Below are 60948 nucleotides of genomic sequence, written 5' to 3'. Positions count from 1 at the left end.
AGTGTTCTTGGAAGAGATGTGTTCTCAAGAGCTTCTTGAAGTGCTCTGATGGTATGTGGTAGCTTGTTCCACCATTGTGGTGTTGCAGATGAGAACAGCCGGGACTGAGATTGCTTTGTGTGTAGGGTTGTGTGTAGAGCCAGACGGTGCTTGCTGGAGGAGCACAGTGCAGAGAATAAGCATAAGCTTGTATTATGGAGTTTATAGATGGGTGCAGATCAAGTTGTCAGTCAGTATGCCAGCAATACAGAGTGTATATGATCATTTGATGAATCTAACAGCTGAATATTCTCAGTAATAGAGCATATTGCTTTTAAATACGAGAAGTTCAATGAATGAAACCCATTCCTTGCTAATTAATTTCTTGACTGTTTTTTGTTTGTTTGTCACAGTTAACATTCACCTAAAAAGAGACTAATCAAAGATACGTAAATAGAGTACCATGCTCTTTGTGGTAAAGGTAGGAATACCACCTTATTTATCCTAAGTATCATGGAAACTAAACAGGACTGTAGAGTAGGAGCATGAACATTTCTACTTGTTTGGTACAACTTTATTATTATTAAAGAAAGCATGATAACCAATTTCATTCAAGGTGTATTTTTGCAAGATTGATATAACTATTGATATATATGGAAGTAGCATAAATTTTTTTCTTGCAGTTGAAAAACGTCTGACTTTGAAGGTCTGACTCTGAAGCCAAACCCACTGGCCACAAGCTAAAAGTGATTTTATTTTGAAATGCGTCACCGGAAGTCCTGTTTATTTTTTTCGTGACTGGTTTGACTTTTGTTTCCTGAGGCAGGATGACAGCTGAACTGGTGGTGAAGGTAGAGCAGTGCAGTCTATAACATTAACAGCCATCATAAACCCCCGTTTTATTAAAACGAAGGACCGACAGATTTCGCCGTGTGACTCCTGTTTGTACCAACCCGCGGGAGTGTTTGAGTTTACCAGAGGACGGTAACCGTTAACCTTGCGGATATTGTTTGTTCCTATTCACCAAGAGAGAAAAAGATCCGTGTCCGGATGTGCCAGCAGTATTTGGTTCTTTGCATGGCGTAGGCACCTTTTCTAAAGCAGGATATTCTTGATGTTTGGAGGGTCGGAGGAGGCCCTCGGGTCGACAGCTTGTCCCGTTAACATTAACTATAACGTTACTTCCAAATAGACCGATTTGTGTGGGAAAAGATCAACGACATGGTTGTGCAATAGAGAGGAAGAAGCGTTGTAACACGTCTTGACTAACCTCGGTGTTGTGGAGAGAGCAAGTCACCAGGAATCCAGTGTGTTTCCTGCTCTAAACCCAACAACAAGCTTGTGAGAGCTATTTACAAGGGAGACAAAAAGAGGAAATATTTGTGTCCTTGCCTCTTGTGTGTGTGTGTGAACCCCTCCGCGGACCGGGAAAACCTTCACGATGACGGGCAGCACCCCAGCGGACATGGTGAGAGTAATTACTGTCAGTAGCCTATATCACAACTAACCATTTAACTTACATCCATTTATTCCCCGTCAGGGTTTTGAACCAAAAAATGCTGCTACTGGTTTCAGGCCCAGTATGACAGGGGTTGTTAACTATAGATCCCAGTGGTTCCCAGAGTTGGGTTTGTGGATCTCCAGTGCACCTTGTAAAGGAAACTGTGGCACTGATATTGTGCTTATTAGTGCTTGCAGCTTTTTCTTCCTTAACTGTAACTCATGTATAGTTTTGCGTGTTTGCTGACACTGCATTTTTAAAATACATGTATTTTTCCTATAGTTCGAGGCAGCCAATGACTCCCATCGATTTCTCTATAGTATGAAACTCTGTGTGCACTTCTTTATGTCCTGTAATCTATCACAAGAGATAATTGATTTTTGTGTGTCACATTATTTTGTGTGCCTCATGATAATAATGCAGATATTAAGTAGTTGATCAAGGAAATGAATTGCCACTTTTGGTAATTGACTAGTCATTTATCAAGCAAAATGCCAAATAGCTGGTTTCAGCTTTTGAAATGCAAGGATTTGCTTTTCTCTGTTGTATGTGTCTGAAAATTGAAGACATTTGGGTTTCAGACTGCTGGTGAGTCAAAGCAAACAATTTGAAGCCCCCAACTGGAGCTTCTTTCAGTATTGACTAAGATGTTATTAGGACTGGGCAATAAAACAATATTGATAATTATCGAAATATAACTTTCCTCAATAACATTATGACAATTGTTCAATATATCATCAATAAATATTTTATTAAATTAATTAGAATTAAAGTAACACTTAATTTTTAAGTGCTAATTTCCAGTGGCTTCATTTTGTTGAGGAAAAGGGATAATCATATTTTTTGAAAAAATATTTTTTCATAATTGTTTTTAATGTTCTACCTCAGATATACTATTTGGCATGATTTCTTCAATTTTCACTTTTATTGTGATAACATTTTTGGCCATATCGCACAGCCCTAGATGTTGCAGACTAAATGAAAAATTGTCTAAATAATAGACAATGACAAAAATGATAGTGAGCCTGCACCACCATGAATACTCACCTGCAACTCCAATACGTTTCAAGAGTCTAGTAATTGATTTTCATAATATATGGAAATGAGGAAGAAAGACAATGGCATCCTTGGAAAGTGGACAAAATACATGAACATTTCTAAAACAAAATGATCTTCGGTATAAGTGATTGGCAGTAAATGAGCTAAAAGATACAAAACCTACGGGAACAGATACATTTGTTATTATTTTGATCAGATCATTTTTAGCATTCCTCTTAGATTTGATTTGATCATACCTGCTTATGTAGTGGCAAAAGGAGGCTAAACTATGACCTTAAGTTTGTGGTCATCATCAGGTGACTTTATCAGCTTACCCCCACCCACTCAAGACATTATCCTCTTATGACTTATTTACTTGTTTTATACTAGCTTACTGCCTTTGGTGCGTATTATGAACTCTCATCATAAAGATTTATTTCAGCCTCTTGTGGGTAAGCTATTCCAGAAATCAAAAGGCATATAAAATGCATTCATTTGGGTTTACCTACTTTTAGACATAATATTTCCTCTCTGTCTGGCAGTTTTGTGTCTGTCATTTTTGCTGCCAGTCCATGGTGGGTCTAAGAATACTTCCATGTCTATGTATAGAAAGGATAAACCACGCAATGTGTCCCTCCACGCAAAGACCAGTTATACCAGCTGTAAGCTGTAAGTATAGCACATCGCAAGGAATATCCATGGATTATGGACATAATCATGATCCGAATCTTTCCTTTTCTGACCTGATATGGCTGATAGTTAAATCCTCAGGAATCCTAAAGAACGTTCATAGAAGGTCTTATGTCACCATCTCAATCATGTGTGGGGCTTCATGTGAACCTCAGTTGCAGTGTTATGGGTTAGTTAACTGTGTTTTTATCAAGCGGGAACGTCCAGGTCTGAAAAGTGAAGCCAATACAGAAGTGCTGTAAACTTGCATTCTTTCGATTTGACCAGAAGGGGGCTGATTGCATTGAAGTCTATGACAAAATGAGCCTACTTCTCACTTGATTTATTACCTCAGGAAACACTTTCCTAATGAGTTTATGGCCTCAATTGATAGTTTCATAGTCTTCTTCGATACAGCATGATGTTCATTTAATAACGGCGACTTGTCAGGTGTAGCAGTGTGTATCCCTCCCTAGCTCCATCCTCTTGTGTAAATATGGTCACTTCTGGTTCCAAAAAAACCAAGATGGTGGCCAAGATGCAAAACTTGAGGCTTCAAAATGGTAGTCCACAAACCAACTGGTGATATCACGGTTCCTAGGTCCACTTATTTTATACAGTCCGTGTTTTTTCTTGCCTATTAGAGCGGTAGCATAAGATTATCATTCTGAGATCCCTGGGTCAAGCCTCCAGCTGCTCTGCTGAAGTTTCTTTAAGCAACACATTGAATCCTTGCCAGCTGGTTTAAAGCTCAGCCTGTTGTGAAAATTTCCCCTGTGGGGGAAGTATCACATTATTTTGCATCATTTACTGCCAGTGTCAGGCACAAGGTTCATTTCTTCACTAGTAAAGTAATAATATTTCCTCAACGGCCAACTTTCAAGTGTTGTTTTAAATGGGGTTACCTCATGCCAGAGCTGCTGTCTTTAGGCTCATGTAATTAACATGCCTGCAGCAGAAACACAAAGGTCAAACTCTGCACATAAGTAAGACGTTTCAGGATTTCTGCCAGTGTAAATAGTCGGATAAATTGCTTCCCTTAGTGGCTTAGTTCCATCTATACATCAAACTAGCTCCTTGAGTTCCCTCCGGGAATTTGTGGAAATATCAGCTGTCTGCATTTAACTCATCCTGTGTGGTTGAAATCAGCAGCAGATGCACATTCTCTCTTTGTTTCCCTCCGTTTTTCTCTATCAGTCTGTGGAAGGAGAAAGTGAGTTTGTATGTGCACACACACTTATAAAGGCTGTATAGAGTGAGAGTGAGAGTAGGAGGAGAGGAGATTGCTGGTGCCAAACATTGTGGGTGAATGAATCTGAGAGAAAGAATAGGAGAAGGAATAGTCGTGCCTTTTGAGAATGGAGGATGGGATTTCCCCCCCTCTGTCTTCGAAAGGAAAAAAGAAGAGGGGTTGAGGGGTAGGAAGAGTGAAGGGTTGGGAGGGGGCAAATTGCCTCGCTCCAGGCAAGCCTCAGAAGTGCTGACAGGGTCGAAATGGTCTACTATGGTAACAGTGGGACGCTTGGATCTGAGGTCTAGATGCCCTTGTGAGTGTGTTCAAGGATTGGGCTGGGGCTCTCCGCAGGTGTGTGTGTGTGTGTGTGTGTGTGTGTGTTTGGTAACAATGAGTAAATGAGAGATAGAGAGAGAGGGCGTAGTACAGAAGCAGGAGAAGAATAAAGCACCTCAGTTCTGATAAGCTTCGCTGAATAAATACAACCCAGAAAAGACAGAGTCCCGTGGAGAGGAGAGTGAATTTCAAACATCACCGCTTTAGATACGCCCTCGCACAGCAGAGAAGACAGAGATATCCAGGTACACACACACAAAAGAACAGTACATGACGGTTCAACTTTATCATAAGAGTTCAAGAGATCAACTGTAACTACTGCCTTTATTAATATTTAATACATTATTTACTACTTCTTCCATTAAGAAGAACTTTTGGTTTAGCCTGGTTCCAGCCATCCAGAAAGGTCCGCTAATTGACTGCTGTTTCCCTTGACTAATGATTTTAGCTTATAAGCTAAAATCATTAGTCAAGGGAAACAGCAGTCAATTAGCGGACCATTCTGGATAAATAGATTAGGCAATATACAGAAACAGAATTGCAAAGCAAAACTTATTTTAATTCCAAACATTCAATGGTTCCAGTTTCTCAGATGTGAATATTTACAGTAGTTAACGGAATAGTTTTGGAGGTTTGATTCTGTAGAATTACAGAAATAGCAACTCAGCATATTTTTGTGTTCCTTCCGGGCATCCGCTGCTGCGTCCTCGTTGACTGAAAATGATGCAGTCAGGGTGGATACAACAGTCACAGCTTATTGGTTGCGATTTTACATAAAATATGATGTATTGTTCATTGTTATAGTCCTTAATTGAGGTTTTATTTTTGTGCCTACTTGTAAATGTAAATCGACTTTCAAGTGTTTTTGAAAATCAAGTTTTAATTTTTTTTTGTTCATATGCAGCAATTTTCTTTATTCTTTCAAGCTTCAGATACTTATTTACACTATATAATAGACAGTATGTATATATATCTCAAAGAAGCCATTATCTGCTTAATGAGTATTTCTACCATTGATACATTTAGCTGATTATACATGTGTACTTTTACTTTACTAAAATTAAGAATGCAGTGACTCTTTTTATAGTGTGGTATTACTACTTTTAAGTAAATACTTTGAATACTTCTTCCAGTACTCTCCACCGGAGGAGGATAAATAACAGTCAGGCATTTTCCACAACCTGGCCCAAAAGTTGTTGTTATAAATTATGTATAAAGCACTGGGAAATAATTGATTAACCATTAACAAAGCTAGTAGTTTCAACTTGCCTCAGTAGAAAGTGGCAACAACATGACTGTGACTTCTCATTCTGGTCGTAAATAGTTAGTAAAGGCATACAAGGCACACATCTGATCCTGATATGATAGGAAGAAATGTACCGCATGTACACACTCATACACACTGAGTGTGTAGTATTCAAACACTGTATAATTTGTGCAGTGGTGAGTATGTGTTAATCTGTGTTGGAGGTGGCAATGACAGCCATAACACATGACCAGATCAGGAGGTACGATAGAACAAACTTCATGTTTCATCTGTAATAATTGCTAGGTTTGTTTTGATCGGAATTTAGAGATGTGAGTAGAAGTTTTCACTTTGCACAACATTTAACAATTTTGACCAACTTCTTATGTAAGGTCTCATTGAGAAGTGTGTAGGAACATAAACTCTCCACTGAGACTCATTTAGTCAAACAGCACCTGCACCATATGAGCTCTTAAGGTCAGTGAAATGCTGTTTTGTTATTATCAATGAATCTGCTGATTATTTTCTCTCAATCGATTAAATAATTAGTGTATAAAAATGATATGTCCGGGTGATGTCTTTAAATGTCCAAAACCCACAGATATTAAATTTACTGTTGAAAAAGACAAAAGGAAAACTGCTAAAATTCACCTTTCAGAAATTATAACCAATACATATTTGGCATTTTTGCTTAAAAAAATCACAGTCATCAAAATTGTTTATTTGCTGATTATCCGTTACAGTAAGGAACATAGGCTACTATATACACTAAACATCTATTCAGAATAGTGGATCTTTGTGTGACTGTATCTGTGTGTGACTAAAGGAGAGTCACCTCTGCTACTCTGTGTGTGGCTAATTATAATGTTGATGCTTTGAAAAGCAGTTTATGGTTCATTGCCACAGGATCCCCTCGGGGCACACACACACACACACACACACACACACACACACACACACACACACACACACACACACACACATACACACAAAGGATTAGGGGCCAGAGGCATAGACTGCAGGCCAGAGGTCAGCAGTGTGTTGGTCGGGAATGAAAAAACAGTGGGGAATCCTTGCTGCTGAAAACAGCACTCCCTGTCCCTCTTCCCACTCGAGCTTAGCTCAGCATTCATGACACCGAGTAGCTAGAGACAGAGAGAGGTCTGCAGGCGTTCTTCAGCCTCGGGCAGGAGCCTCAAACGGGGCTTTGATCGACACATACAGAGAGAGAGAGAGCACCATTGAATCTTAACACTGCCAGTTGGATGAAGCATGTCAGTTAATATGTGTGCTTTGCTGATGCCATGCGTTTTGCATTTGAGTCTGAGTCACAGATCAGGATTACATCATACCGCCCGGGCGCAGGAGTTGATATATTGACTCTGACATTGTCACATGTAGGCCTCGCAGTGCCATGGAAAGTTCTGACGGCAGTTCTGAAGGAGCAGGAGCTGTTCTCCATTCATATTAATTTCAAGCATTTCAGGAATTTGATGACTCAAAGTTGAAGATTGTGCAGTGCAGAAGCTGAAATATGTGTTCTGCTTAAGATGAATGATGTGAATACTTATTCTTATGACTGCAAACTGAGTTTTTAAATATTGTTATAGAAGTGAATGGTTCTTTTGGGTCATATTGTGATTGTTGTGAATGGAAAATGAATTGAAGACAGCTGTGAAAGTTTGCAATCTTTCCAGACTATTGACAGTTGCTGGTTATGTCAAAGCTTTTGTCAATGTGTGTTTCCAGCAGTCCTCTGTGATTGTGTAGGCTTAATTCAATTGTATTGATGCATGTCTACAACACCAACAGGAAGTCCTATTGAGAACCTCTCGTCCATTGATTGCTTATGTAACCGCTGGTTTGCTTATGTTTGTCTTGTGTTCTCCAGTGTGGCATGTGTCTGTGCATGTGCATCCTATGTGATGTCCTCTATGAATAATGGCACCATGCTGCATAGATCTAGGTCTATATACCTGCCAACACTCATGCTTTTCCCTTTTCATGTCTGTCCTCTATGGGAGCCATATTGCTCTTGTTGCTAAAAAAAGTGCCAATAAATATATTCTTTCTTGTAGCTTGACAGCGATTAAATTTAGATGTTCTGAACCTAAAAATGTACTAGTGCATGTTGTAGCCTACACAACAATAAACATTAACAAAGTCACTCAGTTTTTCAGCAAAATTCATGTTTCCTTATAGTCTAGAGTAGAGCTGCAATGATTAATTGATTACTTGTCAACTATTAAATTATTTTAATTAATCAGATTGAGTCATTTTTTAGGAAAAAAACTCCAAATTATAGGATTCCATCTTTTTAAACTTTTCTGGTTTCTTTGCACCTCTATGACAGTAAACTGAATATCTTTGGGTTGTGGACAGATGTTTGAGGATGTCATCTTGGGCTTTGGGAAACACTGATCCACATTTTAAAGACCATACATCTGATCGATTAATCACGAAAATAATCGACATTGTAAATAATCGTTGCAGCACTAGTCTGGAGGCTACTACACATACTCGCAGACAGTCACTCCACTTTCAAACATCTCATTTAATCTCGGGTAATTGAACGTATGTAGATGTCTCAGTCAAGCTGTTGCCTTAATTTAGATTGTACTAGGTATTGAGGTTAAAATGGAGTTAATAGGTTTAGGCTAGTGGCACATTTCATAAAGCAAACATTAATAACCGCCTAGATTAAATCTTCGGGATGAAGCTAGTTATTAGATTTCATCACTCACCTGGCTTGATAGTGAGACCCTGTCTCTTTTGTAGTCTGTTTGCCTTTCTGATCAGCTCAGCTAGAAGACTGAGTAGTTCTGTGAGTAACCCAGAGGGTTTCTGAGAAGAAAAAAGTCTGTGTATGTGTGTTGGGCTAAGGGCTTATTCTGCTGGAAAATCCCCCTCTTTTCAGCAGTCATTGTTGGCAGGTATGGCTTTGCTCCGGCTGAGGAATGTGTTGAGCTACTTCACCGTTTTGGGGCTCCCGAGAACCCAGTTCAAGAGTAAGTGTCTTGTCTGCACTATTGATTCTAGTGCTGATCTCTCTTGACACTTAATAGGCACTTGTTGTTATCTGCATGTCTTCATGTCCTTAAATATTAATATTGTAGGAGCAGCAGTAGTGACACATGCTGTGACTCAGTTTGGATACTTCAATTGTACACTTTCAAGTAATACAGTGTGTACACTGTGTACTTACTTGCGTAGTTCCTGAAATTCGAAAGGGTAGTGTCGTCTCAAATCGAACACAGCTGTTGTTAGCTTACTGGAAATGACAATCGCAACATTTGACAGCTTCTTCTTCTTCTTCTCCTTTTCTCCTTCTCCTTCTTCTTCTTCTTAATGGTAAATTGCTACTGGACAGAGCATTACCACCAAATTAACCCAATAAACACATTTATAACTCACATTTCTATAGTGCAATGTTAACTGGAGCAACCTCAACCGCTGCAGTTCCCCTCCCCTTCCGCTATGTAGCCAAGATGGCGACCCTTGAGCGTGAGAAATGAACTTTTTAACCGTTATAGAGTACACCATCCAGGTACTCGTCACATAATTGTGCGTGTAAGTGCACCTACGCACTCAAAATAGCAAGTGTAAGTATGGAAGAACACAAATTGACAAAAAACAGCAATAATGTGCAGCAAAATTCACAGTGCTGATTAGAGTGAGGACACTCTTCAGCTTTTATGCCAAGTGTTCAGTCAGAGCATGACATAAATGAGTGGGAGTGAGTGTGAGTAATATGCAAGCGCTCAGATGGCGCTAACATGACAAAGTCCGAACTGGACTCTGTAAGCCTGCAGCCACTTTTGTGTGTGTGTGTGTGTGTGTGTGTGTTTTGTTCACATGTTTATGCATACACAAATTTGCATAGAGAAACCAGTGAGAGCACAACCTGTTCTTCCTGTTAAGTTTGACGTGTCTGCCCTTGGCTTTGCCAGCGGAGAAACACCCACTCGGGTTCTCGTTTGCTTCGGAGAACAGAACAAACTAGGGCTGCGCCTAAAGGCCATTGTTTGCATGGTATGGTGTTGTGCTACTACCAAATGGCACAGTGCCATGATGCTGTTGAAAAGGCTTATCCACGGTGGCAAGAATATGACTGGTGGACAAATATAGTTTTCTTTTTGTTTGAAAAAACCCACAAGGTGTAAAGAAGGTGTAAAAAAATGTATGTAGAATATCCTCACATCATTAGAAACCAACAGAAACAATAACAAAGCTGTCCTCCACGGCATAACTCTAAGTTAAACAAAACGGCAGTTTTTTGGTTTACAAAAAAGGAGAAGATGAGGTACTCCCTACTAAAGAAAAAAAAAAAATATGATTCTGTGGGCTGGCTGAATTGAGAATCTGGAAGGAGGAAGAGAAACTTGAGTCGAGAAAGGGTCACAGAGTGACACGTAAGCAGGAAGATGAGCAGCCAAACAAAAGCTCATTTTACTGCACTTTACTTTAGAAAGATCTTACTTACTAAAAGCAACAGTGTAAAAAAAATGTTAGCTAATAAGTTCAATTAACTGAAGCAGTTATGTAAAGTGGCACGCTAGCCTCGTCAAATATTCTACTCACAGACATTGTTTGCCAATCAGTAATGTGAACTAATGTCAATCATTAATGCAAACTGGAAGTCGCTCAGTTAGTAGCTTGCGTGTTCCTTTTCACATAATAAGTTTCTAATGGAAATTCTGCACAAATAATGTGCTCAATCAATGTGCTCAGTGCATATACTGTGTTGATTTCGGTTTTACACCAAGCATTAATTGCACTGACAGACCCAGGGATGTTGAAACAGTCTCTTGTTTTCATGCTATTGGCTTTCCAGTGATGTCACAGGAAGGGGAGATATACAGCTTTAATTTTCTAACATACCATTTAAATAGATGTAAAACAAAAGCACTCAGGTGAGGAAAAACCCCCCACTCTGCATTTCCTTATAAGTCAAAATGTTGAATAGGAAGAGTGTATGTGTGTGTAGGAGAAATAGAGGGTGGAGGTGTTTAACTAGCTTAATAAAAGGAGCCTTTCAGCTGCATTGGAAACAATTTCCAGCTGAGGGGACTTTCATGTTAAAGCTTTGGTTTGCCGGCACAAACTGTTCGTGTGTGCGTCCGAGCTGCTAGCTGGCATGAATCAACTGTCCTTATTCTTGATGCATTTTGGGACAGACTGCCATTTCTAAATCGGTGCTTAACTCGGCCCCCGATGTTCGAACGTCAGTCAGACAGACAATGCGTACTGAGGGAATTAGAGGGTCAGTGTGTTGAGACTCTTCGGGTCCCAGACAGGGCAGACATGAGCCACAGAGCAGTCATCCAAAGGTCAAGCCTCACCAACTGGATGTTCCAACAGGATCAGCTGGCCTCCAGATTTCACACACATGCCTTTTAACCCTGACGTTTACCATGTCGTGGTTGTCATTAAGAGAATTACTTTTTTATGATTTCAAAATGTGGTCCGACAAGCTTTTGTACTTGAACCCAACTGCGACGTATTTGACTGTCTTCATGTTATCATAGCTAATAGGGGCTGCAACTAATGATTATTTTAATAATCAATGAATCTGTTAATTTCTGTGGTGAATTAATTCTTTGTTTAGTCTTTCAGATGTTAGAGAAAGGAAAAGAGCACAAACCAGAGCACAGGGTGATGCCCTCAGGTTGCTTGTTTGCGTCAACAGTCCAAAACCCTGTTTTTGTGATACTAAAACAACCAAAAAGCAGCAAATCCTCACATTTGAGGAGCTGGAGTCGGAAAATGTCTGGCATTTTTACTTGATAAATGACTCAAATGATGAATCAATGGTCAAATTTGTCGGGAGATTAAGTCGATTGACCAATCAATAGAGTTGCAAAGCGAGTGTTTTCAGGCACCTGTGGTTCCAGAAATAAAAGCCCCTTTCATTTTCTCCACAGACAATGTTGACTGACAGTCGGAGCACTTCGACTACCTGGACGGCCATGAAACTTTCTTAGTTGAATCATCAGTAAAAAATATTAACACCTGCTTTAGAAAAGATCTGATTCTTTAAAATCACATCAAAGGTACAAGCGTGTGTACTTAACGATGCCCAAGGTGCATTTTGCCCAGAAACGACCATCTTAAAATATGGAAAAAGCTCTGCACTCAGCGTCTTTTTTTAAGAGCGCTCTGACTTTTTTGTGAAGCTGCTCTGAGCGCTTCTTCTTCTCTGAACTTTTCAGAAAGGCGCTGGTTTTGTCACTGTCGCTTCTTTTCATCCTCCAGAAGCTTTAGATCATACATACCAAGCACTAACCAAACTAAACCCTTCTCCTCAGCTGATAACGCGAGCCAGCTTCAGTATTGAGGCTCTCAGGGGTTTGCCACTACGTGAACAGCCAGTGTAGACACTAATAACCCTTCTCATTGTTTATCTCAACCACTTTAAACCTTCCTACAACTTAAGTGTACTAGTGTCTTTGCACTAAACTCACAAAGACAAACTCCTTTGTATTCATTGGATAGTGATTGTGATCCTAGTGCTGAAGGAGTGTCAGGTTTATGTTGAACAGGATGTAACTGCACATTGATCGTGTACTTAGTGGTTGAATTTGTGTGCTGCAGTGGCAAGAGTAAAAAGACAATTGGTAGGAAATGTTTTTTGGCTCGTCGCTGGAAGGTTGTCGTGATGTCAGGAGAAATAGCAGTTATCTGGAGATGAAAGCAGGAAACACAACTAACTTTTCTTTCCTGGTATCTTTATTAATAATAATAATAATTCATATTGTACAATATTCCCACAGACACACATAGACAGATGTGTTGGTGGGACATAGTCAAAGAGGAAAAAAGATAGAGCTCAAAGAGGAGACAGCCAGAGACAGGAGGGTGTGTGTGTGTGAATGATAGAGAGAACGAGGGAGCATGGAGAGAGGGTATATTTGGCCTTCATGCTATCTTGCACAAATTTGTCATTGCATGTTAGATGCTATGGAGCACTTTCCCTATGAATATCTCTAATGATCCCACCAGGGGTTGTGTGTGTGTGTGTGTGTGTGTGTTTCATGTGTGTGTTCTTATCTGAACGAGCTGGCAGTAATGAAGCATAGGACCTTGAACCAGAATGATTCAGGGCTTTTCATCCATCTTTTTTTCTCAGTTTCTTGTAATGAGGACTCATTGGTTTATCTTGAGGGAAGCAGCAGAGCTTTGACTCACACGGAGGACCTCTGATATCGACCTATAGCATAGTTTAATTACACATTGCGGTGAAGAGGCTTCTCCTCTGTGCTAGAGATCATTTGGCTTAATATACGGTCATGAATGAAACAGCAGTGACTCTTAAAGCAGTATTCTGGGCGAGTGGGTTTGAAAGATGTTTGTGGGTTAGTAAGGCTGGCACATTTTTGCTAACTTTAGCCGACTTCCATTTAGCTCAGTCAGCTGATCATGAAACCGTTAAAGTTCATAGTCCTTTATGCTTTAAGGCTCAGAGATGGCCCGTATAGTAATCCTGTTTAAGTTTTAATCTAAGGCTCTCAGTGTTCAATAAACGGGGCTATATCGGCGAAGCCATTCTCAAAATGGTCCTAACCTTTAAGCTACCTCTGCATTCACCTTGCTGTGAACCTGTCATCTGTGGTGGATACACGCGTAGGAAATTCCTTATCATGCTATTTAGCATGGTTGTAAACATCTTAATTATGGTCGCATAACAGCCAGCTCATCGTCAGCGTACCTTGGCTGATATGTCATGTGTATCCATTTTTTTCTGCTTTAGGGTGGAACAATGTTTGTCTAAGACCTTGATTAGGTCCCCAGCCGCCACCCCACCCCAACCATCCCCTCCCCTCTCCACCTCCTCCTTGCCGCTGCACTGTTTCTTCCTGTTGTTGCCTGTGTAACCGGCTGCCGTCTCCCCACTGAGATTGCCTTTTTAACCTTTAATTTTCACTTAAATGTGGATGAAGAACTGCGGGTCCAAGGGGGGTTCACTGTAGAATTAACTCTGGTAATTGGTAATTATTGAAACCATAGACTTTGTTGCAATTAGATGCATTAACATGTTAACAGTAGGTGTTGAGTAAATTGTAGATCTTATACACCACAAACAGCCATACAATCACCTAGTGTTTGAATATACACCTTTCAAGCAAAATCAATAAATTGATCATTGCAGGCTTCGCAAGAATTTTTATTTATTGTAGAGCGATTGCATTTGATTATACTATATTATGCAGTCTTGTATAGTATTGTGACCATTCCCCTGTAATCTCTAAAAGAGGGTATTTAAATATGCAATGTTTATGTCTTGCTTTATACATTATTATTATTATTATTATTATTATTATTATTATTATTACTATTACTATTACTATTATTATTATTATTATTGTGTGTGCTTTATATTTCTGTACAAAGAAGACACTAGTACAACCAGGTCAAGTACAAGACATCTAATATGTTGTGTCTGTGTATATATTATTATTACATTAGTAGCCTCTTACACATGCTCACTTAGAGATTTTGTAATTTACTTTCATTGCATGTAAGCCTGCGTCTATTCCTGTCACTGCATGCTGCTTCATTCCTGAATAGGCCTAGAATATGCTGTGTGTGTGGTAGTAATACCCCTGGTTTTTTCTGTGCAGTGCCATCTGGTAAATTCCAGCAGAGAGGGCATTTTAGCTTGCTAGCAGTCTCTATCTGTGTGCCCCTCTCTCTCACAAACGGGCAAACACTCTCATGCACACACAGAAGTTTTCCCTCCTGAACACACATAGCATCACGTGAGTTGTGACTGCAGGGCAGTACTCTTTTTCTGAGGGAGAAAAGAAAAAGCAGCGTTGTGGATGTAACTGCTGCTCCTCTCTACTCTGATGTTGATTCTCTCTCTCTCTCTCCCTCTCTCATATGTTACATCAGTTTCTCCTTTAAATGTCTGCTGAGTCTTTATAGTATGGGATAAAAGACACAAAGATAGTAATATAAAGGGAATGAGTTTTGCAACCTCAGTGTGTGCAGCAATGCGCTGTGCTTCCTCAATAGGGTGAAAAGAATCTACAAAAACAACTTGTCAGGATTTGAGAAACAGAATTGGATTTACCTGGCAACCATTCACTTTGATATAATGGATTTTGAAAGGCCAAACTGAAGCTACATTTTCACCTGGCAGCAGCAGTCTTATACACATGATCATAACAGATGATAGATATGATAGATACTGGTATATTAGACTGAGCTACATTTATCTGTCTCCGATGAAAACCCTTAACCTTAATTTTAAATACACACATAGAAAAACAGGGAAAAGCTTGTGCTCAGAAAGACCAACCTGAAAGGTTACAAATCAAGCTAATCCTGACTGCAGGGCATCGACTACAAACCGCTGGGGAGACCACCTAGGAAAGAACACAGGGGCGGGTGTGTGGTGACTGAGGAGGGAGGACGGGGGAGACAAGGGAAGGCAGAGGTCACCACAGAGTGTGTAGTTCTCTTGGGAGGGGGAGAACAGAATGGGGATGCTTTACTAGACTCCAGGGCTTTCAAATAGCAGGGGGTACAGGAAAACACGGGGGGGGGGGGGGGGGGGGGGGGGGGTCACATTGGTGAAACACCCTGTGATGGAAGTGAAGGAGAGTGGGAGGAGGAGTGAGCAGACAGGGCTGCTGCAGTGCAAATGGTAGGAAGAAGGAGGTAAAGGACAGGAGGTCCTTTCATCAAAGCCATCATCAGGGATCATCAACCCTCTGTGTGGTCCCTTCACACCAGCAGCATGCCGACATGTGGCATGTTGACCTTTGGGTTTGTGTGTCTGCTGGTAGCTGGTTTTTCCCCAGAGCCTAAACAAATAGTGTATATTTTGGGAAACAGAACTGCACGGAAAGAAAGACAAAACAAATCCGGCCATAATTCAAACTAATCTCTAAACTCCCAATACTACAGCTTACATGTTTTCTTACAGTCACAGCTTCTTGTTGTATTTTTAGTATTTTAATTGAAACACTAAAGAAGAAAGGCTGCAAGGTATTCAATAGATAGCTTACCGTATAAAGCAAAAAAAATGAAAGTCAAATTGACTTTGAGAGTTGTTTTGTTAAATTAGGTACATTGATATCTTTATGACAATGTTCAAAACTGTGTCTGAAGCAGTTTTATATGAACAGTACCTTGAAATTATACTGTATTATGAACCTTTTTTTGCTGAACAGAGGAACAGGTTTCAGGCGATCTACTTGTTTTCTGAAGTAGTTCACCCTGCTTCCCAACCAACAGTCAGTTGAACCTCCTTTTTCCACATAGACATAAGAAGATACAGGAGACCTGATGTAGCTATTCATTGTACATTAGATTAGTTGTTTTTAGGGCCGGGCACGTTAACTAGCACGTTAATTAATGCCGACAATTATTTTATCGCACGTTAACACAGTTTTTATTATTATTTTGAAGGTCCGTTGCTCACTGGCTCTGAATACACATACAGTCAAACCGTGCGTCACAGGAGGGACGGGATGTTGATCGGCCTGCAAATCATCCACCCAAACAAGCAGTGGAGCTCCGGCAGACTATGTTGGATGCAGCGTGTGGGAGAAGTAGATTTAACAAAGGCAAAAAGGCGATCAAATGCCATTGTGAAGTGGATAGCTACACACTGAATGCTGATTAGTGTTGGGGAAGATGTCGGTCTTAGAAATGTTGTTAAAATCACAACGTAATTGCAGTGATCCTCTGCCATGCGAATTCCCTGCTGTTGATGTTCTGATAACTATTTAGTAAACAGCAATAGATTCTGGAAACTCACAAACAGCAAGGATCAGTCTCTCTTCCAATGATTTGTGCAGTGCGTCGTGTACAAAAAGTTCAAGACAATTCAACTTCGGTGGCGGGTGGGCGTGTGCATGAGGCGACACTTGCTACTGAACATAGACTGTTTATGCTGCTCCCTGATAAAATAAAAATGTTTCTGCTGATACCTGTTCAGAAAAAAAAACACATTTATATATGTCCACTTGTTGCTCAGAAGATGCCTGTTATGATGTTATTATCGTGGCTCTGGACTCTGATGGTAACTTGTTTTAACAAGCTAAAAATGTAATGCCCTGGCAGCGGCAAATAGCCTTGGTTTTATATTTGATTCATTGATTAATATTTAAGTTGAGATTTACAAGAAATATTTTACTGCTACTGTGTAAAGGGAATACTGCTGGTAAAAAGCACCTTATTTGATTAAAGTGTTTGAAAACCACATGTTATTGCACTTATAGCAGTACATTTAAGTGTGCAATACACTACTTTAGAATTCATAATTAAATTTTGCGCACAACTATGAGTTTAATCGCAGAAAATTATACTATTAATCGCAATTAAAAATTTTAATCGTTGCCCAGCACTAGTTATTTTATGACACAGAGGACACCCCATAACTCTGCATTGTGCTGTTAAACAAGAGTGAGTTACAAAGTGAAAATCTGGCTTAGATGTCTGAAAAAAATGAGTCATAGCCGCCCCAGTTAAAAAGCTTACTTTCTCACTTCCACACAGGTGTGTGTAATGGATGAGAATGTCAGGTTGTTGGTAAGGTTGCAAACAAGTGCTTCATTATAAATTCGCAAATTATTATATCTTGACAGACGTCAAACTTAATATAAACGATAGAATTCAATGACAAGTAGGGTTGCAGCGGTATACTGGTTTTTATGGTATGCCATGGTATAGAAATTGTTATCAAACCATGTACATTTGCTTATCTACGGTATTGAAAAAATGCAACAAGACGGAAAGGATGCAACCTGACGGAGGCTCTCACCTGTGTGTATGCATCTTTTTTTTCTATTTTCATAAGGGCGACCTTAATTACGCATACTTCTGTTAAAAAAAATTGGAATTTTACAATGACCTTTAAAGGAATTTCATTCCTTTAAAGGTCATTGTAACTTAATTATAATAATTCAATTATAATAATAATTGAATCATACCGTGAAACGATACTGCGATATTGCACAACGCTGCAACTATACTGACCGGTAGAGGCATACTTTAGCTACCCTCCATACAGCCCTTGCACCTTTCCAGAGAAAAGTTTCAAAACTGCTGTTGCCTTCCTTTGCTTCCACACAGTTTGTATCTGGAGAAGCAGGGTGATGTTATTAGCTGATAAGCTGCCCCTAAACTGGAGCATTGGGGTTTAAATCTCCATGTTGGCAAACATCTGTCTTGCTGCAATCCTTATCAGCTCCAGAGCAGAGGGGCTTTCTCTTGCTAACCTTCTGAACTCAACCAGGGAAAACATAATTTAACTACCTGTCTTACGTTGTTTTTTTTCAGGTACAGCTTTATTTTGCTGTTTAGCACCATGCTGTCTCATTCTCTGTCTCATCTCTTGCCTTGTGTTTCGCTGGGAGATAGGGACAGACAGTCTAGACACTGACGGAGGGATGAGAGGAGAATCGACTGAGACGTACAAGAAAAATTTCACGTCTCTGCCCACAGCATCAAAAGCAGAGCCTCAGCAGCCGCCCTCCACCCCAGTGGGCATTTTGGGTGTGCTCACAAATGTTTGTGTGTTCAAGTATATGCAAAATGTGAATGTAAAACACTAAATAGGTTAATGGATGACCGAAGGAACTAGGTGGATTTGACTGCCGCTTGTTCACCTTCACGCTTCCTCTTCTCGCCGCCTCTCTCTGACCTTTGTTGTTCCCTCTTTGAATCCTCTTTTGAGTCCGCCACCCCGTTCCGTCTCGCGCTCTCTCATTTCCTCCCTCTGGCTCGCCTCCAAAAGGGTCAGCGTTTCCTCTGTCCTCCTATAGTATCAGACCTCGTCATCATTGTCATGGCGTCTGTATGCCATCAACACTCTGATGATGGGCGATACAGGACTCTGCAGAATCTCTTATTTTTTTCTCTCCTCTGTGAAACTGCTACATCTGTCTTTCTGTTGGCCACTTCCACTTCTTTAAGTTTTATCTTTAGTCTTCTCATGTCACTGTGTCTTTGCCGGTTTTATGTTTCATTTCTCTCTCTGAAAGTATTTATTGGAGTTTCATATACAGCGGAGCCGCACCTAGCCTAGAGGTCTGATGTGGGGATGAGGTTGTCAGTAGAAATATTCAAGTGAGACGTCCTCTTTTTCTTCTTTCTCACTTTCCCACATTTCCATCTGTCACTCGGTCAATTGTAAAGTGTCCTCCCTCCTTGTGTTGACTCTGTAAAGATGTGCAAAAAGCTCAAGACGTGGCTGCATGTGTGCATGTTTGTGTGTGTTTTTGGTGAATGGTGGCTTGTGGCGCACGGCCTCACACCTGGGGATGGTTTTTAGACCACCCAGGCACACTGTACTTTCAGCCACTGTGCAGTAGTATGTGTAATGTGTTTTTAAACCTCCCAGCTAATACATAACATGTTGTCGCTGTCAAGAAGAGGGCTGTATTTTTGACTAATGTTTGGAGAAGGCGATCCTCATTAAGGTCACAATACCTCGGCCTCTGGCTACTTGGGGGCAGCAGAAAAAAGTTTGACACATCCCTGCCTTCTAAGTTGATGAACTTGACAACAAACACTTGCCTATTAGCACATCTTACACAGCTTATTTATCCAGTCACTGTGTGGGTTGCCACTGTAATGTACTGGAGTTTACTTCAGTTTTCGATACCGCTCACATTTGTCATGTTAATACATTTGGCCCTGGGGGGTTATGAATGTCCATAGAACGAAGAAGCGAGAGCAACTTGAGTGGCAGGAGGCAGCCTAGCGACGTAAACCTGCACCAACCTCTTGTGACAGCTCTGATCACAGAGAGGAAGCGATAGGAACGAACCATAGACTGTATGGATCGTGTGATCAAAGGCACCTACCTGGCGTCTGTCAGGAGAGAGGAATGCAGCCCCGGGTGTGTGTGTGTACGAGTTAAGTGAGGTGAGCTTTTCAGAGAAGACACCAGGAGGGGAGATGACAGCATGAAAGGGAGCTCTACCTCTTTCTAGAGCGAGGAGAAGCAGCTGGATGGATTAAAGCGTAGCTGTCAGGTATGGTGCACAGGAAACAGCTGATCATGGGAGCGGAGAGAAGAGCAAGACTGGATTCTGGCTGCGATGATGACGTTGGGCCCATCAAGGGATAAGTCTTTTTGAATGACAGTACAAAAGGACAAGGGTTTGGAGAGAGATATGAGGTATGATGGGGTGACTGAGTAATGACACATGTGACTGATCGTAGTGAGAGCAACTAAAAGAAGGGAGGTTCGTTGCACATTTTCTCCTGGATTCAACGCCCACTGTTAAATCTGCAGCAGTGGAACAATGACATTCAAAGCTGCAAGCCCAACAGAAAACTAAAGGATCAGATTTAAAGTCTAAAAAAGACAACTTCAATGTCAAATAATGCATTTTCCCTAATAATTACATATATTTTGTATCTGCAGATGAGCTGCAAGTGGTGGGTTTATTTCCTTTGTGCAATTAAACTGCCACAGGATGTTTGCCGCTGTTGTGAAGGACAGAAACCTTAATTTAACAGCACTGGTAGAACTTTAATGTAGCCATTAGCCGCCTCTGCCACAGGAAGTTAGCATGATGCACCAGAAAGTGCATCTTATAAAGGCCTGTGGTGGTGGCTCTTACAATCTTAGATACTCTCTTTAATGATTAATGTCCTGAATTGTATTCATCAGGCCTGTGTTTTATGCCCACTGAACAGGCTGCTCACTTTATACACAAACAGGCATACACAGGAAAGAAAACTAGCAGGGGCTTTAAAGGTTTGGCCACAGCGGAAACGTTGTGAACGAAATAACTTAAATTTGGCGTCGTTCATGAAACTCAAGGACACTTTACAGAATTGACTATATGTGACCCAACAAAAAATACTTTTTAGAAAAGCCACTGCTTAAGGGAGTTTCCAGGCTGTGGTGAACAGATGGCGTTTGAGGAGTGTTTTAAACATGTCAAGGGATGAGCCATTGCAGATATCTGCAGCGAGGGCGTTCCAGAGGGTCGTGGCTGCAATACTGAAGGCTCTCTCTCCGAAGGTATGGAGTGGGGAATGGAGAGCAGGGCAGTTTCTGAGGACCCGATGTTCTGGGGTTGGGTGTATGGATGGAGCAAGTCAGAGAGGTACCGTGGGGCAAGGGCATGGTGGGATTTGTAGGTTAGAAGGAGGATTTTGTCGTTGATGCGGGACTTGATGAGGAGCCAATGAAGGTGGATGAGAGTTGGGGTGTTTTGGACATACTGTAGCCTGGCCCGGGTTTTGCTGGGGTCCCCATACAGAACTCTATTGCAGTAGTCCAAAGTTATAAAAGCATGTATGAGGGTTTCAGGCACGGAGTGAAAGAGTGATGGCTGGAGTCTAGAGATGTTGACATATTTTCACCTATTACGTTGATAAAGTGAACTTTGTAAGCATATTATTTAAACATCCAGCAGTTACGGAGCAACATTATCATTCATTTGGAGTCGTGTATCTGACCAACTGATGACTGTAAGTCCAATATTCACTCGCTATTAGCTCTGTTTTTGGTCTCTGCTACCTTCTAAGGGAAGTGCCTGGCTCTTTAGCTGCTAAATGTTCCACTATCTTCACCAGCTATTGTTATAATAAGCGTTTAGATGCCACTGCATATTAGACATTTGTCAGCAAACAACAGTGTGTATACAGGGAATTTTTTTTGTTGCATGGCAGTGATGCCAAAGCACATGGGTTGCAACAAGCGACAGAAGGGCTTCTGGGTAACCTGCACTTTTTAACTTTTTCCTGAAACTTAATCAGTCTCAAAGTAAAAATTTCAGCAATGTATAGGCAAAAGCAGCAGCTACACCATCAACTCGTGAAAAAGAACTGTGAAACTCTGGTATTTAAAGTGTTTTCCTACTAAGTCACTGTAGCTGCTCAGATAAGAAAATCTTAATCTTAACAGCACTGAACCATGAGTGAAAAATCTGCAATTGTAATAATAGCAACTTCAAAGACCCACCTTCAGCATTAAAAAAAAAGTACCAAAGCACAAGTAATCACACTAAAGACATGCTTGTGTCGTTAAAATCTTATGGTGCATTATGATTTTGTGCACTGATTACATGAGCACAGTCCGAGTGCTGTGTACATGCATAAAAGCAGAAAAAAACAGGGCAAAACAGCACAAATGACTAACTACCTCCCCTGGTTACCACAAGTGTTGGCATGGCAACCAGCAGAGCTTGCTGGTAGGCGAAATCAGCTGTGTTGAAATAAATCTTGACTGTTCAGATTGCTTGGCTGGAGATTTCTTTTGTCTTTTGTAGGAAGAAAAATAATACAATTTGAATATTGACTATTTCACAGTTTATGTATTTGTGAAATGGTCTTCCTTCAGCATTTGTCTTTTCTATCTTTCACCTGTTTTCAAACAACCAATACTTAATGTTTTGCACATGGTGCTTGTTTTGCATTACAAGCTGTTGGCAGGTCAAAATAAACCATGACACACTAGCCATTATAGATAAGCACATATGAAGATAATAATAAAGTTAATAATAAACAAACTTCTGGGAGAGACAGGGTCAAGGTCCTACTGTTTATTTCTGGATGTTTACTGCAGTGAAAAGATCAGTTGCATCCGTTAGCAGACTACAGTGAGGCAGATGTTGAAGGAGGCAATTGCTAAATTTGCTGTGAAATATTACCATAGACTGTATATAAAAATATTACACATAACAATCATGACTAAGATGTGCATAGTATGAAATGATGGTACATAAAGAATATAAAATCGGTACAAAGCATCACCCTCAAGTTTCTAAAGTGAAGTTTTGAAGCTTGGAGTTTGCAATTGCTGCTTGCTTTCATCTTGTAAAATCAAATTTGTAAATTCACATTTCTATTTCATTGAAAGAAGCAGAAACATAGCTAAGGGTCATGAATTTCTTGGTAAAGTGATTCTAAAATAAAGCAGGTGTGTTTTTTCTATTCTTTCTGAAGTTCTGTTAAAGGGGCTATATGTAATCACTTTTATGTAGTCGATTTATGCTACCTATCGAGATGTGCTACTTACTGCGCATGCGCATGACCAACAAGCATGGTCTGTTTCCACGCCCCATAAATCTGTGCAGCCTTGCTGTTGGGCATGCCGTCGAGACAGTGGCTGATCATCAACAATATCAAAAAATCATTATTAGTCTATCAGAATACAATTTAAAGATGGCATAATATAGTATTTCAACATGCTCCCCATCTCCTTACAGTACACATGGAGTGAGTAGTGGTGCAATATAAAATTATTCTGTAGTGGGAGCATTTTTCGACAAGGCAGCGTATATCGTCAGAACACCGGAAAGGGGTTTGATTTTATCTGCCCCTGAGCCGGGAACGTTGGTAGTAACAGAGTGGAATATGTCTATGTGAAAAGCCACAGCCAGCAGGCCGGTGTTTCTGCGTTTGTCGTGGGATCTCTGTTTCGGATTATTCTCGCTCATGAGTGCGAGCCTAGCATGCGTACAAGCACACACCTGATTGCAGTCTTAAAACTGCACAACAAGTGATCGCTGAAAACTACATTTTGCCCCTTTAAAGTTGCTTTGTAACGTCAATCAAATCCTACCTGCTTTCATTTTTAAGATGCTGTCCTCTGCATTAAGTGTGACGTAATTTTGCTCCTTCACCGGATGAAAATAGCCAGCTGGTACTCTCAGCTGGTATGCTTATCTGTCAGTAATCTGCTAGGTCTTACAAAAATATTAGAGATCACATTTTGAGGAAGCAAAATAGAAGTAAAAAAAAAATTAAGTTTGAGAAAGTACCTAAAAACAGATTGCAGTAATGCACTACCCCCAACCCTGTGAGTAACACATAATCACACATAGTGAGATTACAAATCCTCGCCTTAGGCTTTGTTTCCCGTATCACACTATCATGGGCCGCTGTTGCATAACTGCTCTGTCTGTGTGTATGTGTGCACACAATTGGAAGGAACGCACACAAGCAAACAAAGGAACTCTGTAATATTGTACTAAATGTGTGAAACTCATAATGAGACTATACAAATGAAAAGAGTTTATGTTCCTGTGAGCTCTCGCTGTCGTAACGTCTGAGGAAATGAAGCCGCAGCTTCTGGTACGTGCATTCAGCCTGCCGTTACATCATGTACAGTGACTCTCTATAAACACCCTTTTCAGTGTGTTTTTAATTGAAGAAAACAATGACTCCATAATAGAGTATGTGCTCTAATGGGAGCTAATAATTGCTTAACTCTTTATGCGTTTGCAAAATCACGGTAAGCTTGCAAAGCCGTTTTATTGACCAATTTAAAAAAAATGGGAGTGGCAGTGTCTTTCAGGCTGCCCCTTTTCTTCTGTTTCTTAGTTCACAGTTTGTCTTATAAAACAAGTCGCAACGTTATTATGTCTCCTGTTTTGTAGCTGTTAATAACATGCATTTAAATTAGTTTCACAGCCAGAAAGACAAGGGCCTACAAGTAATTATCAATAAAATCAGCGTCTGATGATTCATGCAGGAGTGTATTCTCAAAGTGCTGTGTAGCTGTATTCTTGCGCTTACTGTTGAATTTTCTTCGATTGAGTGGGCAAGTCAAAGCAGACTGGCTTCTGGATCTAGCTGGCTTGTTTTAAAACAGACCCCGTCAGTCTAATCACCCACCTCCTCTCCTGAATTCATTCATACAGTTAGGAATCCACACAGACAGCAGCAGCCAACCTTACTGCGTAGACTACCTATAAAGCTGCTCTAATATATTCCCACAGGAAGGCTTCCCACTCTATAATTTGTTGACTGCTGCAGAGGGTCTAAAGAGCAGCAATACTCTTAAATGCACTTATAAACAGAAGCACACATCAACACACACACACACACACACACACACACACACACACACACACACACACACACACACACACACACACACACAATTGCCTTGAGAAAGAGTTGAGAGCGGTAGTCAGGGAGGCATAATTATAGATGGCATTGAATTTCCTGTTCTCCGTGTGCAAATAGTATTTAGCCATGAGGGTTTGCTTACTTCACATGTTTACACCATGGCAGTGCTTTGCAGCAGGGTCACATTATTGTAGTCGTCTGTCTGAATGTCTGGTCTGCAGTGGAGGCTTGATGAGCAGGGAGCTGTGTCACCGATTTCATCCACAAGTAGCTGGTTCCTTTTTTTTTTTTTATTGTTTTCGGGAATAGAAGCCGCTGCACCAGGGGTATTTCAGAATTCTGACACCAGAGCCTAAGTGAGCCGAAGTGTAACACTCACTATGGTGCTTCTTCCAGTCCTCGACAAGCTCTGCAAACTGACGAAGCTTTCATACAACTGATTTCTGACATCCTGAGCTCAGAGTTAGACTGGCTGTAGGCAAGGGCGTGTGTGTTTGTCTGCAGATATGTGTGTGTGTACCGTACATGTATGTTTATGCATGAATGCGCGGCGCTCCCTGTACCTGGAGCTGTTGTATTCGTTACAGAGAGTAGATGGTAATAATTTAATTAAGTTCCCTGAGCTGGCTGTGAAACCTCATTACCAGCCCCTCTGCAGAAGAGAGTCCAGGGAGAAGGCACATCGACCCCCACAGGGAGAGGGGGCAGGGCGAGGGGGAAAAAAGAGCAAGATAGAGTTAAGACCTTGTTTCAGGTAAAATTTCAATTCATAATAAAGGGTGACGTGAGGAAAAAGAAAAAAAATGGAAAGCAAAAGCTCACCTGTAGAGACACAAACTGAAGGAAAAGACAACATAAGGTGTCCCAGTATAGCAACAGAACAGCTTCAGTGTTACATGGCATTGATTCTGCATGCCCCTGAACTCTACGTGAGGTTTGAAAACCATTCTTTGCAAACATGTGCCCTAATTTTGTGTTTTGATGATGCTGGTGGAGAGCGCTGGCTAGCACGTAGGATCTCTTGTAGGTGTTCATTTGTGTGAAGATCTGATGACTGAGAAAGCCTTGGCATATGATTTGCATACTTATTAAACCATTCACTTACCTTTGTACCTTGTATGGAAGCATCTGCATCTATTACGTGTCTTTCTATTTTCTATGTAGATTTGTCTCTGAAGAAAATGAGAGAGAAAGTGACCTGCGAAAGACGGATGGAAAGGGGGAGAGAAGCAAATAATGAGAGTGAGGTTGTGCTGGTTGATAAGAGGAGAGAGTTTACCTTGTTTAATTGAAGCTAGCTCGGTGCCTCTTGTGATTCTGGCCTTGTACATTCCTCCACTCTGCAGAGTGAGAGATTGACAGAGTGGACGAGAGAGACAAAACAAGGCAGGGGTGCAGAGAGGAAGACAATAAGATGTGCCTCAGTGGGAAATGGTTAGGAGGGAAGTGGGGCGGGGGTAAGGCTAAAGCTTTCTTGTAGATGTTATCAGGTTAAGCCACCCACCACTGGCCATCGCCATGGTGACACCATGGTAACCGCCAGGTGTTCAACCAGAGAAGGAACCAGACCTTGCTTATGTAAAGGGGCTTCCTCTGTGTGTTTCCTCCCTCATTATTTCTGTCTTATTCTCAGTTATTCTCAAATATGGTTTGTCTTAAAGGTCATATTATGCTTTTGGACTTTTCCCCTTTCATTTATTGTGTTATATATGTTTTTTGTGTACATGTAATAGGTTTGCAATGTTCATCCCAAAGGGAGTTACCATCTACCACAGAAAACACTGCTCCTGAACTGCCTGAAAACACCTCAATTGTAGTCCAGTCTTTACTTCCGTGAACAAGTTGAGTCACTTTGTTACAAGTGTTTAGTGCTCACCTAGCGGCTAGTCAGGCACACCCTCAAAAACACTGGTGGAGAAACACACTGAGCTGCAGCACACATAGTGACAAGACGTCTGCCTGCTGCCTCCCCTCACCCCCACTCTCCCTACTGAATGTTAGCAAAGTCCTCATAGGCAAGTCATGCCACTCGGCCGCCATCTAGGCAACGCCTCCAGGCAGCTATTTTGGACTAACAAGACCAGGCTCCTATCTGAATTAATGCGGAGAGATCCAGAACTGCACTTAAACTGGTCACCGGGACATAAAAACTACATGACTAGAATCAGCAGTAAAATCTAATAAAAATCCCTGAAGTTTGACAACTTTGCTCAAAAATAACGTTGAAAAAGAGTTTTTCCCAACTGATTATACTTGCAGTATATTAGATTATACTAGGTATGCGTCACTACTACCACACATGCACAGTAGAAGTAAAACAGACCCAGACAGTGGAACCACACAATTGGCCGGTTTCCCACTTTGGCTGTTAAAAGCAGACTAGTGGGAGGGGCGGGATAACCACCATCTTTGCCGTTAAAACGTCTCTGACGTTAGGCAGTCAATGGACATAAAGTTGCTATTGTGGTGTAGAGACAGTGCAAAGTTAAAATGTTACATTTGAAGGATAAATTTGTAACAAATGAATAACTTACCACTGAAACTCTTGCTTGTTAACACGTTAACGCATTAATTAATTATTTAACGCCAACAATTATTTTATCACATGTTGATGCAGTTTTTATTATCATGATTTTGAAAGTCCGTTGCTCACTGGCTCTGAATACACATACAGTCAAACCGTGGGTCACAGGAGGGGTGGGATGTTGATCAGCCTGCAAATCACCCACCCATACAAGCAGTGGAGGGAGGCTTCGGCAGACAACATTGGATGCAGTGTGTGGGACAAGTAGATAAACAAAAGCAAGACATGCGAAGAAATGCCATAGTGAAGTGGATAGCTACACACTGCATACTGATTAGTAAAACTCACAAGCACACAAACAGCAAGGATCAGTCTCTCTTCCAATGATTTGTGTAGCGCGTTGCATACAAAAAGTTCAAGACAATTCTACTTCGGCAGCAGGTGTGTGCGTGTGGCGATCAAAACAGTTTCATGGGAACATGGCCGCTTGTGGCTACGCCTTGTGCTCAACCTCTTCACCTCACTCTAACAGGGACACTTGCTACTGAACATAGACTGTTTATCCTGCTCCCTGATAAAAGATAAATGTTTCTGCTGATACCTGTTCAGGAAAAAAACAAGAAAACAGATTTATATATGTTAACCTGTTGCTCAGAAGGTGCCAGTTATGTTATGATCGTGGCTCTGGACTCTGATGGTACCTTGTTTAAACAAGCTAGATAAAAGGTAATACGCTGGCAGTGACAAATAGCTTAGGTTTTATATTTGATTTGATTACATTAATGTTTAAGTTGAGATTTACAAGAAATATCTTATTGCTACTGTGTAGGGAATTGCATTTGCGATATTATCACGATATGATAGAATGAGATTTTGTAATCGCAAAGGCTGTGATTACGCTGTGGTCACATGACATGCGAGAGTAAAGCAGTCTGCAGAGAGGAAGCATGAACATGGCACGTTACACTGCACCGTGACTTGTTGTACAATGGCCTCAGGCTTGACAGAACCTGACACTGCACAAACTTTACTGTCTTTACTGTGTGGTGACCTGTCCAGGGTGTACCCTGCCTTCGCCCCAAGGTCAGCTGGGATTGGCTCCAGCCCCCCACAACCCTGTACGCAGGATAAGCGGTTGACAATGGATGGATGGACTCCACCTACATTTACATCTACATTTTATAATTCATGCAATTCAAGCATCATCTAATTTCATCATAACACAGGAAAGAAAGAACAGTGTATGTTTCTATCTAATAATGTGTTGGTCATACTACACACTGATTTATTGATGGCCATTTTGAGTAATACAGAAGATAAAGAGCTTAAAAATAATAATATAAATAGTATTAAATCGCAGTCGCAATAGTGGTAAAAAAAATCGTACTTAGATTATTTTCCAAAATCCTTCCCTAAAAGGGAATACTGCTGGTAAAAACCACTATTATTATTGCACTTTTTTGTACATACTGGTACATTTCAATAAAAGTGAGCAATACACTACTTTAGAATTCATTATTCAATTTTGTGCCTAACACGAAATCGCAGAAAGATTAATTGCGATAAAAATTTTTAATCGTTGCCCCACACTAGTTTAAATATATATACACAGCGTAATCACAAAAGTGAGTACACCCCTCACATTTTTGTAAATATTTGATTATATCTTTTCATGTGACAACACTGAAAAAAATGACACTTTGCTACAATGTAAAGTAATGAGTGTACTCTTCACCCGGATGCATGTGTTTGCATACAGTGTGTATTTATGGACCAGAGTATTCTGCATATGCACAAATAAACAAAAATGGAAGCTCAAAGCTATCAAGTTCATCTGATCTCTTTCAAGTAGCTTTACCCATATGATCTGTGTGTTTGTGGGGTCAGTGTTGAGGTCAGTGTATGAGTATGTCTTTTTCTGTATATATGTATGCGTCTCTGTATGGCTCTTCCATTCTTAAACCTATAAGCTGATTTGATAACGGGCTTACAGAGATCTCGGTTTCAATCCCTTGGTGTTAGCTCTGTTACATCACAGCAGCCGGGTCTGTCTGTGAGTATGCGTGCATATGTATACACGTGTGTGTGTGTGTGTCGGTATAGAGGGCTAACAGACGCTCTGCACATGGAAACACACTAGAAACAATGACACACACGTGCCTGTGCCATGCGCGGACTGCAGGCCAGACACACATACACAGTAAGCAAAAGCAAACACACACCACAGACCTTTGCTGTGTCTCTTAAAGGCGTACTGTACGGCTGCTACACACAACATGCCAGTTAAATAATAACTTGTTCAACTGTGTATGCACGGTATGCTAGTAGGTATGTGCACTCATAGGACACTCAAAAGTTAGGAGTGGCCTCTTTGTTGGGTGTGTGGGGATGTAATAGGTAGGAATGTGTGTAGGTATGTATGTAAGTAGCCTGTGCACAATGTACAGTATGTGTGCTGATGTATACATATAGATATTTCTTTCTTTTCTTTTCTCTTGCTTTGTAGTTTCATATTATGGAAGGATGTAGTTTTTAAAGTAGCCTGTGTGATGCTCCAGGGTATGTTAGTAATCTGGGACTTGTATTGCCTTAGTGTATAATGTTTGCTTTTTTTATTCTTACAAGTGGTGTGACCATTGAGAATGTATAGTGGGAGAAATGATAATTAAATATAAGAAAATAGAGAGTAATCAATAGCGCAGTGTGCTGTGAGTGACAACAATATAGTTCAACTCCTGTTCTCACTGAAGAGTTTACAGTCCTTGTTGCAGTCATCTCTCCATCTGCCATTTCATTTACAATGAAAGGTTTTCTGTGCAGAAATGCAGCATAAATTAGTAAGGCCAGCAGTTTCTGATGAATGTCCATTTGTCTTGTTTCCACCTTTAAAATGTTGTACGCCTCACAATGACAATTCCCTAGCTGCTCCAGAGACGCTTTTTCAGTCGCTGACTCTGACCTCTGACCTCCATTTAAAGGGGATCGAAGAGAGAAGACATGCACATTCAGGGTCTCACACTATTACTGATTTATTAGTATACTTGGCTGTCACCACTGACTGCTGGGATAAGCTATTCAGGGCAGGTTGCACATTTTAACAGCCTTTAATGTTCCAAGACTAGACGTTGTAACTGTGTTCATGTTTAGTGGGCTGTTTTTCACTATGAGAGCTACGTTTGGTTGTGTTGAAATTACAAACATACCCAGTGTCATTCATAAATCATAACAATCTAAATTTACTTTTCACATTTCCACATTACCACATTTCACTTTTAATAGTGTACTCCTATCCAGGAAGTTAACCTTATGCAAATGCAATACAGTTTTTCTTTTTAAAAAGCAATAAAAATGTATAAATGGAGAAACATCTAATTTGCAGTGATGTTGCAGTGAAACTTTAATTTTAGTCTCATAATAATGTACATTTTCATAACAATTACACGTGGGGTTTCTTCTACAGACTAAGGAAAAAGGCAAAACATCTGGCTTGTGAGTGGTAAAGACGAGAAGGAGACAAACTGCCAGTAAGGGACAGGACTGGGAACCAAAGACAACGAAACAGAGAGTTAGCGGGAATGAGAGAAAAGTGAGGAGGAGAGGAAGTTGGAGAGACAGATGGGAGTTGATCTTGCGGAAGGACACTCCTCAGGGCCCTCATATCCTTCTCCTGTTTCCTATTAGACGACTTAACTTGAACCTGCGTGCTTCCTGATTTGACTGTGTTTAATGTGACATATGGGACCGTTGCTTGTGTTATGTTCCATTTGATGTGTCCGTTTCTCACATACAGTTCTAACATTTCTATCTTGTTTTTATCTGTGTTTTAGATAAACCTGCGGCTTATTTTAGTCAGCGGGAAGACGAAAGAATTCCTCTTCTCTCCCAACGACTCGGCAGCAGACATTGCCAAACACGTCTATGACAACTGGCCGATGGGTGAGTAGCTCCATTTAGATACATCAGTGATTGGCAGTTGATAAGCAGCTGATTTGAATGAGTATCAAGTGACTTAAAGGTCTACTAATTTCTTTATCTATAATAACAATATTATCTATGTTAACAATACAACAACATATAAATACTCCACTAAATGTCCTGCATTCAAAATCCTACTTAAGTAAAAATATGTAGCAGCAAAATGCACAAAAGTAAGCAATATGCAGATTACTAACATCTGTCTATTGTATAATTTTAGCAACTTTGTATTAAGTTAGGTAGTTTAATCTGTGATGCATCATATGTTTTTAACTGATAATATAGTTTACAACTTTATTACAAGTAAAAAGCACAATATCCTTGCCTTACTATGACTAGCATGTCTGCTTCACATTAACTGCTAAGTGTAAACATTTACCAGATTTAGGAAGGTATTTGGTAGAGTATACTTAATGTGACTTTTCCCCCAAATTCTGCACATAGATTATATCCTGTTGACCATTTTGTGATATTTTGTAATATTGTGTAAGCACAGCCCCAGTGTGTGTGCATGAGCAGTAATTGCTAACAGTGTAGCTGCTAATGCACTTTGAAACCAGATGATCTGACTTACCTTGGCTGTATTTTTTATTTTAATTTTTTACAACAAAGATAAAGGCGGCTGAGGAGCTACACGGTGTATCCAGAGAGTTGAGATCACATTCAAACCTACTGCTGATGAATATCTGTATAGCAGTGTGGGAATGTGCCAATCTTTGGTGCAGGGTAATTAGAGTGCGCTCCTCCTTTCAGGCTGATTATCATTTCATAAAGGAATGTGGGAACAGCCACTACCTCTCTGTAATACACCCACTCCCTAAACGCTGCTACGCCAGTGTCACAATTCATTTGATACTGCCGACCTTACACCACCTTTAAATCTGAACAGACTTTTCCTATGATGCTTTGAATGTAGTGCAGTTAAGAGAAGGCCACAAGTGCATGAAAAACTATAGATTATACTGATGAACTCCGTGACAAGAGGAGATTCCCTTTCAGTCCTTTCAGTTCTTTCAGTTTTGGACGCGCCCTGTGCTCCTCCCAGACAACAGATCTGAACCCTGTGAGACCCAGAGCAGGCCCTCAGTCAGCACCAACACCCTCCGCTCAGCCGGAGACAAACATCTGGCGGCCAGACTCTGCTGCCATGCAACTCCCCCCGTTGTTTTCCCTCTCATTTGATGCCTTCACTTTTGTCTTTTGCTCTTCCCAAGCCACACCTCGTGTTCTTTTGCTTTGAATGTCTCTCACATTCTGTAGTGCATCCCACAAAGCTCACATTATTATACATTCTGAATGTAATGGTCTGAAATAAAGGCCCTAAATGTCTCAAAATATCTTCAGTGCGTTTGTTGGGGGTGTTTTTGTTACACCATGCAATGACTGATTTCTTATCTATTCACTGTGTACAGAAAATGACATTGACACAGAACAGGGCTAACGGAGTAGTTTTGAATTAAAAACTTTTCATCATGTGTTAGTCAGAGTCCCATAACAATTAAATTCCTTACTTATACCTTCACTTTGTTTAGAGCAAATTCAATCAAAAGTAGCAATAAAAAGGTTGTGAAATGTAATTACTGAACCTGCCTGTTCTGTTTATAAATTATAGATTATACAATAATGATGAGGAGGATGTTTTATGAGAAAGAGGTCACATAATGTGGAAATTTAGACAAAAACAATATTGAGAAAGAGATGTGCAGGCAGGGGAAAATACATGAAGATGGTCATCTGTCTTTCTCCATGTTAATTTTTCTCTCTTCCCCTCTGTCTCTGTCCTTTTTTTTACCCTTTCAGACTGGGAAGAAGAGCAGGTCAGCAGTCCTAACATCCTGAGGCTGATCTACCAGGGCCGCTTTCTACACGGCAACGTAACACTAGGAGGTGAGAAAACACAGAAAGTACACCTCCTGCTCGTAGACGTGCACCCAAAATCACAGCAGAGTGTTGCTGGAAAGTTCTTTGCTGTTCTCATCCCTTTCCTGAGCCGCCGAACAGAGGTACCTCAGTGCTCTGGACAAGCCTGCTTTGACGGGAGAGAGGGAGGAGAGAGGAAATATAGCAAAAAGAGACCGGTCAGGAAAGGGGCAAGACCGTCGTTAGAGTAGCAGCACAAAGAACAGACAGAAAAGGGACGTTGGGGGGAGGGGGGAGGAGGTAGGGGAGGGATCATGAAAATGAATGCCATAAGTGAAGAGAAAAAGACGATGTCCCACTTCACTGCTCCCTGGCTTTTAGGCTTTTTCGTCTACTTAACCCAATTTTGATTTGACTGTTTTTTGTGTGGTTAATGGGGTTATGGCCGTCCCTAAACCTTTTACACTCATCCCATTACTGCCATCTATCTGATAATTCCCTTATCGGTGGTTTAACATGTTTGCCCGCTGACACAGAATCCTCTTATTAAAGTCGAGTCAAAACTCCCTGTGGTTTTGAAGTGTAAACACAACACACTTGAAGTGATTGATAAGCAGTTTTGGGGGAGTTACAAATATTACAAGTAAGACATCAACTATAATGTGTGCAATGTGTTGAGGAATGTAATAACCTTCATGTAGTTTATTTTTTTTCCATCAAATATCACAGTGGGATTAGTTCCACTTGTAATATTACAAAGCATACAGTAGTTAGAATACAATACGTTTTGCTTAGCTTCCTGGCAGCCATTGATTTCCATTCATTTTGCCGTAAAAATCAGCTCCCTAATAGCTTTAGATAAATCACAGTCATACATTTGACATTTTAGGAACAGCCGATCACCCTGTGTGAAAAAACTGACATTCGTTTACAGAAAGGTTTCAGGCCCGTTCCTTACCTGCAACAGATTAGTCTGCAGCAAAATCACCTCACAGTCAAATATTTTGACTCCTTCAGCAATAGTTTATTATTTCATGAAATAGCTAAAATGTAGATTGTAGCTTTTCATCTCTATTGTAGCTTCGATGTTGCCCAGCTCTTTCCAGTGTAGCATAACTTGTACTAGTAATAGTGATGGTGAATGACCTTGTAAACAGATGTACTGTAGCTCACTGAACAACCTTTTTCCCTCTCTCTCTCTTTTCTCCCCTGCTAGCTCTCAAACTGCCCTTGGGGAAGACCACAGTGATGCATTTAGTTGCCAGAGAGACTTTGCCTGAGCCAAATTCCCAAGGTAACCAGCTCTCCGTCTCCTTTCTTTCCTCTCAGTAGGCCTTTCACACGCTCAACAACTTTAAACGTTTTGCTCCCAGCAGTTATTTATCTCTACACATGGCTTCTGTTTTAGGAACAGCCATTGGTGCAAATAATTGGCTCCCTTAAGTGTATCCCCAAGATACAGCGCACTGTGTTGAACATACCGCTAAAATAAATCATATAAGGTGACCGGTCTTTGTGACAGTGTAGTAGAAGGTAATTGGGGCTGATTTCAAATGTGACGAATAGACTTCAGATTGACATCTAAGTTCACTGTTTGCACAGAGTGCTCTAGTTATTGACCATCTTCCATTAGCTATTTATGGATAAAAAAAAATCCCATGTTAAGGTAGCAAGAAAAACATAATCATCTGAGTTTACGCCAGAAGAAAACCTGTTTGTTGGTGTCTCTGACTTTTACAATAGAAACAGTTAGACTAGTCCAGCAAAACTGAGTGGCCATGTTGCTTCAGGTACATGGGACATGAAATACTATCCAGGAAGTCCAGTTTCAGTAAAGAGATGAAGTTCGAAGGCTCATCAGTGCTGCACACTGGAATGCTAAAAATACGGCGTTCACATTATAAAGTAATTTACCAGGAGTGTGTGTTTGCCAACTTAGCACCTAAACTTTTTTTGCCGCATGACCCTTATGAAACTGGCAGATCATGGCGCCAGCCAGATCGACACAGGCGGCGGCGGCTGTACACGGCGGAAATTTTACACTGGACTTCAAGCAACGTGGATTCTGTGCCTCTCCTCTCTTCCTCCAGACTCTGGGACCTTGATTTCCAAAGGAAATGCAAAATTTACTTTCATCAGAGAACATAACTTTGGACCACTCAGCAGCAGTCCAGTCCTTTTTGTCTTTAGTCCAGGCGAGACGCTTCTGATGCTGTGTCTTGTTCAAGAGTGGTTTGACACAAGGAATGCAACAGCTGAAACCCATGCCTTGCATACGTTTGTACGTGGTGGTTCTTGAAGCACTGACTCCAGCTGCAGTCCACTCTTTGTGAATCTCCCCCACATTTTTGAATGGGTTTTGTTTCACAATCCTCTCCAGGGTGCGGTTATCCCTATTGCTTGTACACTTTTTTTCTACCACATCTTTTCTTTCCCTTCACCTCTCTATTAATGTGCTTGGACACAGAGCTCTGTGAACAGCCAGCCTCTTTAGCAATGACCTTTTGTGTCTTGCCCTCCTTGTGCAAGGTGTCAATGGTCGTCTTTTGGACAGCTGTCTTCAATATTGAACCTTTTCACAATATTCTAATTTTCTGAGATACTGATTTTGGGATTTTCATTAGTTGTCAGTTATAATCATCAAAATTAAAAGGAATGAACACTTGAAATATATCAGTCTGTGTGGAATGAATGTATACATTATACAAGTTTCACTTTTTGAATGGAATTACTGAAATAAATCAACTTTTTGATGATATTCTAATTATATGACCAGCACCTGTGTGTGTGTGTATATATATACACACAGTATTTATATATGTCAGTGTGTGTCATGATGATGATGATGTGTGTGTCTTGATGATGATGATGTGTGTGTGTTCCCAGGTCAGAGGAACAGAGAGAAGACCGGGGAGAGTAACTGCTGTGTCATTCTGTAAATACATGCCTCCACCGCCGGCCCTCCATCCTTCTCATCCGTTCTCGTCCTCAACAATCCTGGACCTAACAAGCTTGTCCCCTGTCCTGGAGCCTGTCCACTATGCGGATATGCTTTCAGACAAACACACACACACACACACACACACACACTTCTCTTTTTTCCCCCTCTCTCACACACTCACACAGACATAGAAAGTAGACAGCAGGCTCAGGCTGATCCAGGACGCAGAGTTGAGGAGCAGGAAATTGATTAATGATAGAGCTGATTCCTTTGTTGTACTTGATTTGTTATCATAACTGAGAATCAGAGGAAGGAACTGGAATTGCATGTGTATATTTTTCTTTTTTTCTTAATGCACACCTTTTTAAGCCTTCTGCCATAACACACACACACACACACACACACACACACACACACACACACACACACACACACACACACACACTAAACATACACATCTTGGCTAGCCACCCTCAGCCAGGCTGTTAAAAAGTGTTCTAACTGGCTCCTCATTCTTGCTGGTTGTCACAGTAATTAATGCAGTGCCCAAGTTTGTGTGTGTGGCCTTGTTTTCTCATACAGACCACTGACATTTTTAACCACTAACAACATACCAACACACACATATACACACACATACCCTGTCTACACATCCAACCATATGTGCTTGTGTGATCTCCCTTGGTGCAGCAGACGAAGCTTAGACGTGCCTGATCAGAGAACTCAAACTAGGACACATATACACACAAGATAAGAAAACCTTTATTTGTCCCACAGTGGGGAAATTGCGGAAACATATATATATATATATATATATACACACACACAGACATATACACACACCTGTGTCCTTTTTACTGCCCTCCTCTGCATGTGCCCTTAAAGGTCACAGCAGAGAAATTATTCTTTTAGTCTGCAGAGCGCTGTACAGACCGAACACATCCTACTCTTTCAGTCATCATATTTTAGCCAAACAAACAGACAAATAACCAGTGGCGGTTGTATTTTGGTTATTTGTTTGTCCATGACATTTGTGGCTGTGTTTTTACAGTCCATGCATTTTACTGACCGACCAGTGTTGTGATTAATAAAACGTCATGTCAGTCCCCACCCTCCCCGATGTACCATCCCTCTCCTTGCGAGGAAAGGCTCATTGTGCTCTTTTTTAAAAACAGTGTTGTGAAGGGTCTGTCTCTTGAGAATTGCTGTTTAAGCAGGGAAATGAACACGGAATGAAAATGTTCCCTATTTGTCTTAATTCGCTTCCTACTCTCCTTAATTCCCTCTCCGCATTAATAAGTCCATTTTGCACAACTGAAGCATGTGCTCCTTCATCAGATTAATAAAAATGTATAAAACGTTTTTTGTTTTATTTTATATTTTTCCAATGGAAGTAATGTTCCAAACGAAGGTAATATGTAGAAGATATTTAATATGAATCTTATATAGAACATGATGACTCTAGATCTTGTTGATATACAGTATATTGGTGTTTAGTCTATGATTGTGTATATGGTTAGCTTCTAGCCAGTTCACAGTCACTCGCTGACAATGTCTTGTGCTTAACAGCAGCAAAACCTCCCTAATTATCCATTGACTGTAATTTTATTTTGTTTCTTTTGGTGTTCTTTTTTTTTTTTTTCTGTTTATAATTTAATGTAATCCTTTTTCTTTGTGGTTTTTTGCTTTAAAGATTTGCTTTGTAACAGCACTAGGTCTTAAAAAAATATTGTTTATATTGATCAGGGTTCAAATCTGTACAGAGATAAATGTTTTCAAAAAATTGTAAATAGCACTAATGCTCCCTCCCTCCCCCCTCCAAACTTCAAAATGGAATACATCTGTAATCTAAATAAAGGTTATTGAAGTGCACTGCCTTTTGTCATGATTTACCACACATAAATCGGAAATCTCTTTTGAGTATCACATGATTTTGACAGCCTACTATTACTGACACACAGCAATGAATTTAAAGTGCCTCACTGGACTGTAAACAAGACTTTCAACAGACAGCTGAATCAGATGAGGTGACGTGACTTTCTGAAAAATACATGGAAGTGGATTGTAAAGGATTTCTGCTGAAATTATTTTTGATAGTCTGGAAGCTGGAAGCAGATTAGGTTTGGGAAGCATTTCATTTGAAGTTATGTAGGAAATACTTCACATCCCAAGTAAAAGTTCTGCATTCAAAATTGTACCTAAGTGAAAGTACAGTGCAGTCAAAAGTAAATATCAAAAATAATTGACTCATGCAAAATAACTTTTATAGTGTCATATTATCATGTACAGTATGCTACATTCATTGTATTTATTATTATTGATGCATTAAAGTGTTAGCAACATTTTCTATACCTGATTGGGGTGATTTTCCTTTTTATAGGAACTAGGGAATGTAACAAGTACTTACTCAAATTAAGTACTTATTTATGTTTTAAAGGCACTTTACTTGAGTATTTCCATTTTATACTACTGTACTTCTATTTCACTACATGTCAGAGGGAAATATTGCACTTTTTATATCACTACATCTTAAATGCTCTAATTGTATTATTTAAATAGCTGTTTAAAGCCCATTGAGGTTTTACAAAAAAGTCTGACAAAAGAATAATGTTTTTTCTTCTTTCCTGCCCCATCATTCATCTCATGACCCCCCAGATTTATTTGATGACCCCCAGCTTGGGTGCCATTTAATCTACCTAACTGTACACAGAAGTAGTTCAAATGTGCTCAGTAAAATGGTAATTATGCATTAATGCGTCAGAATTAGCAATCTAAAAATCTTACACTGTGTAGGATTGTCAAACGTGTTGTACGTAAAATATTATTCCGTAAAGTAACTAGCTGTCAGACAAATGTAGTGGAGTGAAAAGTACATTTCCATCTGAAATGTAATGGAGTGTAAAGTATGCAGTAGCAGAAAATAAAAACACTCAAATAAAGTACAGGTAACTGAAAAATGTACACCTACTTTACACTCCAGCACTGTGTGTAGGAATAAGTTTAATGTGAGTTGACAGCCAAGAGATTCAGCTAATCTCAATTTACAGAGAATCAGCAGAGGGTCATCACAGACTTACTAAAGCTTGTCTTAAAAAAAAATTTGATTTCTTCATTTCCACCCACTTAACATTTAAGCTGATAAAGTCTTAATACAAAAATGAATAAAATTAAACTGCGTCATTTTTCTGTGACAACCATGTGATGCTGTTAGGTCACTTGTCCAGTTTGCACAACAGTCAGTAGGCCAAAGTGCAGCAGTGTAGAACACAGAGAACTGTTCAGCCAAGAGCAGGTTTCCAGACGTGCTTAGCCTCATGTACTTTGCTAATGATACACTGAACAAACAAGAGATGTGACGTTACAGCAGGGACAATTTTTAATTGAACAAATAAAAAATTGGCGTCTAGGTTTTTTCTGATGTAGCAGCACAGGATGAGGGTAGATCAGATTTGCAAAGAAGAAAAGAAGTTATTTTTTTAAAAGATGATGACTGCACTTCTGTTGCCTTCAGTGTAGGTTTTTCTCCCTCTCTCTCTCTCCTCCTTCCTGTTTTATCCCTCCCTTCTCTCCTCCTTGCAGTCATGCTGTGTCCACACAGTGACTGTAATGTGGGCCAGATATTCAACATGAATACAACTATTCTTCTGTTATTTACACACACATACATAGAAGGAGTGTGTGTGCAGATGGAGAGGATTGTGGTTACAGTAGTACCACTCACAACAGCTCATTCTGTTTGTGTGACATTAAGCCACTCAGTATTGCTGTTGCCTGGCCTCTGAACAATACGCCAGTCTCTTTATACACACAAATCATTGTTTCAAAGGACATTTACAATAGTGACATATACAGCTAGACTGTAAACATTAATAAAACCGATATGATTCCATGCGTCTGCTACAATAACAGGACGTAAAATGAATAGGACTGGCAGGGTGGGCATTCATGGGGAACCCCTTTCATAAATTACTCATTAATTACTAATGTTTGGATGGAATATATAAGTGAAAATATAATTATGGGTAACAACCAAACAGCATGGCAAAATTTGATTTTCTTTGTTCAGTGTGTGGCCCATCACAGACCACTTTAAGGTTTGAGGATGTTGCCATCTTCTGGCAAAATACCTGTATAGCAACATTATAACCACCAGTGCTATAAATGCACACTGTAGAAGGTGCTTTAATAAATAAGCAGCATATAACCTTTTTTTAAATTTAGAGAATAACATAGATGACATATAGTTACACTGCGTGCACAATTATTAGGTGAGTTGTATTCCTCTGGATACATTTTATTGTTGAACAGCCACAGTGCTCTCAGTCAATCTAAAATATAATTTAACCTCAAACCCAAATTTTTAACTAAGTAAAAGTGAGTTTCGTCTTGCTCATGAGAATATTATAAGTGTGCAGTATTATTAGGCAATGAAATTACTCATTATTCTTTTTATAAGTGTTACAACACAAAATGACAAATAAAATGTTTGGCCTTTCAAAATTATTTAGTAACCATAATAGCCACTATTCTTTTCAATAACTTTCATGAGCCTTCTATCAATGGAGTCTATCAGTTTCTTCATCTGTTCACTATCAACTTTCACTGAAGCAGCAACCACAGCCTCCCAAATGCTGTTCAAAGTGGTGTATTGTCATCCCTGACTGTAAATCTGATTCTGTTTGAGAAAGGCCCACAAGTTCTCAAGTCAGGTGAGGAAGGAGGCCAGGTCATTATTCAGGCATCTTTGAGGTCCTTGCTTGCTAGCAAAGCAGTGGAGTAGTTGGATGCAATTGATGGATCATTGTCCTACATAAAGATCATGGCCTTGTTGAATTCTGAGGAATTTTTCTTGTAACACTGCTTGAAGAAAGTATATTCCAGAAACTGTCAGTAGGTTTGGGAGTTGAGTTTTAAATCTCTTTTCTGGCTCATTTTACTTGAGTTAATGAAACTGCCTAATAATCATGAACATTTTGATATAAGGTGTGATTCACTTTCACCACACCCTCCCTCATTACACAAATACAAATCTCCTGAAATGATTAACTCCAATGAGCATTCAAGTTTATGTGGTTTTGGGTTTGGAAAATGTGTATAGAAATAAGGATTCAATCAGAATACCTACTTGCCTAATAATTGTGCATGAATTGTAGAGGCTACTTCACCCTTGTGCCATATTCCATATATTCCTGTTGAAAATCCTAAAATAATATTATTATTAATATTTGGAAGAACTGAATAAGAATAGTGTGAATATATAGGCCTCTTTTAAAATGTTAAAAGCCTAGTGAAAGTCTATGAGAGCCTCTTTAACACCCTGCAATAATAATAATGCTAATTGGTCTCTACATCCCTTCACTGAGGTTCTGTCACCATAATATTAGTTAAAATTAAATCATTAAATAAAATTCAATAAACATTCAGTGGTGCAAAGTCAACCAGCTGTGTGAGTTTGGAAGAGTTTTAATATTAAATATTAATCTACTCTGAGATTTCTTGTCCCTTTTCTCCCTAAATAGCTAGCCCTGTTTACCATTTTCTTTTGGTTCTCTTTTTGTGCAATAATAATATATCTACCTTCTGTTGTTTGGTTTTGACAGGCCATATCTGATATCTCTACAGCTTCTTTCTCTCTATGTTTTGATTTACAAGAGGATGGAATGTCTATTATATGATGTCCCACCACATCAGCCATATTGTGTTGCAAAATTGTGACTCAGGCAATACGATGCTTCAAACTATGTCAGTGTTATCTCTCATTATGAGTTCATAAACTCAGAACTGAATAGCACTTCTTAACAGTTCAGTTTGCAATATAAGACTTACAGAGAATAATTTTGTTTTTGTTATGGCATTTTAAACACATGAACTTGACCGGTAAATGCAGAACGGCTTTCTGTTTTGGACTTTAAACACTATCCGTACACATACACAGAGTGAAAGCAGGACAAAAAGAGGGAACACTGGCTTGGTTTTTCCAGTCTATTGAACCTCTTTCCATGTATATTACCATATATACTAATGCAAACATTTATTAGCAACAAAACAAGGTCACGGACCACTTGTCATTGTGACTTGGTGACAGTGAAAATTTGGCCATGCTTCGTAGGCGTTACATCCCTTCGTCTCTGGACCCAGCGTATCAATATTTGCTTGATCTCCTTGGTTCTAAGACAGTAGATGAGCGGGTTGATCAGCGGAGGGAAAAGACTGTAGATGAGGGTGGTGGCTATACGCTTGTCAGGGGTCATTTTCAGGTTAGGGAAGAAAGGTGTTGAGTAGACAAAGAAACGTGGTATGTAGTAGAGAGAAATGATACAGCCCTGGGTGGCACAGGTAGAGAAGGTCTTCATTCTGCCCTGAGGAGAACAGTGGTTTAGGATTAAAAGGGGCATAATAAAACAAAAAGACAGGAAATGTAAGATTTAGAAGAAAACTAGTTGCTGAGCAAAAGACAAAATGTTTCTTATAATTTCTAATCTTAATTACAGTATGAAAGTATCTCAGCATAGGATAATATTGTCTCACCTGTCCATTGGCCATGCGCAATATTGAGATGATGATGCAAATGTAAGAGAAGATGATGAAGGCTAAAGGGCCGTAAAGAATAAACATTGCACCAGCAAATGCAGCGCTGTATTGTTGGCTGGAGTCCCCACACACTAGAGCTGTAAGAGATAAGGTGTCGCAGAAGGCATTTATGATTTGGTTGGGCCCACAAAACGGCATCATGGCAAAGATGATGCTGCTACTGCCAGGGAAGATGTGCGCCAACACCCAGCAGAAGAGTGTGAGGCTTGACATCGTATTGTTTGTCATCATCATCGGGTATCTGAGAGAAATGGAGGTAGAAAGAGAAAGAGTGATGGATAGGAGGACTGAGGAGGAAAGAAAAAAGAGAAATTGCAGGACTTAGGTGAGACTCATCAAATTGCTTTTATTTTTACCTGAGTGGAAAGCAAACGGCAAGATATCGGTCCAGGGCCATGGTCAGTAAAATCAGGGAGTTCAAGGAACCAAAATAATGGATCATATGCTTTTGGAAGAGGCAAGTGTGAAAGCCAAGACTCCCATCATTTGACCAGTAGCGAGCAATTAGTTTGGGTAAAGCCACTGTGGTAAAGCCTGTAGGCAAAAGAAAGAAAGTGAAAAGAAAAAAGAGACAACACAAGGCAAAGCAGATCACATGTGACAGTATGTTTATCCATAATTTCTTCAACATTTTCATTTTAATACACTCATTTTCTAACATATGATGTCATGTCACACTAACATGTGTGTATTCAAACTAAAGGTCAGGCAGATTCATACGGTTCGGTATACACTACACAGCACGAAATCCTTAACACCAGTTATTGGAAATAAAACCAGGAACCAAATTGATTTTTACATCAATATATAATTTTATACCAATAACAACCATTTGAATGCAGTTCAATTACTGTTTTTGTTATTGTTTCTCTCATATTTCCTGGTCAAGTCTAGACACTGCTGTGCATCAAAAGATCAAGAGGGCAGCTCTTGTTGAAATACAGAATCCAGGTTGTCACACCGAATATTCTAGCTCCTGAGATTAGGCAGTGTATGACATACAACACAAACAATACCATATTTACCAATATCTGAGAGGGCCAGGCTAACCATGATGATGTACATGGGCTTCTGAAGACTGTGGTTCAAAGCAAAAACCACCAGTAGCAGAAGGTTGCCCACCACTGTGGTCACATAAAGGAAGAAGAAGACCCATGCCACTAAGTCAAAATACTCCGGCTGCAGACTTGGGAAGCCCACAATAACAAACTCTGTCACGCGGGTGTAGTTCTCATCCACCTGAAACATACTGGAGGCAGAGGTAGGCAGATAATACAGCCAGTACAGAACAGAAAATGGCTGAGATAGATTGTGTTTGAAATGTATTATAAACTGTGTTTGAGGTGTATGTCTGTACTTACCTCACCGGACAGCCTTGATGGTGTGACAAACACAGACAACAGCCTCTCAGTTTTATAAAGATTTCGTGACACGCAGGAAATGCAAAGTTTGTTAATACATCTTCATCCCAGTAGAGACAAAAAAGCAGCACACTCAGGTCATCCAAGTTACCTTCCCATAACAACTGTATCATAGTAAGATATTACACACCCTTGTATTCTCTTATTTTTCACTGAATCCCAATGATTTTCTGACCAGTGATGCAAAACAAATGGATGACACAAAGTCAGTGTTTTATGAATGCAATACTGTTTTCATTGCAATTCCCATGGACCATAAACCATGTAACATTATGCCAAAATTAATTATTTTCAAACCAACTTATGTTTCACTTTTGTCAAAAAATATAGCTAGGCTAAGGTAACTTTCCTAACTAACAGCACGTTAGATGTGTTATTGTGTCTCAATTGATTTTGTGTATTTTCATTTCAATGTGACAGCCAGCACACCTGCTTCAGACAGTGATACACACAACTCTCTTGCTAATGTAGCTAACATCACAAAAACAGCATATCTTGGCAAACTCGTATATAAGCTGAAATGTCTGTGGGCAAGTACTTGAAAGTTACCTGACACACAATCATGGCTGTGTTGTGTCGCTCGGTCTGAGACACTTTGTTTCCCATTTACAGGGCCAGGTCTGTGTTATTTCATTGCACACACAGAACAGACATCTAGCGGATCATGAGGAGATATTCGATAAATTTGACAAAAAGATGTTGATATGGTGACTATGTATCTCTGAGCTTGAACTGAAATATTTTTGCCCCCTTGTGACTCACTGTGAACTGATAGTGTACGCTTTAATTGTTGAGTCCTGTATGCGTCACATCGACACGGAAGAAATAAAGGTTAAGCCTTGTTGTTAAGCATTCAGTCAAGGGGAGTTGTAATTTCCAACATCTCCGTGTCATGTGCGTGGACAGGTTTTAACTCAATTCATGTGTATTGGTCATTAAACACAAACAGGGTATTTCATATTAAAGAGGTCATATTTATACTTTTTGGCTTTTTCCCTCTCCTTTATTGAGTTATATACCTTTTTTGTGCATGTAATAGGTTTGTGAAACAGCCCAAAGTCCACCCCAAAAGGAGTTCCCATCTCCCACAGAAAACACTGCTCTGAACTGCCTGAAAAAAGCTTGTTTTTAGTCCAGCTGTTTCCTTTTTTCATCTGTGACGTCACACCAAAATGCTAGTCATAATGCTTGCCTAGCGACCAGTCTGACACACCCTCAAGAACAATGGTGGAAAAACACACTGAGCTGCAGCACACAGTGACAAGATGTCCGCCTGCTGCCTCCCCTCTCCCTTCCAAACATTAGCTAACCTCCAGGCAGTCAATGGACACAAAATTGTTACTGTGATTTAGAGACAGAACGCAGTTAAAACTTTACAGATTAATAACTCACCACTCTGAAACTCTTGGTCCAGTCCATGTTGCAAAAGCTGGTAACGGAAACATACAGCTGAAGCGAAGTAGTGTTTACTGGCTTTTCAGGACCCACCCTACTCTGCTTCTGATTGGCTAGTAGTCCTTAACTAGGTACTGCACATGTGCAACTCCCAAAAAAGATCTATCAGAAGTGAGATGCTTCACTCCATAGCTAAAACAGAACACTTAACACACAGGGTGAAAAGAGGAGCTGCAGCAATGTGCAGTATAACAAAAAATATGGTGTTTTTTGAAAATGAAACCATGTAAACCTATTCTGGTACAACCCCTAAATAAAATTATGAACCTGAAAATGAGCATAACATGACTACTTCAAAAACTGCAACTTTGGATAATGTTCACTAGCTGACTGATACATTGTCTCTTGCTGAACTGGAATGCATGGATTTTGCTCCCCTATTTCTTACAGTGGGCTTAGGCTGGGGAGATAAGTCTGTAGGACCAGAATGGAGAAGTGGACCGATCACCGAGGCCAAAGACCCTCCTGAAGCACATATTGGCAGAGAGTATAAAATCAGGATAGACTTAAGTAATTACAAACGTATTGTCTAAGCTTTAAGACAACTTACATTTAAATTTCAGGTGGATGCTCATACTATTAAGTTAAAGGGAAAGTAGGTAATTCAGTAGAAGGATTGCTGATATTTGAACTCAAATGCCAAACAAATACACCCAAAATTCATGGATGAGCATTGTCAAGGCGACTAGTACAATTTTGCTGAAAAATGGCAGAATCAGTCTGCTGGCGGAGGGCAAGTTAGCCTCAATAAGGCGACGTGTTTCTAGCAGTACCGGCGAAGTGTGAGAACAAGCCTGTCAATATTTAAAGATGTATTAAGCAAAATACTTTTCTAATCTGTGGAGTCCAGTTTTGTATTGGTAGGATTACCACAAGTAACTTCAACAGTAACGAATACTAAACAAACTTCATCAAACGAATTACATGCAACCACACAAACACAGCATCCAAAACACAACGGAGTAAAAAACTAGCGGGAGTTATTTGAAATAGTTTACAAAAATGCAGTGACTAGTGAGAGGATGATACATTTCTATCAACTGCAAACCAAACAAGGAACCAGTGTTCCAGCGAATTTTCAGACCCCTCTAGCGACTAGCGACAAATCTAGCAACTTGTTCTGGTGTTATCGGAGGATTTGGACATACTGATGTGAAAGCACGTATCGTTCTTATACTCTTCTCAACAAGCAGTCTCAGTCCTTGTGCAGCAGGGAATGTTTAACTCTCCACGTCCAGAGACCAAATGAATCACGCATTCGCAAATATGTTCTAAAGATATTTAGGGTGGTTTTTACTCACTTTTTGTCTCATCACAATTACATGCATGTGGCAAATTATGCAAATTAGGCACTGACATTTATAACAGCAGATATACCACTATTAAAAAAGAAACAGAGTCAGATCCTTCACTCATGAGTGTTACATAGTTTGCCCACCAGAGGGTGCTCTGCAACTCTCCTGTCAACAACACTGTCTCACCACAAAAACCACAAAAGAAAACAATCAGCTGACCGGAGTCTAGCATACCATGTACAAACAACAGGAGAGTGGCTGTGTTAGTGGTGAGTTTCACATTAATCACATGACTTAAATTATTATAAAAACAGGCCCCATCACTTGTCTTCTCCTGAAAACATTCATGACTTGCTAACCCTCCCGTTTTTCACTGCACTCTCTCAGCTTGCTCCCGGGTCACAGCAGTAATGTTGTTTAATGTTACAGTAAGTTAGTTGAGTGGTGGAGGCTAACGTTACGCTGCTGACAGATGTGATTGTAGATTTATTTCTGAAACAGTGTGGTAGTTCTAGTGAACAGTCCTGTCATTTCTCCCTAGTTCATCACTTCTAAATATTCTCTAAAATCATTTACATCAGCTACATTAGCCACAAAGCTAATGCCATGTTTATCAGTGACAGAGCGCTATTGTCATAATGAGCAGTTAAACTATAGAGTTTAATGTATTCTTAATATATCTTTGAGCCGTTTATTTGTAATTACAGTCCGTGTGTTGGAAATGATTAAACCAGAGAAGACATGTAAATAAAAGTGGGCTGAACAAGAATCTAACTCAGCTTTCTGCCAGACAAAGTTACAGTATCTGACGATAATATCTACCGATAATTTTCTGAATCAAAATCAGCCTCACTGATGTTAACAAGGGTCTTTGCCCTTGCATGGACATATCACTTGTTTCACAATTTGTACTCTTCAAACCTTTTCCTCTCTGTCTGTTTCTCAGCCATCTCTCCTTATGGACAGTGCCTAGAGTCCCATAATGAGTCTATCATATTCAAATGTACTGATGTTTACAACTTTCTCTTTTACACTGCTCCCGTGCACGAGCGTGCTAACTGTTGCTGAATGGCTAGAACAATGTTGTGGAGAGCTCTCCCAACCATTTTCTTTGTGTTCCATTTACAGACTCAGGGCTGTGTAGTGAAAACAGATTTTTTTCAGAGCACAGAGGAAATATTAGCTGAATTTAACAAAACCTGTTTGGATTAGAATCTCTAAGGATCGCTTTGAACCTAGCTTTAGGGCTTGCATGCTGCAGTATGACGGAAGCACTGAAAGTTCTGCAGTGATAATGTCTGTTTCCTTTGCCTGTTTCCCTTCTGTGGGACAATTGCTTCTTTTATGTCTGTTTGACAGTGTGATGAGTGATGATAGGAACTAGGCCTGCACGATATGAGGAAAATCTGCAATGTGCGATAAAACAACTACAAAGCTATACCTGTGTCAGCTTGGTTGTCTTTAACTTCAGAACAGGATTAGAACGGAATATTTTAAATATAACTACATGTTGTTTCTAGAGCTGTGACAGTAAAGTTTACAACAGGAAGGCTATAAACAAAGTAAATTAACTCATCTCACTGGAAACAAATACTGGTGTGAATCACTGACTGCTGGTAACTTTGCCGCTGGTACATAGAGAGGAGCAGCTGGTTTGCCATTTTAAGGTACGTGGCAAACTAATTTAAACAGTTACACTAAAAACAGATAGCATTCGTTTTAGCTTGTTTGTCACAATTCACTATTAGCCGAGCAAGCGCGCTGTGCTTGTGTGAAACCAAAACACAGTGGTGGTGGATGATAGATAGAAAGCAAATTAAAATATCTCTTCTTGTAAAAATGTCATGTTTACATGTTCATGCTTGTTGAATAGGTGTATTGAAAAATTATTGGATTTTTACGCCAATGTTTTATTGCAGGTCTTGCGATTTGTGGCGATGTGACAATGAAAATACAATTTATCGATCAGCATAATAGGAACTTATGCCAACGTTGACCTGCTCTTAGGCAATCCTTAAATTACTTAAATGTAAGTCTTTTCCTCTTTGGCCACATGAAACACTTTATCTTCAAAGTCAAAAATAAGTAACTTTTTCTGCATTAAAAAAAATATTTATGCGTGTTTGTGTAAATACAACTTGCTGTGAACATGATGTAGATGTGCAGATGAACATTTGATTAATACCAGCTGAGCACAATCTGTTTGTCACTGGAGCAGTTGAAAGCCCTGTGCCAACAAGGCAGGGCTTTCATGTAAATGCTAACCATCAAGTCACATTGTCACCCATTTCATAACCCTACAGTAGTCACTATAAATTATCACTTGCAATAAAGGACACGAGCTGCCATATTATGGCTATTCTCTATAAAAATGTATCTGCATATGAATGTAGAATTTGTAGGCAAAGGAATTTGGTATCTGAAGTGTTTTGGTTTGTGTTTGTATTCTGAGTAGTATTGACCAATCCTGTTCACATCTAGAAAAATAAGCCAAAATGCAATCTCGGAACCCCTCGGTTATTGTCTAATGACAATTTTTTTTTGTTTGTTTTTCTAAGATATTGTTTGAGCTTTTTGCCTTTAATTAGATAGTACAGCCAGAGAGAGACGGGAAATGCAGGAGAAAGAGAGAGGGTGCGACATGCAGCAAAGGGCCGCACGTTTGACTCAAACCAGGGCTGCTACAACATGAACTGAGTCTTGGTCCATGGAGCGCATGCTCTACCAACTGAGCTAAACAGCACCCTGATAATTTAGCTTTTCTAATCTCAGATCCCAAGATCCCTCTTTATTAGCCTTTTCAAATTTCAGACGAGAGCCGTTAGGTTCTGCTAATTGGACTGTAAACAATCACCTGGAGTTAATGGAAGTGGATATCTGTTATCTGGATATCCGGATCAAGACAATGCTGGCTAAGCCCAGAGGCTAAATTGGCGTCATATGAGAGCCGGGTTCCGAGATTGTATTATTGCAAATTCAAAAAGTTTAATTTCCACTTGACTCAACAGAATGACAAATCCCTGTGTAATTTGCTGACATGGGGAGTTACAGGACATTCCCTTATGTCTTTTATGAGACCTACAAAAACAAAAATACTTGAGCAATAATAAGCTCCACCATTTGTGTGATAAATATTTGTGTGTGTGTGTGTCTGTCTCTATGGGTGGGGGTCCTCTAAGGACCAATTAGTCAGTTTGGTCATAACAGGTTTAAGCAAGACCCTCCTGGGAAACAGCCTGGAGAAAAACAGTTCAGGTCTCTCCTTAGGGCAAATGAGAAGATACAGTTGCATTGTGTTATGATTCCCCTGGGTCAGCTTGCAGGTGGCTGACAGCTCTGTTCATGATGGAGGAAAGTAAGATCAAGTTAACTTTATAATCTATGATAATCATTTTAGGCTCTTGTGAAAGTATTCATGCAACCTAGGCCTAGAGATGGGGATTGCATCTCAAGGAAATGTAATTTGCTTGCAACACCTAATACCACTACTACTTCTACTGTTACTACTACCAGTGGTAGTACATTGAGAATATTTACTCAAGAACTGAACTGAAGTAAACTATCTAAATATCACTGACTACTTCTGCTACTACTACTTCTACTACTGCTACTATGAAGACTACCAATGCTTTCAGAAAGCATGACAAAGCAGAGTTATTATAGCTAACAAGCAGCACAAAGTTAACAGCAGCTGGCAGTAACAACAGTGAGCCCCAAGGCATTTTTCGATGCTCGATACACATTGAAACAATTTGACCATGCGTCCATATGTGAGGACTTGGGAGTGAGAACGGCTTGGACTGACATGTACATGGAGAGAAATACTACTTAAGTTGAGATGGTGGATGGCTGTCAGACTGACATCAAGGGCTAGCTTTAGCACAGAAAAGTAAGAGGTCTCACTTGGCTACAATTTCCAAGTACCAAAACCCACACAGTTAATCCCTTATTCTTCTTCTTTGAATTAGGGAGAGTAGATGGTACAATGGCTTATTGCTGCCATATTGTTTGTAATTAATGTTCCTTTTAACAGTTAATTATATTTTTGTATAGTCCAATACTGTGTACAGACATTGCTTCAGTTTCTTGTTTAAGTCCAGTTATCCAGGTTGAGTTAAGTACACTGAGTAAAAACTCTTTAAGTGAGTAATTGTATAAATGTGTATTGGGATTTTCTTTTGTTAAAATGGATTTTATAAAATTGGTATTGGTAGCATTTTTGAACAATACCCAGCCCTAATAATTTGTGAGCTTCTATTTGCAGAATGTAGAATAGTGTAATGAACTGTTTCCTGCAGGCCTGAGGCACTGGATCCATCCCATCATTTTGTCCTCTTTGTCATTTATTTCCAGAAGAGATCTCCCTTTGTGGGAGAATCTAAACACTTGTTATACAGCATACCCAGAGAGCTAATTTCATTAATTTGGCAACAATGCCTTAATAGTAAATCCCTACGGATAGTCGTTGTAGTTTAGAGGTTTCGTGGCCCTGGAGCTTCAATAGTCTCTTGAGTAGGTTCCGATATTGTTTTAGACACCAAACACTGAGCCAGATTGAATTAATAAGGATTAGGAATGTATGTATCCCAGGAGTTTACAATGCACTTTCTTTGATGCAGATGTCCATCTCCCTCTTGCTTTCACCTGAACACATACATATACAAATAGTACAAAGAGTTTTCTAGTTTTCATTTTAAATGGTTGAATGATCATTGGTGCATGCAGATAATAGTACTCCTTTTGGACAATTTAAGAGTTGCTGGAGTTTTGACCTTTGAATTCAGTTGAACACATTTGAGGGATGTTGTTAATTTTTGGCCTAAATTTATCAAAATAAATATGCAACTTAGAATGTTTTAGGGGAGTGTTCCGATCCAAGGCTAATCTGAACAGATTATCTGCCCAAATTATCCTACAGTGTGAGGCAGAGGTGTGCACTCGAGTTTGACTTTAGACTCAATTTGACTAAATCAAAAAGGACTTGGAACTCGACTCTGACTTTGACACCAATGACTCGTGACTTCACTTAGACTTGAGCCTTTTGACTCAAGCTGATTTGACACTCCCCCTGAATAAATATAGCCTAAATTATGATAAATAAAGCTGCGTAGCGCATCAACATAGCGCTGTGCGATTAATTAAATTTTATTCTCATTTATGACTGGAGCGTCTGGCTTCCTCCAGCCAGAGGGAACAATCACCGACCGTCTGAATTTATTCTTTAAAAATTTTAATTTGGTTAAGATTTGGTCCGCCACTTAATATGTCCGTGTGGAAACTTGGAATTTATGTATGTTCCACACACAAAACAAGCCAAATATATGACGTTAAAGACTGCATTTGGTGCACATGTGCGGTCTGGTACGAATACATGTACCGTTACACCGCTATAGTTCATCATAATTTTTTTAATCTTTTTTTGTTTTTTTGGTGCAAAACACTGCACACACAAGTGCAACTAGCTGATGACAGCAGTCTACCTCCATGTTTGTCACATTTTATCACGCAAGTTCCTGTGAGATCCAAAGTCCCTGGTATTGCCACTTGGAAATAATTTAATAAAAGCCAAGCGTGTAGTCCTGCGTCTTGACTTTAGTGAATCATATAACGGGTTTCGTTCTTACAATTAAAATATTTTGTTATTTCTGTGGTATCCCACATTTTTAAAGTCAGTTAAGATTTGAAAATAGTGTACTCCAGGCTTTACTCACTTGAAATGCTTCACTAGTTAATTAGGTCTCTAATGAGAAGGCTGATGTTGTTTATCTTGAAATGAAAAACAATGTCCAAGTAGTGATGCAATCCTGAAGTGTATGACAACTAAGCAAAGTCATGCAGTAAGACAAGCATATCATTTCTTGTATTTTGTTCATTTTTAGAAGATCGATACTACTCTCATGTTTGTGCATGAAATTTAAAGCTAGAGTCAGCATTTGGTTAGCTTAGTATAAATACTGGAAGCAGGGGGGCCTAGATATCCTGGATCTTTCTAAAGGTAAAAAAGAAAATCTCCTTCCAAGCAACTTTAACTCACAAATTAATATATTAAATCAGGCTTGTTTAATCCATACAAAAACCAATGCAAAAACATTAATTTGTGGTTTAACAGGTGTTACCCCATAGACTGTATAGACTGTATAAAAGAAGTGCACGTAGTCATCGTGATGTCACCCGTTGGTTTGTGGACTGCGGTTTTGAAGCCTCTAGTTTGGCTGATTGGGCGCCGCAATGTTGGTTTAAGTGACCATATTTGGACTAACGGCCGTGTGTGGAGCTAGCTAGCTTACTTAACTAGGTGCATGTGTAATTCCTGTTTACTGTCATTTTAACCAATAATTTTGTCTAGCAAACAACAGTCTTAAAATTAAATGTACTCACCAGAGAAAGTGAACAGACAACTCCTAACTCCTGGTTAAATTTACACGGTGCTGTGGGTACGAGTCACCCCAGCCTGATTGACAGGTCGCCATTGTAGCGACTTTTCAATCACAGATCGCCCTTAATACTCTGCTTTATGGTCTATTTTCCTCTAAATGGGACCATAATTTACTAAACATGTTCTATTGAAGAAAACATGAAACTAGTGACCAAGAACTGTTTCTTGGATTGAAACTCCTGACCAGTTGGGAAAATCTTGTGTGGGACTGTTGATATGTAACATTTCTGTCCTTGCTCAACTCTCATTGAACTGCCCTTAAACAAGGCACTGACCACTCCACCAACAGGGTATAGAATACTTTAGGGTACAAAGGTGTATACATTTTAGTGATAATTTTTGTTAAACTCAGAGTTAATTTCCATTCCAATCCTCAAGACAACCCAAAAAATAATTATATACTTGTTGTTCCTATTAAAATTATCCATGATTATGGAAAGTTTCTAACTTCATGAGGCAATGTAATTCTTGCTGTTTTGACCTAACATAACCCCCCGCTCTGTTGATCGTCCCTGTAGTGTTTATTTATCTGTTCTGGATGTGTCATCATCCTGCAAGAGCAGTGTCAACAAACACCTCATTAACAGCCTCATTAGACAGAGTTGTCCCAGCTTTCAACAAGGGAGTCAAAAATAGTTCAGTTGTGAACTTCTTACTTATGAGGACTGCAAGAAGAAAACAATCAGATTCTATGAAGCAGCAAAAAACAGTTTGTTCCTTCTGACTTTTTGGACATACAGTATTTATTATATAAAAAAATATCATATATCAGCAGAAACAGTCTACTTCCCTCTGGCACATATTCTGAAATATATTTGAACATCTAAAGTATGTTCTGAAAACAATGAATGAAAAAATGACTCAAGGACAAAACGACAGAGAATGAGAAAACAAGAAGTGAGTAAACACAAAAACAAGAGAAAGGGTTTAACAAAATAAAACAGGAAATAACATTTAAACCCAAAACCATGACAAAAGATATGGCAAAAAAAAAACGTTTTGCTCTCTATACTAATTTCCTCATTCGTTAACATTCGTCAGCAGTACCAGGGTGAATTTTTATATAATTTACCTATTTAAATTATATTAAGGCTTAAAGTTATGCATAATTAAGGGCACGGCCACTTTGGTTATTGAGTATTAGCTGGAAGTAGGTGGCGGACCTTTACAATCCTTCTTCAGAAACCTATGGGGGATGTCCCAGAGACCACACACATTACTTATACAGTCTTATATTATATCTTATGATTATATATTATTATGATGAATTTAAAGAGGCAGCATATTGATAACAAGAATAAAGCACTGAACCCTGTGAGACCCAGCAAGAGGCTCTTACTGTAGATGGAGGACTTAAGAGTTACTCTAGGCTATCATGAAAGTCTTGCCAAAGGTTTACTTAAATCAGTAGAAATTTGTTGCAATTACTGCTTGCCCATGTTTTTACAACTGAGGAGAGACCGAATGGAAAGGTTCACAGCAACAGGTGATAAAAGTATGTTACTGATCTGATGGCCCTTTAAACCTGATTGAAATCTCTCATACATATCACTCTCATTCATAACAACCACACACTGATTTGATGGTTTTTATTCCAGAACCATAGCCATAGGTTTGAGCGATGTGTTGAAAATATTTGTTATATATTTGAATATTAATGAACGTGCCACATAGCATATGACCATATGGTCTTATTTGAGTTTTCCAACTCTGCTGTGAAGAGGAGAAGAGGCCATAGTAGTGTTACAGAAACACAGACTTTTCATTTATTTTCTGTGGCAGCAAACACAACACACAGCCTTTGAGTAGCTATTATACTGCAACCTGAGCTTTATCTACACACTTTATCGCTGACTAAAGTAACATAACTACCCCCCACAATCCGGGAAAGACTTGCTTCCACTGACACAAAGCCTTTCAAAGCCTTTGAAAATACTCTCTCTCTCTCTCTCTCTCTATCTATTATATATTTATATATATATATATATATATATATATATATATATATATATATTGGAGCACTGGGGGCTGTGACCCCCAAACTGGGAGAGTGGCTACAGCAGATTCCAGGTAAAACATCAGAGGTCTCTGTCCAGAAGAGTGCAGTCCTAGGAACAGCTAAGATACTGCGCAGAACCCTCAAACTCCCAGGCCTCTGGTAGAGGACTTGAGCTTGAGGATGACACATACCACCCCGCAAGGTGTGAGAGGGGGATTTTTTATTTATTTTATTTATTTATTTTATATATATATATATATATATATATATATATACATACTTATAGTGGTCATTGTGCAGTAAAATGGTCCCTGTCAGCATTTTACTATTGTATGTGATGTTTTTGGATTATTACTGCTACAGTAATGTGTATGCTACAGTTTACTGCTGTTTAAGGTTTAGCTCATTTTAACTATAGTTTATACTGTTGGTAGTAGTCAACAGAAGTGCATTATATTCCACAAGATCATAATGTTTTCACTATTTGAGAATGTACGGTATGTTATTTTAGATAAAATGTGTATTTTGAGATATATATCCAGTTGACCGGTATATCTGATAATGTAATAAGTAGTTTGGATGAGTGCAATGAGTTTATTGGACTGATCAAGGGTTTGTATGGCGCTGAGTGGCTTATGTACAAGAGACATAGGAGATTGAACATTGACTTTATTTGACATGAGCTCAGAAGAGGGCTGCTCCTTTTATTAGCCACTCCTGTCAAAGCAGGTAAAGCCTGACACAGCTTCATGATCACAAGAGAACAACAGAACACAGCACTGACACGCTGAAGAGAACATTTATCTACATCAACAACTGCACTGTGGAGAAGAAAACTTGAAATGAACTTGTTCAACTCTGCTCTTGGGGAAAACATCACTTTTGTGCGTCCTGCATATTTCATAATAAGTGGTTTATCTGACATCCCAAATATCAAGTATTACTATGTCTTTCTCTTTTTTGTTTATATTGTGTCAGTACTGGGAAACACAGCTGTAATGGTTGTAATAATCATGGATCATAATCTGAGAACTCCAAAATACATTGCAGTTTTTAACCTTGCATTTGTGGACCTGTTTGGTAGCTCTGCTCTGGTGCCTAAACTTCTTGACATTTTTCTGTTTAACCATCCCTACATCCCGTACAATGACTGCATGGCATTCCTTTTTTTCTGCTACACCTGCCTTTCAATGCAGGCTCTTAATCTGGTCGCACTCGCCTATGACAGACTTATAGCTATCATCTTCCCACTGCACTATCAAGTGAAGGTGACCCACAGGTCCATGCTGTCTTTGATTGCCTCTTTCTGGGTTTTGGTCATTACTGCTATACTTACTGCAGTTGGCCTTCTTACAAGACTTTCCTACTGTAAGTCTGTGGTCATTAATAGCTATTTCTGTGACCATGGCCAGATGTACAAGCTTGCCTGCAATGACTATTTTCCTAACACTGTCATTGGTATGTTGTTACCACTTCTAATTCTTTGGCTTCCACTGGTATTTATCTTGTTAAGTTATTTATATATTGGCTATACATTGTCTAAAGTATCCACAGTTCACGAAAGAGTGAAGGCCTTTAAAACCTGCACAGCTCATCTTTCATTAGTGGCAATCTATTTCATCCCAGTATTAATCACATTTACTATGAGTGCACGTATACATCCAGATGCCAGGATCATAAACCTGTCTCTGACCTCTGTCTTCCCCCCCATGTTGAACCCGATCATTTATGTTTTGCAGACAAAAGAAATCAAACAATCTGGGAAAAAAATATTAAAAATCAGAAAGCGATCCAAAATTACAGTGAAGAAAGTAAATATAAAATGACCATTTCTGTGTATTTTGTGCCTTCTGTTTAGGACATGTAAATTACAGTAAAGTAGTGTGAAAGCATTGAAAAAACAGCTCTTGTGATGAACAGATACTTGTGTAACATCCCACAAATGATTCAACATGAAATTCAAAATACAAAGTAAATAAATAACATAATATAAATACAATAAATAATCTAGTTTGAAATCAATTTGAGATCGAATAACAATTTCAAAAATTGGTAAGAACTAGTCGGCAGTGTGACACATTTACAACTACAAAAAGACTAGTTTTCTGCTAACTGTTTTAACTTTTGCTTGTGATTGTGTGATAACTTCAAAGACATACTAAAAACAAGTTCTTATGATCAAACAGTTTGTCTCTTTGCATATGTAGTTTTGATCGTGTCTGATGTGTAATAGAAAATGCATGTTGTTTTCTTTCATCTTCTGATGCAACATTTAAAACATACAAATAAGCTGATATTTTATTTCTAAAATCAATTATTAAACAAGAAAGATTTATTTGAATCAAATGTAGTAATGTTTTAAGGTCATGGATACCTCATAGTTGCATTTAAGGAATGAGGAATGAGGTTTGTCTTGTTTTCATGTCTGCTTCTCTTTTCTGAATGAATCTACTGTGTTTTGTAACTCAGCACAACTTTACAATAAACCTCTCCAGCCATTCTGGGACATGACTGACTTGTCTTGAAGAATTTTATTGTGAAGCAGCTACAGGAAGTATAGACTCTGTGGAGCTTACCAGTTCTTTTTGTGATCCAGCGCTGAACAACGCAAAATTGCCTAAATGTTTATTCAGCATGAGGTCCAATTTAGGCTACTTAGGTTAATATTGAAGCTCTCTGTCTCTTTAGTGTGTAATTGCAGATTGCTTTAATGCACAATATTATTGTTTTCTGGGAGGCAGTTATAAAGAAAACATATTTTTATAAAACAATTTTATTGCATTTGTATTGTAGGTTTTTGTGTTATGTATAAAAGCAGCATATCGATAACAAGATTAAGCACTGAAAATCGAAGAGAATCAGAATGTAGAGGTTGATAGCTCCAACTCATAAAGTTACTGATGTGACTAAAATGTCTCATACACTCTGTTTAACTATCACAGGCAGATCTGAAGGATTTTTTCCCCCAGAACCATAGCCAGAAAGAGCATTTTTGAGATTGTACTAACTTTCTAAATATTGGGAACTACTACTAGCTTTTTCAGCAGTTGTTGAACTATTGGATATTTAGAAAATTATAATTTTGCCATTGGCAAGTAACGTATCTGAATTTAAGACAATATCCTGTTTTTGTTTAATAAAAAACATTTTTGGCCTCTAAACCATTTCAGACCATACAATACAATAGCTAGCTGCGATTTTTGATCTGTCTGTCTTTTAAAGGTTCATATGTAGTTTCTAATGAAATCAATCACTTTTTTATTGCCTATTTGTGAATGGATTGTAACCTCACATAAAAATTAACTATTCGCCCACTGTGTTGCTTGCTATTATTATTCAAATATGTTTATTAGATTTTCACATTTTTGGTACAGCAAGAATAGTGATCCATATGCCACAGTAGGGTAAACATACAAAACCTGCAATAAAAGAAGGCTAGAAATATACATATTTAGATGTGGTACACACAGACACACACACATACAACACAAAGGTTTAGTCAACCTTTCTCCATTGTAACTGGTTGGGAGTATGATTTCTTGCCAGCGCCTGTGAATTCCTACAGGTGAATTCAATTACAGATTAAAGGAGCATCACATGCTTCAAATACAGTTATTTCTGAAGATTATGAAAGGTGCCAATAATTTTGTCCAGTCCATTTTTGGAGTTCTGTGTGAAATGCAGTGGTGGAAGAAGTACTCTATTTTCATACTTAAGTAAAAGTACAGATACCCCAGAAAAAATGTTACTCAAGAAAAGTCATCCAGTATATATATACAAAGATGAAGACATCCAGTGTGCCAGCAGCGTTTGTACATGTCATTTATTTTTAATGTATGGACTGATAGTTAGTCAGACTATAAACTGAAGTTTGACCTTGTTAATAATAATAATAATAGATATATAATAAATATAAAAAAAAAATCAAATTAATTACAAGTTTTGTAACTTGTGTGTAGTTTTGTAATTAATCAATCAAATTAAGATAAATAAACTATATATCGATATTTACCGTGATAAGCTTTTAAAACATTTTAATTCAAATAGATTTTGGTAGATGAGTGCATCAGTGATAAACTTATTTAGCTAAACATCTTTATTTCTCATGCATTCATAACTTTTTTTCCACTGTTCATATGCAACAACAATGCCACTACAATTTTTATTTAAATACAAACTACACATTTTGATTCACATGCTTAACATCCTGAACAACATGTGCAAATACTTGAAGTACATGTGTTTCCTGTGCTCTGTGTGAAATAAAAAAAATTCCTAGAGGCCTAAAAATATAGCTACCACTAGGTGGAGAAAGGCCAGCTCAACACTCAGTCACTGAACAATTTTCAATATAATTTGAAGAACTAAGGTGGTACACAACAATTTGTATTTTCAGCAAAAAAATTCAGTAAATTTAGTGAATTTGCATTTTTATGTGGATTTTATAGACTTGTTTTTTTAAATAATTTGTTATTGTTACTCTACAGTGCTGTAATTTTAATTGACATACTGGAAAATGAATGCTGCAGAATTGTGCTGTTTTCTAACAGTTTGGATTTGCAGCAAGCAGAGAAAACTTAACCATTTCCTTTTTGCAGACATTTTGTATTAATAGTGTCACAAGTCAGCCCATGACAAAAAGGAGGTGAGACACAACAGGTTTGCGAGCCAATGGTATGATTTATTATAAAAGTAAAAGGATCAAATGATCACCAATATCACCAATAATATGTGGTGTGGCAAAGTATAACTATCAGTTGTGTCAGCAGTGAATGGATGAGTGAGATGTGTATGTTGTCAGGATTAACCAAAGAAGAAACACAAGACAAACCCGGTAGGACGTCGGCCTAGGAGGAGAGAGACAAAAGACTGATCAGTCCTGGCTAAATCAGCTTTGAAGGTAGAGCTGCACAGGTGATTGCCCAGCCCAATCAGCCTCCCTGCCTGCAGCCTCCTGCTAGAGAAGGAAGCAGGAGGGTCCGTAACAATAGTTTGACAGATATCGTGATGTATTATTTTAAGATTGTCTAGCAATATATCGATTATCAAAGGATTGCTGTATCGTGATATTATTGGTATCATGCGCCATCATGAGTGTATCGTATTGTATCATGAGGTACTCAGTGATTCCCATCCCCACTTCAGACCGTCTAACAGACACAGAACCCCATTTGGGACTTTGGGTATGTTAAGATGAGACGAGGCGGAAACCAAAACTAATTGAAACACTTGAATTCACAATCTCACCGAAAATCCACATACATGTTAACTTCAGCACCTCTCATAAAGTGCAACTCACATTCCCAAACAGAGCAAAGTAGGCTTCAGTTTTCAGGTGTTTATATTTCAAAACTCCACGTTACCAAACTGGCTAAGACTCAGTGCAAAATCAGAGCCGGTCTGCTGCACAGTCACACCTGACTGTTGTGTGTTGGACAGAAAGGACCCAAAAGCAACACTCAGGTGAAAGAGGATTTATTGAGGGGAAAAAGGGGTCGAGGAAGTGGAGGTGAGGGAGAGGTGGATGCACGGGCACAGGGGACCGAGGAGCAAGTAGGGTAGAGGGGGCTGAGGCAAGTGAGCCAAGGAGCAGGTGGGACCGAGGAGGGTGGGA

At 39.4% G+C, this 60948-nt stretch overlaps 3 protein-coding genes across 5 annotated transcripts; 2 read left to right on the top strand and 1 right to left on the bottom strand.

The window, feature by feature from the left end:
• The first annotated feature begins 800 nt into the window (after positions 1 to 800).
• On the top strand, positions 801 to 38009 carry ubl3a (ubiquitin-like 3a). Its single transcript, XM_046040447.1, has 5 exons — positions 801 to 1447; positions 31189 to 31297; positions 33137 to 33223; positions 34413 to 34490; positions 36083 to 38009. The coding sequence occupies exons 1-5, from the start codon at positions 1421 to 1423 to the stop codon at positions 36133 to 36135; spliced, it is 354 nt and encodes a 117-aa protein (XP_045896403.1). The 5' UTR covers positions 801 to 1420; the 3' UTR covers positions 36136 to 38009.
• Positions 38010 to 41983: 3974 nt separating this feature from the next.
• Positions 41984 to 45603, bottom strand: LOC123962765 (olfactory receptor 2A12-like). Of its 3 annotated transcripts, none has more exons than XM_046039087.1 (6): positions 45542 to 45603; positions 44090 to 44102; positions 43754 to 43977; positions 43085 to 43262; positions 42666 to 42969; positions 41984 to 42496 (listed from the first exon to the last, which is right to left on the bottom strand). In XM_046039087.1, the coding sequence occupies exons 3-6, from the start codon at positions 43974 to 43976 to the stop codon at positions 42203 to 42205; spliced, it is 999 nt and encodes a 332-aa protein (XP_045895043.1). In that variant the 5' UTR covers position 43977; positions 44090 to 44102; positions 45542 to 45603; the 3' UTR covers positions 41984 to 42202. The 3 variants fall into 3 exon arrangements, with proteins under 3 accessions (XP_045895043.1, XP_045895044.1, XP_045895045.1); XM_046039089.1 differs by having other exon boundaries at positions 42252 to 42491; XM_046039088.1 differs by lacking the exon at positions 44090 to 44102 and having other exon boundaries at positions 45542 to 45576.
• A 10283-nt stretch (positions 45604 to 55886) lies between these two features.
• LOC123962766 (olfactory receptor 146-like) lies at positions 55887 to 57490 on the top strand. Its single transcript, XM_046039090.1, has one exon. It carries the CDS (start codon positions 56177 to 56179, stop codon positions 57158 to 57160), a length of 984 nt encoding a protein of 327 aa, XP_045895046.1. The 5' UTR covers positions 55887 to 56176; the 3' UTR covers positions 57161 to 57490.
• The last annotated feature ends 3458 nt before the right edge of the window (positions 57491 to 60948 follow it).

Source organism: Micropterus dolomieu, linkage group LG23, assembly GCF_021292245.1.
Source record: "Micropterus dolomieu isolate WLL.071019.BEF.003 ecotype Adirondacks linkage group LG23, ASM2129224v1, whole genome shotgun sequence".
Lineage (NCBI taxonomy): Eukaryota > Metazoa > Chordata > Actinopteri > Centrarchiformes > Centrarchidae > Micropterus > Micropterus dolomieu.
Note: the sequence above shows the minus strand (reverse complement) of the source record. Positions and strands in the feature narration are given on the sequence as shown.

Excerpts from the sequence above, each read along its gene's own strand:
- ubl3a (XM_046040447.1), top strand. The coding sequence starts at position 1,421 with ATGACGGGCAGCACCCCAGCGGACATG. Across the intron at positions 31,298-33,136 it reads CTATGACAACTGGCCGATGG|ACTGGGAAGAAGAGCAGGTC; the intron begins GTGAGTAGCTCC and ends TTACCCTTTCAG. Across the intron at positions 34,491-36,082 it reads GCCTGAGCCAAATTCCCAAG|GTCAGAGGAACAGAGAGAAG; the intron begins GTAACCAGCTCT and ends GTGTGTTCCCAG.
- LOC123962765 (XM_046039087.1), bottom strand. The coding sequence starts at position 43,976 with ATGTTTCAGGTGGATGAGAACTACACCCGCGTGACAGAGTTTGTTATT. Across the intron at positions 43,263-43,753 it reads CCTGGCCCTCTCAGATATTG|GCTTTACCACAGTGGCTTTA; the intron begins GTAAATATGGTA and ends TTTTGCCTACAG. Across the intron at positions 42,970-43,084 it reads GCCGTTTGCTTTCCACTCAG|ATACCCGATGATGATGACAA; the intron begins GTAAAAATAAAA and ends CATTTCTCTCAG.
- LOC123962766 (XM_046039090.1), top strand. The coding sequence starts at position 56,177 with ATGAACTTGTTCAACTCTGCTCTTGGGGAAAACATCACTTTTGTGCGT.